This window comes from Neoarius graeffei, chromosome 19, assembly GCF_027579695.1.
Source record: "Neoarius graeffei isolate fNeoGra1 chromosome 19, fNeoGra1.pri, whole genome shotgun sequence".
Lineage (NCBI taxonomy): Eukaryota > Metazoa > Chordata > Actinopteri > Siluriformes > Ariidae > Neoarius > Neoarius graeffei.
The window spans coordinates 37,970,276-38,031,223 of NC_083587.1; the positions used below are offsets into that span (position 1 = coordinate 37,970,276).

The following is a 60,948-nucleotide window of genomic DNA, read 5'->3' on the forward strand; positions in this document are numbered from 1 at the left end:
AGTTTATAAAAAGCATGCAGGCAAACAATCCAGAATGGCAGGCAGAAATCATGAACATTAGACAAGTAGAGGTCAAGCGAGACACAGACTATCATAAGCACAGACAAAAGCAAAATTCAAAACTAGAGACACAAAACTAGAGTCCGGAACAAGAACGATAATATAACTACATGGTTCGGTAAAGGTCTGTAGAGGTTCTCACACAGGGGAGGAGCACAGGAAGACGGCAAGACAGAGTTCAGGTTCGTAAAGTGTTTTTTTTTTATTGTTACACTTTTCAGTCTAACATATAATCATAGATGCGCGTGCACACACACACAACTGGCATCTCGTTTGGGGGAGAGTCTCCTCTTTTTCTCATTCTCCCTCCTTAAGTAGGGCGTGGTCACTGGGAAGACACACAAACACAAGTTAATTGCCATCAGGTGTAGTGATTCTGCCACTTACCTTCCCTGACTCCGCCCTCCTGTCACAGACCGATGCTTGACCACACCCCTGCTGCCACATACCCCCACCGCACAACTCAGGCCGGGCAGCCGTCCAGCCTGCAGCCAACTCCCCCCCCCCCCCTTGACGGGAGAGGAAGTCCACCACAACCATCTGCGCCCCCGGCCTGTGGATCACCTTGAAGTTAAAGGGTTGGAGTGCCAGATACCAACGGGTGATCCGCGCGTTGGCATCCTTCATGCGGTGGAGCCACTGGAGGGGTGCGTTGTCCGAACAGAGGGTGAAAGGGTGTCCCAGCAGGTAGTAACGGAGGGCGAGGACCGCCCACTTGATTGCCAAGCACTCTTTTTCAATCGTGCTGTATCGCCCCTCATGCACCGACAGCTTCCTAGTGATGTACTGTATAAGACTGGGCGGTCCTCCCCCTCCACCTCCTGGGACAAAACAGCCCCCAGCCCTCTGTCCGACACATCCATCTGTAACATAAAGGGGAGAGAAAAGTCAGGGGAGTGTAAAAGTGGCCCCCCCACACAGTGCAGCCTTTACCTCAGAAAAAGCCCGCTGGCATTGCTCCGTCCACTGGACCGGATCTGGTACCCCTTTTTAGTCAGATCAGTCAGCGGGCTGGTGACGTCCGAATAATTAGGTATAAACCTACGATAATAGCCAGCCAGCCCCAGGAACTGTCTCACCCCCTTTTTGGTCTTGGGCCTCGGGCAGGCCGCAATTGCTGCTGTCTTGTTAATTTGGGGACGCGCCTGCCCGTTGCCCAAGTGGAAGCCCAGACACCGTACTTCCACCCGCCCAATCGCACATTTCTTCGGGTTGGCTGTGAGACCCGCTCGCCTCAGCGACCCAAGGATGGCCCTCAGATGTTCGAGGTGCCTCGGCCAGTCGTTACTATAGACGATGATGTCATCTAGGTAAGCGGCCGCATAAGTGGCGTGGGGGCGGAGGACCCTGTCCATCAGCCACTGAAACATAGCGGGCGCCCCAAACAACCCAAAAGGAAGTGTGACAAATTGGTGTAAGCCGAACGGTGTGGAAAAGGCCGTTTTTTCTCGGGATAGTGGAGTTAAGGGGATCTGCCAATAACCCTTTGTTAAATCCAGTGTTGAATAAAAGTGAGCCGTGCCTAGTCGATCGAGCAACTCATCAATACGAGGGATTGGGTACGCGTCAAATTTAGACACCGCGTTGACTTTTCTATAGTCCACACAGAACCAGACTGACCTGTCGGCCTTGGGTACCAAGACCACCGGGCTGCTCCAGTCACTGTGGGACTCCTCGACGATGCCCATTTTGAGCATGGCCTCGAGTTCTTCCCAAACCACTTTTTTCTTGTGTTCGGGTAGCCTGTAAGGGCAGCTACGCACTACCACCCCCGGGGGCGTCTCAATGTGGTGCTCTATGAGGTTGGTGCGGCCGGGCAGGGGCGAGAACACGTCCAAAAACTCGGTCTGCAACTGGGCAACCTCCGCGAGTTGGGTCGGGGAGAGGTGGTCTCCACAGGGGACTGGAGAGGTACAGTGGCAGCCATTGAATTTGTTCCACATTTCCGTGACTGGCCCTCAGCAGGCCCTTGGCCATCCCCTGACTGGTTCGTGACTGTCTGCCGATTGGTCCGTGCAGATAATTTATCCCCCACAATGACGTAGTCAATGCAGTCCTGACTGGTGACGCCCCTAAGCAGCATGTGTGAAAACCAGCTGCTATCCCTCATTTTTCCACGGGGAGGTGCAGTGATTGTCCGTTTCACAAAGCAGGTTTATCAAACACTGAGAACAGCTGATTTCAGTGAGTTAATTCAACCCGGAGGAGTTTCACCGTGAGTTAAAAAGTCATAAGATTTTAATGCGCTCATACAGCGAGTTTGAATATGTTTATATATAATTGAAATAAAAGATAGATTGATTGATTGAAGTGCGCATGCTCTCTACATAAACACTGTCTAGTGCAGCATGGATAGGCATAAATAAATAAATAAGTAAATACAGCCTCCGCTACTGTCTAGTCCCAGGGAGGCTTGGCGTAGGCCACTGATGAAACTATTTGGCTGTCCTACTACTAGGCAACTACAGTGGTGCTTGAAAGTTTGTGAACCCTTTAGAATTTTCTATATTTCTGCATAAATATGACCTAAAACATCATCAGATTTTCACACAAGTCCTAAAAGTAGATAAAGAGAACACAGTTAAACAAATGAGACAAAAAAAATATTATACTTGACCATTTATTTATTGAGGAAAATGATCCAATATTACATATCTGTGAGTGGCAAAAGTATGTGAACCTTTGCTTTCAGTATCTGGTGTGACCCCCTTGTGCAGCAATAACTGCAACTAAACGTTTGCGGTAACTGTTGATCAGTCCTGCACACCGGCTTGGAGGAATTTTAGCCCATTCCTCCGTACAGAACAGCTTCAACTCTGGGATGTTGGTGGGTTTCCTCATATGAACTGCTCCCTTCAGGTCCTTCCACAACATTTCGACTGGATTAAGGTCAGGACTTTGACTTGGCCATTCCAAAACATTAACTTTATTCTTCTTTAACCATTCTTTGGTAGAATGACTTGTGTGCTTAGGGTCGTTGTCTTGCTGCATGACCCACCTTCTCTTGAGATTCAGTTCATGGCCAGATGTCCTGACATTTTCCTTTAGAATTTGCTGGTATAATTCAGAATTCATTGTTCCATCAATGATGGCAAGCCGTCCTGGCCCAGATGCAGCAAAACGGGCCCAAACCATGATACTACCACCACCATGTTTCACAGATGGGATAAGGTTCTTATGCTGGAATGCAGTGTTTTCCTTTCTCCAAACATAACGCTTCTCATTTAAACCAAAAAGTTCTATTTTGGTCTCATCTGTCCACAAAACATTTTTCCAATAGCCTTCTGGCTTGTCCACATGATCTTTAGCAAACTGCAGATGAGCAGCAATGTTCTTTTTGGAGAGCAGTGGCTTTCTCCTTGCAACCCTGCCGTGCACACCATTGTTGTTCAGTGTTCTCTTGATGGTGAGCTCATGAACATTAACATTAGTCAATGTGAGAGAGGCCTTCAGTTGCTTAGAAGTTACCCTGGGGTCCTTTGTGATCTCGCCGACTACTGCATGCCTTGCTCTTGGAGTGATCTTTGTTGGTCGACCATTCCTGGGGAGGGTAACAATGGTCTTGAATTTCCTCCATTTGTACACAATCTGTCTGACTGTGGATTGGTGGAGTCCAAACTCTTTAGAGATGGTTTTGTAACCTTTTCCAGCCTGAGGAGCATCAACAACGCTTTTTCTGAGGTCCTCAGAAATCTCCTTTGTTCATGCCATGATATACTTCCACAAACATGTGTTGTGAAGATCAGACTTTGATAGATCCCTGTTCTTTAAATAAAACAGGGTGCCCACTCACACCTGATTGTCATCCCATTGATTGAAAACACCTGACTCTAATTTCACCTTCAAATTAACTGCTAATCCTAGAGGTTCACATACTTTTGCCACTCACAGATATGTAATATTGGATCATTTTCCTCAATAAATAAATGACCAAGTATAATATTTTTGTCTCATTTGTTTAACTGGGTTCTCTTTATCTACTTTTAGGACTTGTGTGAAAATCTCATGATGTTTTAGGTCATATTTATGCAGAAATATAGAAAATTCTAAAGGGTTCACAAACTTTCAAGCACCACTGTACTTGTCTAATACTAGGCCTTTTGTAGTAGTAGTAATAATGATATTTGCCTACTGAAAGGTGATCAGGTGAAAAGTTGAAGCCGTAGCAAGACCTATGCTATTAAGCCTTTTGTAGGTTAAACAGGCTTCGGCAGACAACGTTCTGGAAAGGCTGTATTTTTCTTTGGTTTGATTAGCCTACGATTTAATCTTTAAACATTATGGTTTCAGCAGTTCGCTTAAACATTGGCGGCTGCAGAGACGGGCTGCAAGATTTCCCGACACTTGTTTAAGATGCCAAACTTCATAGTAAGGAGAAAATAATTCCACAGTATTTAGTGCCTCGTCAGTCTCAAAAATTAATAGTGAAGGAGCAACGCGAATTAAGTCCCAAAAAAACATCTCGTAGGCCTATATTTTACATTTAAAAAAAAAGTCCGGAATTGGAAGTCGGTCAGTGGAGTGTAATGAAGTGTCTCATTCACTAAGCACAAAAGGTCGGAAAACAGTGGAGAAAACAGCGATTGCTTAAATAGGCTACTAATGTTTTACATTAGTAATTTAATGTATGTGACAAATAAGTTCATTGATTAAATAGATAAAGAAGCCAATACTCCAAAGCTCAAAATTCAGGAAAGTGGCTCCGGTGTCACAAGTGCACAAGAACAGTTATTTGAAAGTTAATCTAATGAATGTGTGCGTGCGCGTGCAATTTCATGAAGAACCGGGACAATTGGCATTCAGTGAAAGATTCACACCTATGACTCATTATATTCGCGCGCGCCCTCTCGCCCACTGTTGCTTCGTTTTCCCGATTTACACGCGTGTCTGAAGATGGAGTTTTCAGAAATCTCCACTCTGCCCAGAGTTTGCAAAAGTAGCTGTTTTCAGTGACTGAAACCTCCGTATAGGTGTGAATGAGAGGTGCAGCCGAATAAATAAATATGCGTCTTTTTTATCCGGCTACATGTAGGCTATCACTGCGCAAAGCCTCTAATGTTGAAATGGTAGTAATATTTGTTAAAATAATAGTAGGCTAATTTCCACATTAATCGGTAAAATGGCACAAGGGATGTCATGGGGGATGGCCGTTTTATAAGGGGAATGATTTGAGATTTTTATTTCAGAAGGGGGATGCCTCCCCCTACATCCCCCCCAACTCGAGTACTGCGTATAAGGCCACCGGATATAGGCCCTTCGATTTCCATCACTAGAGCGCGTCAAATTACTTTCGGTTTTGCCAGCATGGACGCGCTTCTTTTAAATGAAAGCACAGATGTGTCAGACATCGACAAAACGGTAAAGAATAAGTGGAGATGGGCTTGGCTAAATGAAATGGGCGATAATGGCAAGCCATTTAGTTCATGGTGCAAAAAGATGAAAATGGCAGGTGTGTGCTTTTGTGTAGTTTGCTATAAAAAAAAGTCTATGGAAGCAATGGCAAAAAACTAGATGCCTTTGGCTTCACTGCGAAGAAGCAGAAAAAGTGAACTTTCACTTTACTTTTCTTACAAGTTCTTTCTGTTCCACTCTTTTGAAAGCATGGTTAAAGTTCGACTGCACTTGTACTTTTCTCTTAACCACTGTTGTGCATTACTAAAGTATTGTTGAAATAAATTTGCACTTTGCGCTGAAAACTTGATGTTTCATCATTTATAGCCAGTAATGACAATGGTAAAGTCTTGCCTTAGCTTTAGTCATTGTTAAAATTATGTAAATGTACTATAAGTAGGGGCCGAGGGGATAATGGACAACACGGTGTTTAAAATTTGACGCATTGCTGATGTGGTAGGGGCCAACGACATGGAGCTTTTTTTTTCAGTCAGATGATTTTTTTTTTTTGCTTTAATCCATGAGTGCAGACATCCCAAGTCTCCCGGAAGTTCCGGGAGTCTCCCGCATATTGATAGTGGCTCCCTGATGCCCGCAAATTGGAGAATATCTCCCGGAATCTAGAGCAAGTGAGCAAGAGCGTGCACGCAAAACATTAATGTCTGCATCGCGCATATGACGGAGTGCGCGAGGGAGCCTGTGTGTGTGCCTGTTCATGTAGCGCATGCTCGACAAAAAGCATCCTGATTGGTTTACAGACATCCAAACTCATTTAGAACAGTGTAGAAATGAGCAGGAGAAAAACAGGGAGGGCTCGGAAAATTACTTCAGGCTGGAATCAAACCCAAGTCCCCGGATTTATGGTGTGGCGCCTTAGCCACCTGAGCCACAAAGTCCTGCTGGCATTGCTTTTAAATATCCTACTTAAATCCTTAAAATGAGTCATGTAACGCATGTCTTGTATGATCTGATCTCCAATGGTGAAATAAACCGGTTGTGATATGAGTACCATCTGTTATTTTAGAAGATAAATTTAATATATAATTTAATATATAGCCTAATGAAAAATAATATTTTATAATATATCACAACATATTACTGTCTGTAACTGTTCGTCACTAAAGAGTTTTCTAAGATCATAATGTCTGATATCTCATCTCATTATCTCTAGCCACTTTTATCCTGTCCTACAGGGTCGCAGGCAAGCTGGAGCCTATCCCAGCTGACTACGGGCAAAAGGCGGGGTACACCCTGGACAAGTCGCCAGGTCATCACAGGGCTGACACATAGACACAGACAACCATTCACACTCACAGTCAATTTAGAGTCACCAGTTAACCTAACCTGCATGTCTTTGGAGTGTGGGGGAAACCGGAGCACCCAGAGGAAACCCACGCAGACACGGGGAGAACAGGCAAACTCCACACAGAAAGGCCCTTGTCGGCCGCTGGGCTCAAACCCAGGACCTTCTTGCTGTGAGGCGACAGTGCTAACCACTACACCACTATGTCTGATATTATTTTTTTTATTACATATTAATATTACAACATCACTTTTAGCAATTTTAACAAAAGGTCTGCAAACATTTTTTTTTTTCTCAAGACCACATTTACACCGTAATGTAATCATATGAAAAATACCATTACAGACTGGTGGAGCAGCGTGCTGAAAATAATATGTATTTGGTCCAAGGTGTGGCTTTTTATCATACGTCGCTGGCTCTTTTGCCAGTAGTGCATCACTTGCGCAGGTCTGGGGTTACCCTGCAATTTTCGGGTTGTTCTATTATTATTAGGCTACCGCATAAAAGCGGTCACATTGTGTGCTCAATACCTGTATACAGTGCTGAAATAAACGTTTTGCAATGAATAAGAAGTACGGAGCCGTAGAGGGGACATGGTGAATAAAAAAATAACAAAGCGTGGGAACGACTTATAAGGCATGTGCACGAGATATTAATGCGCGTGCACGAGTTATAACACGTGCGCACGCTTTGCATTAAGGCATGTGCTCGGGTAGTTAAAAGTGAGGGGACGAGTTACAAATCGTTCCCTCGCTTTCATTAAGGCGTGTGCACGAGATATTAATACGTGCGCTCGAGTTATAAAGGTGTGCGCATGGGTTATTAAAAAGTGAGGGAACATCTTAAAACGCCTTCCCTCGGTTTATATCCAAAGCGTGGGAATGATATCCTATGTCGTTCCCTCGACTTATTAAAATATTCCCACAATATCCTTGTTTTCGTTGATCTCGTTGCCTACACACACACGTACACACAGGCTGTAGCTCACCATGGTAGCTCCGGAAATACTAGACGCTATTTTATTCTATTTTAATATTGGACTCAGATACACAGAAATCCTCGATGCACTTGCATCCCAACATGGCTTTATTATAAGTCTGAGACACCTCCCGGCGAAGCCCATTCTCTCTCAGAACTCTCTTGAGGTGTCTCAGACTTATAATAAAGCCATGTTGGGATGCAAGTGCATCGAGGATTTCTGTGTATCTGAGTCCAATATTAAAATGGAATAAAATAGCGTCTAGTATTTCTGGAGCTACCATGGTGAGCTACAACCTGTGTGTACGTGTGTGTGTAGGCAACGAGATCACCGAAAACAAGGATATTGTGGGAATATTTTAATCAGTCGAGGGAATGACATAGGATATCATTCCCACGCCTTGGATATAAACCGAGGGAAGGCGTTTTAAGACGTTCCCTCACTTTTTAATAACCCATGCGCACGCCTTTATAACTCGAGCGCACGTATTAATATCTCGTGCGCACACAATAATATCTCGTGCACATGCCTTATAAGTCGTTCCCACGCTTTGTTATTTTTTTATTCACCATGTCCCCTCTACGGCTCCATACTCTACGGCTCCGTAAAGAAGTGCTTTGAGTTAACAGCATATTTTTAACACTAGAAGGCCCAAAGTGCAGACTTTAGTCTGCAATGAAATCCCCCCCAAATTTGTGAATAAGTCTAACGTACCATTACCTGCCTCCCATTGTTGTGTAAAGAAGCCTAATTATTGTGTTACCTGAGAAATAGTCTCTTATGGCCCTTTTCCACTACCCTTTTTCAGCTCACTTCAGCTCGCTTCAGCTCACTTCAGCCCGACACGGCTCGCGTTTCGACTATCTAAGAACAGCACGACTCAGCTCGCTTCAGCCCTGCTCAGCCCCCAAAACTCGCACGGTTTTGGAGTGGGGCTGAAGCGAGCCAAACCGAGCTGAGTGAGGCTAGGGGCATGAGGAGACACTCCCCTGTGCACTGATTGGTGAGGAGGAGTGTCCTCACACGCCCACACACGCCCCGCGAGCACGCTGGGATCTGTAAACACCGTAAACCCGGAAGAAGAAGAATTACGAGAATTATGAAGCCTTATGCGCCTCGCCTCATCTATACGCTCTTGCCAGTATCTGTTGGCGTTGTCGGCGACAACAAGCCACAGCACCAAGACCAGCAACATTAACGACTCCATGTCCTCCATGTTTATTGTTTACTCTCCGGGTTGTGAGACTACCGCTTAAAAGGTCACTGATGTCACTGTTTGCGCCGCCTAACGACATCTTCTGACGTCCACCCACTTTCGCTAACTCCACCCAATGTGTCCACCCACTTCCAGCCAGCACGGTTCAGCGCAGTTGTAGTCGAAATGCAACTCCAACAGCCCCGCTCAGCCCAACTCAGCACGGCACGGCTCAGCCCAACTCAGCCGCGTTGGTAGTGGAAAAGCGGCATTTGTTTCTAACCCTAACCAGACTTCGTCACAACCAAGGCAACCAAGAAGGATCAGTTCTAACCCTAACCCCAAATCCTGGCTCTAACCCCAACCTGAGCTCACCCCTAACCCAACCCCTAGCCTTAGCCCCTAGCCCAAAACCTAGCCTCAAATAATAATGGAATAATAACCCAAATATAACATGGGGGTGCTGACCAGGCACTTGTGGAGCATTGAGGATGGGGCTTGGGAAGGACAGTGCACCCTGCAATAATAACAGAAGCACTGAACTTTGTGTATGCTGCCACAAATACACCTGTGGCAAATGTACTGTAGGAAAGACTCACCATGGGAATGTGGGAACTACTAGATGGGACAACTCTATGCTACATCTCTGTGCTTTGTATAGCCTCCATGTGTAGCGAGCCTGCTTTTCTTAGTGTGAAATAAATGTTTATTTTCTTCCTGAAGTTATACCGTCTGTAGTTTTTCCAAGCTGAAATTGTGTTTTTTGGGCCACTAATTCCAGTCCTCTGTCCTCTGACATTGTATAAGCTTGGCAGAGTAAATTGTCACTGAAATTAGGGTGTAACCTAAAACCAAATTACCATTCATGAATAGCAACGTCAGTGGGGAGTGGAGTGGCTGTTCACAATACAATGGAGACAGTTAGCACCTTGAGAGGAATACACAATTTTTGCAGAGAGGAGGGGGCATGCAGCAGAAGTGAAAATCTCTGGGCCTTTTTAATTAACTGTGTTTATCACATACAGTAACACATTATCAACAAAGAAAGAAAAAAAACAATGCCAAGGATCAGGAAAAGACTATCAATGACTGACAGAGCCCCGGCACGTAACTAAGCATTATAAAGTTAAAAAATATTATTTTTATTGAAAAAACAAGAATGTAATGATTTCTAAAATTTCTAAAATGATTTTACCTAACGCAATTTTCTGCTTTAATCCACATTTGCTGGTGTTGAGCGTTTTTTTTTTGCTTCTCAAAATCATCTCATCACAGATCACTCGCTGCTGTGTGCGAGCTTCCCTGCCCCCTATTTGTTGAAAATCTTCTGTTGATGTCGGGGTTTTATATTGATTTATTATTATTATAATTGTTAATAATTAAATGTGATAAATCTGGTTATTAGGAACAAAGGAGGGCATAGTGGGAAATGATACAGTAACTGTCTCTTGTCGGTTCAAATACGATACTGTTTTGTGATTACACTGTACCGGTTAATAAAAATAGACAAATGGCATGAACCTCTCTACTGTCTCTTATTACACTAAAGAAAGGGCCTGGCCGAGTCATTGCGTATTACTGAAAAAAAGAAAGAATGAATGATACACGGATTGTGTATCATTCGTTCTTTCCATCTTTAATTGCCAATCAAAAAATGAAAAAAAAAAAGTTTTTCATTTCAATTTTAGGCTCATATAAAAAAAAGAAAAACCAGTCATTTTTTCATTTTTTTTTGTGTTAAAATAAAAACAAATAACAAAATAACCAGTCACTTTTTCATTTTTTGATTGCCATTTGAAAATAGAAAGAATGAATGATACACTGATTCATGTCCTCTAATAAAAAGCAAAGTTGGTCTGACACAATATGTTGAAAGCGACAAAATGAATGCCATGTTGTTATTGTTATCATTATTTATTATTACTATCAGTGGTCGAGTTGTAAAATCAAACCGGGGGGATGGTGAAATTTTTAGTCGTGTGTCGACCCATCAGTCGGTCCGTCGGTGGGAAACTGGTTTGCTTTTAGGAGGGTTTGCATACAATGTAGATCTGTGGACCTTGTTCATTTACCAGACATACAGTATTTTGTGCTGATAAAGTGTGTAGTACACACTGTGTACCCTTTTTATTGTTGTAAAAAAACATAATACACTGGTATTTTACTGTAAAACATGCACAGTGTGGATGTCGTGTCATATTTAGTCAGTCTCCTGGCTGACATACCTACCACATTCTCCATATTAGGGTGAAATGCAGATGACAAATTTGAAGTGCAACTTCATAGTCATGGTCTACCATGATAGCAAAAGGGCGTTGATTCGACGGGGAATCATCGGCATGTTCTTCGACCATACGCCGTCGAATCATCGTGGATCACCGGCGTTGATTCAACACCGCTTTGCTCATACGAGTTTGCGTTGAAACGACGTTGAAAAGTGGATGGTGGCCGACAGAGAATAGACCCCCTTTCACCCTTTATTCAACTACGGATTTCGGTCGATTTATAGTTTAATTTTCGGCAATGATTCATCCAACTTTACTTCCTGTTTTATGTACAACAGGAAGGCTACAAATTAAGCAAAACAGGCTAAATTAAACTAGCTAACAATAAAGCATCGGGGCTCTTGCCTAGGATGAACACACACATGCATACTTCAACCATGAAAGTGAAACTTAATTTATATCAATGTGCGTAGACTACGTCCTGTTTTATGTACAACAGGATATAAAAATGCATGCAACAATGCACCTCTCCTAATGTTTGTCAAGCTATCTAATGAGGCATAACTTTTAACATTTATAAGGAACAGAACATACTTGAACAAGTTCTTAGAAACATTTTATGATTTATTTATAATTTATAATTGTGGCCTATTCCTCCTGCGGCGCAGACACCTGTACATGGAAACAGAAAAACATAACCAAAATTAATTTGAGGCAGCATTGATAAAGAAAGTCAGCAGTAGGCTATGGGTTTCTAAATGCCACCCTACCTCACGTCTCCTCATCCCTCCCTCTCTCTCTGGCGCATACTTAAGCCACTTCTTGATTGTGTCACTAAAAGTAGCGTGTGTGCTCCCTGGCAGTTGCTTTTGTAGAGCATCTGAAAGAAAAAGAACAAAACAACATTGAGACTTTGCATGGTGATAATTGTTAAAGTTTGAGTTGTTAAGACTATGCACGTCACACTCTAGTGGTAGGTGGCAAGTAATGGTACTAGTACAGAAAATATATGTAAAAATCAGAAACCATAGATGTGAATCTTGTGACAATTTAAACGGGATTAAAAAAAAAAACATTTTAATTTCCCCATTGACACAAAGCGGAAATAGAAATGCCACTACCGGACCGTTCGTCACTCAGTCAGCCTCCCTGGACTTGCCTGCACACCTGCTTTTTCTGAGTAAGGCGCCTGGTGAGTTTCTTAATCCTTTTTAATCCTTTGCATCTTTCACAATATGTTTGTCGTTGTCGTTATAATCGTAATGTTACAGTTAGTGAAGGAGTTATCAAAGAACGTTTAGAAGTAGTGTGCAAGTACTTGCAACAGCTTACTATTTTACCCTCTTTTACAGCTTTGTGCACATGCATAACCTACCAAACAGGACATCATGGATCTTGGTGTCCTTAAACGCAGTTTTTTCCCCCTTTCCAGCCCAGTTAAATTGGCTGGTCAAGCTGTTGACCAGGAGGCTATGCAGCATCCGCCTCACTGTGACCCCTACGTCGGTTCCTCCACAAAGGGCTAAGGTAGACACCTGATAGAATAAAATGTAGCATGAAGACAATAATGAGACAATAATGAGGCTACACAAAAGAACAGGTCAGCTCAAAACGACATGCGACCTAGGCCTACATGCTCGATTTAAACGCTAAGTTTTCACACCAACGCTAAGTTTTCACTCCAACAAGACAACTACTTCGACTCGTTTTTCGATTGAATAATGCATCTGCATTGTTGTTGTTTCAAATGGATACTAGTTGAGGGAAATTTCTCCAACGCGTGATATGACTGAAGTTCATCATAACTTCTTAAACTGCTTGAAATTCATCTCATCTCATCTCATTATCTCTAGCCGCTTTATCCTTCTACAGGGTCGCAGGCAAGCTGGAGCCTATCCCAGCTGACTACGGGCGAAAGGCGGGGTACACCCTGGACAAGTCGCCAGGTCATCACAGGGCTGACACATAGACACAGACAACCATTCACACTCACATTCACACCTACGGTCAATTTAGAGTCACCAGTTAACCTAACCTGCATGTCTTTGGACTGTGGGGGAAACCGGAGCACCCGGAGGAAACCCACGCGGACACGGGGAGAACATGCAAACTCCACACAGAAAGGCCCTCGCCGGCCCCGGGGCTCGAACCCAGGACCTTCTTGCTGTGAGGCGACAGCGCTAACCACTACACCACCGTGCTGCCCCTGCTTGAAATTGTATTCGAAATTCCCTTTATTAATAGTGACTGAATAATGGTACGTACCAGATGTCCAGGGATGAATGAAAATGTAGCGTGGTCCAGTGTTTTTCTCAATGTTGTTTCAATGGTCCAAGCGTAACAGCAGGCCGATCCACAAGAGAGTCGCGATCCAACCGAGTGGTGTGGGAGTTTCACGTGCACCCAGGTATATAACGAAAATGACGTCATCCAGTAAACAGCAGTGGTAATCACACTGCATTATGGGACAGCGTGGGACATCCAACGACATATCGCTACGTATACGTACTGGCCCTTTTTTATATCATTCCTTGAAATGAAAGTCAATACAACAGAGATGAGAGACACCAGGTATGAAAGTAACACCAGGATAAGTTGTAACACCACCATTCCCACCAGTTAGGTATAAGATGCAGGTTTTGTAACACTTTCAATCTTCTTAGAATTAATTTATGATCATCTTGGAAATGTTAAGTTATTTGCAAAAAAACTTTCAAAGATAGAAGGTCAAATCCATTGCTGAGTTAAGAAAGTAAACTGTTTTTTGTTCTTTTTTTATCATTTACTTATCATTATCACTTATATCATTTACTCGTATCTATGTGTAAGCAGGATAAGACAAACAGTGGCAATTTCAGGCCTGTAGCCAGCATTGTGGAGGGGGGGGGGGGATCTTTTTTCCCCAAAGGTGGACTTCATCTGGCCCCCTACTCCCGTACCCCCCAAATACACGAGCACACTTCAAATCTTCTAATTTAGACATTTAAAAAAATGTTCTACAACACTCTAGCCTAGTGACTTACCAGTAACAAAATAGACTTGAAGTATTCAGATCCGCTCTGCATAAAGCAGCTAAATCCTCTCTCTGTCATCTGGCAGAAAGCTCCTTGGTTTGCTTGTGTCTCAATCACAGCTGGTATTCTGTAGAAAGACTTCTTTTCACCTTTCCCATCAGCTTTGTTAGAACACCCTAACACAGCACAAAAGTTTACCATTGTAGGTTTTTGATGAACCAAGTGCCTCGTGGGTTCACATACCGCACGTTGCCGTTATTTCCCCCTAATCACGAGTTTGTTGGTCTTCCAATATGGCGCAGGGTTTGTTTACTTCCGGTTTCGGGTGACGTCAGTGAAAGGGGTCTAATGGGGGCATTACCGCCACCCACTGGATTGGGGTGTAAAGCAGTCTGAACAAAACGTGTAAACATAAACATAGGAGAAATGAACCCGTTTTTCTAACTCGTCCTCACTTAGTCTACTTTTCTTTTTTGATTAGTCTGGATTTGATATTGTAAATTTAAATGTGAATCAATGTATATTCATCGGACATGAACAAATGAATAAATCTTGAGTAATCTTGAGGGGCGTGTGTGTCTGGGGGGGGGGGATCGAACGAACCCTCCGATCCCCCCTGGCTACGGGCCAGAATTTATATTCTGAACAATTAGTTGCTCATCCTACCAATGTTGAAAACTGGCCGGCAAAAGTGACGATGGTTCAACATCGTATATTCGACCTTCTCTGACGGTCGACAGATCAACCTTTACCCACGGTGATTCAACAGTGATAAATCGACCTTCTCCGACGGTGGAGAAATCGACGTTTCACGGCGCCGTTTCAGCGTTGATTTTCTGACTTACGATGGAAACCGACCATTCTGACCAAGAATCGGCGCCGTTTCAACGTCCCTCTGCTATAGGGGCAGGCTCCTTTTAAATCATTTGGTAAATAATTTATTAAAACCTCAGCAGGCAATGTAAATGAACAACTGAATCTTTTCATATCAAGTCAATAGAATTTTTATTCAAAGCTGAACATTGGGAACATTGAATTAAATACAGAGGTAGGTAGGTAACCAATAAGCTAAAACAAGCAACAGTAAATTGTAAATCTTCAGCTCTTCAGCTGTTGGTTCTCCTGCTTGCTCCTGCTCCTGTATGGAGCACTTGCATGTGACGTCACAGCCGATCCAGATTGTGACAGACGCCATCGTGTCGGTCAAACGCCATATTCCGCCTTCTACTTCTGGTTCTACTTCTGCTTTTACTTCTACCTTTTCTTCTGGAAAACCCTACTATATACAATTCTACTACAACGGCTGTGGCTACAAGCTCTCCCTACCTGTGCATGTTTTTTATGTTTTTTGTGTGTATTTTTGCATGTTGTTCGTCTGTACCGGACTTCAATATCCACTACAACCGTATGGACTTACTGGACATTGGTTTCCAGCAGAAAATGACGGTTTGTAGCGATTTCCATCGCATGCACAACATTCCGGACAAGAAAAAAAAAATAAAAATAACATTCCGGGCGAGACCAGCGGGGTCTCCGTGGATTGTTATTGGAAGCAAAGCGAAGGAGGCAGCGCCGGGAGCAGAAGCAAAAGCGAGGCTACAGGCAGAGCCGGCCTGTTGACTAAGCTCAGAAAACAGCTACTCAAACCTCCACTGCCAAGCCTCTACCTCTCCAACGCCAGATCCATGTAAACAAGACGGACGATTTAGAATTACCTTATTCTATTCTATAATCGGCTGGTCAGTGCTATACTCAATACTTAAGTGACTTACCCATCCAATGAGGATTATTTTCTTGTTTACAAGATGCCACATCTGAGTCGCTGACAAATCCTGAATTTCTGTAAAGATAACTGTCCAGAGATTTATAAGCACGCAGTGCTTCACCACTGAACAGCGAGAGAAAGTTGATGAGGTAATCATACACGTCCGGGTATTCCGCTGGCAGTTCAAAATCCGGTCGTGAAAACTCAGTCCGGAAAGCCATAAGGGTCACAAATCTGTAGATCGTTTATTTTAGACATATATCTAGTTATCTGTTCATTAGAAAAATGAGCCGTGTAGTCCGTCGGTTGAAATTGATCAATTCTGTACACGAGTGCAGCAGTATTCAGCGGTGTTTTTGACCGACAAGATGGGGGGGGTGTACTTTCCGGTCACGTGACTGCAAGATCTCTATTGTCTCACACTCCGGGTCCTCCAGCTCCTGTCGCACTGTGTTGCAGTTGCTGCCGACTGTCATCTGGAATAAAGAGCAGTGGATAAGATAATTTAATTAAATATAATTGTAATGTTATTTCTGATTTATTTATTATCTGAACGAGGATTTGAGCTTTGAAAAATACCGGATTCTTTCTGTAATGTTGATTCCCGCTGTTATCTAGGTCACGTGACACCTTAACATTGACGGTTACCAAGGAGCTGCCTTGGGTACTTTGATACTTTGCTTCGATACATACCAGCACTTTGATACATACTGGATACAAGCTAGCAAAATGAGTTAAAAGCAGGCATCTTTGGAAAGTTTCTTTGGAAAGGGGAAAAGGCCCATTGAGGAGACAGAAGAAGAGCCTATGATGAAGAAAAAGAAAGCTGCATTTCAAGGCCTGGTCCCACTGCACTTACGGATGCAAAGAGGATGTAAAACGTAAAAAAATCTTTGCCATCCGTTGGAAAACGCTATGCATCCGTTGTGTACTCATTGCATACGTGCTTCATACACTCTATCCATCGAGCATCCGTCCACTGTGATTTCATCCGCGCAAAAAGTTTTGAGCTGCACAAAACTTTTAGAACGGATGAACTTTCCGCCGTGTACGATGTAAATCCGCGACATATATGAGCAACAAACGTTCTATGTCCGTTATCATCCATTAAACGTCTGCTGTATCCTCTCTGCATCCTCTGGGCATCCTCGCAACTCACATCCGCTGCAGCTGAAAACGGAAAGAGGGAGGAAAGATAAGGTACATGAAACGTCTATTCATCGTTAGTAGCACGGAAATAGAAAGGATGTAAGCGTATGCATCTTGTATATAAAGTATTCAAAACGGACAAAGCGTTTATATCTGGGATGTATCTCATATATTTAGGATGTCTGGAGTATGTCTAGAGTATGTAGAAGGACACCTAGCGGACAATCGATATTTTGTATAAAAAGGGGGAGAAAATCATCTAGTAGTAGAGATGTATCGATGTAGCCGCCAGCACGTCTTTCCGCTTTATGATGACGGCGTGCATGCTGCATCCCTTTATATCCGCGGAGCAGACGCAATTCATACCCCCCGCATGCGCAGTGAACGGTCTGCATCCGATATACATCCGCGCAACATCCCCTTTGTTTCTGTTAGGCGTACGTGATGCATCCCCTTCATCCGCTATGCATCCGCTCTTTCTGCTATGCGTCCGCTTCTCAGTTATCACCGGTAACCCCTTCGGAGTTGTCATCCACTTCCATCCACTTCCATCCGCTTTAATCCGCTAGGCTTCCTATGAACATGCGTTTAACATCCCCGCTATATACTACCCACATCCGTTCTTTTCCGTTCTGTTTTCGCAAATTTTCGCCAATTTTGTCCATTTCTGGAGCGGATGAAAATGGATAGAGCCACCCCTGAAATTTTGCTCGTCCGCTGTGTCCTTTTTGCATACGTTTTGTGTCCATCGGCCAGTGGGACCGGGCCTTTAGCAGACACTTTGCCAAGTCCTACACCAATCCTGCTCTGCCTTACATGTTGTGACCGGGTCTCTAATGAGGCAATGAAGCCTTCAAAACTGCTAGTGTCATTTATTTTAGCCTTCCTGTCTTGAATAACACTTTTTGTTGCCTGAAGAATAACAAACAAAAGTCCAGGCTGATTAAATTAATGGCCTTATACAAGAAATCAAAGCTAACATGAACCTGAGTAAGCTATCGATAGCTGGATAGACTCCAAACTAACATTCATTATGATAGCTGTGTTGTTATCCGCCGCCCACAAATTAGGCTCCATATCGGTAACTTTACAGCATGATAGTGGGCTCACAGAAAGTGTGACTGATATTCGTAACTCTTGACTTACCTCCTGAAATGTTTTTTTCTTGCGATCTTCAATCCAAACTTGCCTAGGTCTTGCTGTCCACTCCGCTTGGCCATGATGCTGCAATCCGCTGCTGTCACTGACACTGAATGAAATAAAAAATAACGGAACTCCAACTGAATGTCACCTCCTCAAACGCTTCGCTTGCGCGTGCCCTCTCTCACGGTAGCTTACTGTATGCTCAGTTTCAGCAAAGCTACGTGGAATGGCATTTCTAATTCCAATGTTAAATAGAAGTAATGTCCACAGTTATTGATAAAATTGCTCAAGGGAAGGGAGGGGGGATGCCCATTTTAGAGGGGGGATGATTTTGACCATTTTTTATTCCAGGGGGGATGGCATCCCCCCATCCCCCCTCAACTCGAGTACAGATTACTATTATATTGAGATAATAATAATTAAGAGATCATCAGCTTCACATTAACAGCTTAATATATTAAATGAATAGGATGTATGAATAAATTACTTGATGTATACATGCACATGCAATTTTTCTGTTTCATAGACGCAGAGATGATGATGGACTGTCGCTGAGGATCATGGGAAGGCTAATGTAGCGTGGGGAATAGAGAAAATCAATAATCGTAAATTAGAGTTATTATTTCGTTTTGGTTTCCCTGTTTATTATTTGTTCTGTTTTGAGTTGGAAAAAGGAAAACAAACACCAATCCCTCATTTTTTGGTCATACAGAAAAACAGGAAAACGAAACATTGAGTGTTTTTTTTTTTCAGATTGAATGGAATACTTGAATGATCGGATGATACAAGGACCTACATGTAACACTAAAAAGTGCACAGTGCTTCATTGCAAGAGTCATTTTTTAAAAATATTTATTTTTGAGCGAGTAAACCCAAGGCAAGAATCAAACCATGTTTCAGGAGTTACCGGTACAGGACATGTGCAGTAACCACCAGACTACCAAGACCTGCAGGTTTGTCTGCTCCTGCACTGAAAAAGTAACCTACCATATAGAATTTACCCAATAAATCTGAGGTAACAATTTGCATTGACTTGTTTGGGGTAGATTTAATTCCATATATTGAGTATAAAATAACTGAAATAAAAAGCTATGAAATACTTAAATTGGGTAAAATTTACTTCACATTTATGTATCTATTCTACAGCTACTTTCTCACTGAAATCGGGAAGTGCAGGACAACAAGCTTCACACAACATTTCAAGATTTTTTTTTATGAGAGAAGCGCCATCTAATGGCGACACCGTGGAATCGAATGAATGGGCGTGTTTAGAATTAAAATAGGGGAGGAAGGGGGGTCTGAGCCATTCATGGCAGCCCCCTGGCGTTCAGGTGGGAACTGCACGGCAGTCGCATGGCAGTCGCATGGCGTGCGGTTGGAACGGGAAAAATTCAATTGCTGCTACTGTACGTGATGCTAATGTTCCTTTTTGAACCTCTGGCCCCAGCTCCGCCTTCTCCGGAACCACCGACACCAATGCCATGGGGATCTCCTCATTCCAGAGTTTGAGCAGATTGAGGTGGTAAATCTGTAGCGCACCACCCCTGTCTGTTCGCCTCATCTCATAGTTGACATCCCCGACTCGCTGTGTGACCTCAAAGGGTCCTTGCCACTTGGTGACTAATTTAGAGCTCGATGTGGGCAACAGTACTTTATCTCCCGGTGCGAACTCTCTAAGGTGCGTACCCTTGTCGTACAGGCGGGTTTGCCGTTCTTGGGCCTGCCATAAATTCTCCTGGGTTAGGTGTGTGAGTGTGTGGAGTTTTGCATGCAGGTCAATAACGTATTGAATTTCGTTTTTACTTGGTGAAGGTCCCTCCTCCCAATTTTCTCGCAGCACATCTAAAATGCCGCGCAGCTTATGCCCATATAATAATTCAAATGGGGAGAACCCCATGGAGGCTTGGGGGACCTCTCGCACTGCAAATAACAAGGGTTCGAGCCATTTATCCCAGTTACGTGCGTCCTCACTCACAAATTTTTTAATTATGTTCTTGAGGGTGCGATTAAACCGTTCAACTAAACCGTCCGTTTGTGGGTGATACATGCTGGTGCGGATCGGCTTAATACCTAATAACCCATACAGTTCGTTCAGTGTTCATGACATAAACAAGGTGCCTTGATCAGTCAGAATCTCTTTCGGGATTCCAACTTGGGAGATGACGCGGAAGAGCGCCTCCGCAATACTGCGTGCTGAAATATTGTGAAGAGGCACTGCTTCCGGGTATCGCGTTGCATAGTCCACCAGAACTAATATAAAGCGGTACCCTCGTGTTGACCGATCTAATGGCCCAAAGAGATCCATCCCAATTCTTTCGAACGGGGTCTCGATTAACGGTAGAGGGCGCAAAGGCGCTTTTGGAATGGCCGCTGGATTTACTAACTGGCATTTGTGGCACACTGTACACCACCTACGGACATAACCACAAATCCCTGGCCAATAGAATCGGGCCATTATTCGGGCTAGTGTCTTATCCTGCCCTAAGTGTCCAGCCATGGGATTAAAGTGAGCCGCCTGGAATACCAATTCCCGGCGGCTTTTTGGAATCAAAAGCTGTGTGATCTGCTCTTTCTTCTGAGTGTCCTGTGTCACTCGGTATAATCTATCCTTCATAATAGAGAAATAGGGGAAGGACGGGGTGGCGTTTGGCAGGAGCGTTTGACCATCGATTACTCTCACTTGGTCAAACACATGCCACAGAGTCTTGTCTCGCAACTGTTCTAACAGGAAATCCGCCAGGGATTCCCTGAGAGAGGGAGGAGGAGCCTGTGGCTCCTCACTCTGACGCGGAGATGACGCAGACGGCTCTGTGACAGCAGCTCCCACCAAGGTGGCACTGGGACCTCCCCCTGCTGAAATATGACAGGACCCACTCTTCACTAAATGCCTCATCAACTCCCCGAATCCCGGCCAATCAGTCCCCAAAATTATCGAGTGGGTGAGGCGAGGATTAACCGCCGCCTTTACTATAAATTTCTCCCCTCGGAAAAAAATGTGGACCGACACCAAAGGGTAGCTGTGAACATCCCCGTGCCCCGATCCAAACCACCACGCCCACCTCCATTACCGTGCACTGCTGTTGGAGGTGGCCCGGCTCCCCGCAGCGCCAGTAAACCGGCCCGGGCTTCCTCTCTGCACCGGCACTCTGGGGCTCACTCACCTGAGGGGGGGAGAGACAGACACAGAAGGGAGAAACGGGAGGGCACCGCGGGTGCGGTGGGCTGGCTGGGGTGGTGTCGGCCCCCGCCTCCGCGGTGGGGGAATGGGGCGAGGACGAGACACAGGAGGAGAGGGAGAGAGAGAGAGAGAGAGAAGAGGAGGGGAGAGAAGAGGCTGTTGGTTGTCCTGCCACCGGGACAGCCACCAAATGGTCCTCCGCCAGCTCAATTGCCTGATCCAGCGACGCCAGGCGGTGGCACTGGACCCACTCCGCGGTTCCTGCGGGCAAGCGTGCAATGAACTGTTCCAGTACCACCTGGTCGATGATCACCTTGGTGTCGCAGTTGTTGGCCCTCAACCACCGCCAGCAGGCATCCCGGAGTTGCTGTCCAAACGCGAACGGCCATCCGACTTCCTCCAAGCACAAAGCGCGGAAGCGCTGACACTGCTGCTCAGGGGTGCGCCCCACACGCTGGAGGACGGCCCGGCGAAGGTCCGCGTAGGCCAGCCGGCGGTCGGCGGGGAGCTGTAGCGCGACCAGCTGCGCCTCTCCCATTAGCAGGGGGAGAAGGCATCCCGCGTGCTGCTCCATCGGCCACCCCGAGGTCTCTGCGACTTGCTCAAAGAGCGTGAGGAATGCTTTGGGGTCATCCTGCGGGCCCATGTTTGTTAGGGTGAGGGGGGACGGGCCCGCGATGGGAGCGTTGGTAGACCCCGCCGACACGAGGAGGTGCCAGAACGCCTGACGAGCTTCTTGCTGGGCCAACACCAGGGCCTCGAACCGCTGTTCCTGCTCCTTTCGGAGGGTGACTAGCGCCTGGTGCTGGCTTTGCTGGGCCGTTGCGAGGGCGTGGATCAGGTCGGTGAACGGGGAAGACTCCATGGGGCTGTTCTGTGCTCCAGAAATTGTCCCGGGTTTCAGCACCACTGTAGAGGTTCTCACACAGGGGAAGAGCACAGGAAGATGGCAAGACAGAGTTCAGGTTCGTAAAGCATTTTTTTTTTATTGTTACACTTTTCAGTCTAACATATAATCATAGATGCGCATGCACACACACACAACTGGCGTCTCGTTCGGGGGAGAGTCTCCTCTGTTCTCGTTCTCCCTCCTTAAGTAGGGCGCGGTCACTGGGAAGACACACAAACACAGGTTAATTGCCATCAGGTGTAGTGATTCTGCCACTTACCTTTCCTGACTCCGCCCTCCCATCACAGACCGATGCTTGACCACGCCCCCACTGCCACAAGGTCACTGTGAGAGAATGCAATACTTCACAATGTGTGTGACTACTCAGCGTCCTTTTAAGTGCATGCTAATTGCACTTTAATCCAGGGCAGGTGCTTGTCATTAGTCTTAGAGGCGCGCACTGCTCAGACTGTGCGCGAGTGGAAGTTTGGTGTGCACATAGTGTGCGGATGTCATGTTAAGTCAAGTCAGAAACACCCCCCCCCACACACACACACACACAGAGAGCTCCCTCTTGGATGGCCCATGGATGGACACCATGTCATCAGCACTACGCTCTGGTTCTAGGTGGATGTGGCATCGGATCTTGGGCTTGGGTTGGGTCTTGAACATGGGTAAGGATACAAACAGAGACTTTGGTTTTGGTTGAGACATGGGCTCGGGCTCTGGACAGGACTTGGGCTCTGGATAGGGCATGGACTCCAGACAGGACATAGGCTTGGGCTCTGGACAGGACTTGGGCTTTGGACAGGACATGAACATGGTCTAGGGCTCCATGCTAGGCATGGACTTGGGCCCAGGACTAGGCATGGACTTGGACATGGGCTTAAGCATGGGGATGGACCTTCACATCAACATGGGCATGGGCACAGGTGTCAGCATGGGCATGGACCCTGACATCAGCATGGGTATGAATTCAGGCATCTGCATGGGCATGGACTCAGGGATAGGCATAGACTTTGTTTAAGCAACATTCTCGTCCTTGCTGAAGCCTGGTGGCGGGGCAACGACATCCTCAATGCCTGGCGGCAGAGTGATGAGTTCTTCTAAGTTGGGGCCGGACGGCAGGGCGACGACATCTTCAAAGACAGGCAGCAGGGCGAAGAGTTTGTTTACATTGAAGCCGGGTGGCAGGCCAACGACGTCTTCGAAGCCGGGCAGTGCGGCAAAGAGCTTGTTCTCTTAGTCTTAGAGGCACACATTGCTCAGAGCATGTGTGAATGGAAGTTTGGTGTGCACGCAAATGCACATGGATGTGACAATTAGGAAAACACTGCATTGCCCTTTTTGCACTTTCAGAAGGTTAAAAATAACATTGCGAAATCAGCTTTGAATGAATGAATGAATGAACCCTTTATTATCACTGTTGCCAGTGAAATTGACCATCAACCTGTCCTTACAGAGGGAGAACAGGACAGGAAAACAGGGATAAAAGAAAAGGAAACACAACATGAGGAGAGATAAGGAAAAAAAGAACACCCCCCCCCCGCTATGCTCCTGTCAGGAGTACAGTGTGGGAACATTTAAAAAACCTTTGCACATAAGCACACAATAACACAAGTACACTTTAAACACAGGACTTGAGGAGGGAAAGGGGGAAAGGAGGGGCAATCAGGGGTGGGGGTAAGGGGGGGAGGGGGGAGGGGAGGGGAGGAGGTAGAGGTAATTCAGCACAAACAAGCAGTCATCCACTCCTGCAGCCATGAAGGCGCTGGTCACGCACCTGCTTGTCACAATGGGGATGAAAATGGTGACCGCGGAAAGTTGGAGAAGGAATGCGAGGAATGCGAGAGCGTCTCCCAGCAGTAACTTTCAGGGGGAAATGTTGCCTCAGCAATGGCCTTAACTGAGGCCGGTGCTGTCTCAGGGAGCCGAATGTCGATAAGATATAAATTGTTTGGTCTTTCCAGACGCAGTCTTTGCACGTCCACACCACTCATCCATATCTGTCCATTCCGTCCATTCTGTTCAAATTGGTCTCCGAAAAACATATTCCTTGCAAAGCTGAAAGCTTCTCCGAGATAACAACCATATTGTGGTTCAAGTTCTGCATGTCCACAGTCTGAGTGCCAACAGCTTTGCCCACCACTCCAATCATATCGGACAGCTTTGTGGGCCTTTGAACAGCTGTCACCGTTGTCTGATTTCCTCGATATACCAGGGCAATGCCTAATCCAATCAGCAAAAGTCCTGTAATCATGGTTCCGAATAGGTAGATATCTTCAATGTCCTCCACAGAAAGAATCGCCAGGCACACGACTCGCCACCGCTCCCACACGTCCATCGTGTAACCAGCTGCAAACGTTCTGGCAGGACAGATGGGTTCCCCCGAACTTTCAGTGCCACCCTCCCTTTTGCAGGCATAGTGATTATTTAACTAGATGCAAACATGACATAAATTGGATTACTTCAAACCAAATTAGCAATGCGCTAGCATTATACCAGCAAGTTACTCTGGTACTGGAACAAAAATAGAGCATTCTGTCTTGCAGCACTCTGTTCTTGGAATATATACTTTTAACTTGTAAATCAGCAGGGATAAAAGGATCTACCAGTGAATTTATCTCTAATAAATATAAATTATTAGCAAAATGATAACCCTAAACTTAAGCAGTGAGCATTAATAATAATTCAGCAGGACCACAGTGAGAGAAATACAAACAGGGGGCAGATGTTGTTAGTGATCATCTTCCCAGCAACAGAGAGCCTGTGACACAATCAGACAGATGGAACCATTATTAGGTCAGTGTGTTAGTATGGCTCTGCTCCTCTGCATTTCTCACACACACTGCTCTGCAGAATTCCCACCATCAGTCCACATAATTCCCTGTGTTGCATAATATGACTATATTAAAGGAACAGTCCACCGTACTTCCATAATGAAATATGCTCTTATCTGAATTGAGACGAGCTGCTCCGTACCTCTCCGAGCTTTGCGCGACCTCCCAGTCAGTCAGACGCAGTCAGATGCACTGTCACTCCTGTTAGCAATGTAGCTAGGCTCAGCATGGCCAATGGTATTTTTTGGGGCTGTAGTTAGATGCGACCAAACTCTTCCACATTTTTCCTCTTTACATAGGTTTATATGACCAGTGATATGAAAAAAGTTCAGTTACACAAATTGAAACGTGGCGATTTTCTATGCTATGGAAAGTCCGCACTATAATGACAGGCGTACTAACACCTTCTGCGCGCTTCGACAGCGCATTGATATATGAGCTCTGTATCAATGTGCTGTCGAAGCGCGCAGAAGGTGTTAGTACGCCTGTCATTATAGTGCGGACTTTGCATAGCATAGAAAATCGCTACGTTTCAATTTGTGTAACTGAACTTTTTTCATATCACTGGTCATATAAACCTATGTAAAGAGGAAAAACGTGGAAGAGTTTGGTCGCATCTAACTACAGCCCCAAAAAATACCATTGGCCATGCTGAGCCTAGCTACATTGCTAACAGGAGTGACAGTGTGTCTGACTGCGTCTGACTGACTGGGAGGTCGCGCAAAGCTCGGAGAGGTACGGAGCAGCTCATCTCAATTCAGATAAGAGCATATTTCATTATGGAATTACGGTGGACTGTTCCTTTAAGCAGCATGTATGTATTGTTTTTGTTTGTGAAATGTGTAGTCTGTTTTGAGCTCTGGCTTAAATTGTATTCTTAATTCAACATCAGTACAACCCCGATTCCAAAAAAGTTGGGACAAAGTACAAATTGTAAATAAAAACGGAATGCAATAATTTACAGATCTCAAAAACTGATATTGTATTCACAATAGAACATAGACAACATATAAAATGTCGAAAGTGAGACATTTTGAAATTTCATGCCAAATATTGGCTCATTTGAAATTTCATGACAGCAACACATCTCAAAAAAGTTGGGACAGGGGCAATAAGAGGCTGGAAAAGTTAAAGGTACAAAAAAGGAACAGCTGGAGGACCAAATTGCAACTCATTGGGTCAATTGGCAATAGATAGTTTTCACATGACGTCACAGAGTCAGGGATTCCCTGGTGGCGGCCATCTTGGAGGGCTAGCTTACCGTACGGGTCACTGAGCACACATTGTAGCGCGCGAGTTACATTCATTTATATATTATTTACATTTATAGTTACATTACTACTATTTAAAGCTAGCAATGGTGCACACCTGTTGTATTCATGGCTGTCGTAATAGGTCAGATGATGAAGTCAAGCGGAGCTTTTATGGAATTCCCACTGTACGGGAGCACAAAGGCAGCAAACAAACTCAGCATACAAAGGAGAAATCTATGGCTTGCGAGAATCAACCGCAAGGATTATCAGCCTTCCAAACACAGCAAAGTCTGCTCCGATCATTTTATAAGTGGTAAGTTGTTTAAATAAACAATCAATTGTGTTTAAGTTTGTTTTTGGAAACCAAAACATCATGTGAACACTCTCTGGAGAATGCCTAACTGGAACCGCTGAGTGTACGTTTACATTGTAATGTACACTTAATATCGCTCGTTTGTCACGTTTCTATTTGACACTTGTCACTTCACTCACGCAAGGGTCATTTTTGAAAAACATTTTACAGTAGGTCTATTCTGTAGGTCTATTTCATTTGTGTTTGGGATGCAAACAGCACGCCTTTTGGCGGATGCCGCCTGAATCGCGCAGATCCGTTTTTTTTTTTTTTAGGGGGGGCGTTGGAGTGTCTGATTATAATTTCAAAGTAAATTCTGTATTAAAATTACTAAATAAGCAAATCCGTTACAGTCCATGAAACAGGAAGTATAAGGATAAGAAAAAAACAGTTTAAATCGGGAAGCTGCGCACATTTGTGCAGCCTGAGTGGTGTGCAGGACTGCGCAAATGTGCGCAGCTTCCCGATTTAAACTGTTTTTTTTTCTCATCCTTATACTTCCTATGTTTCATGGACTGTAACGGATTTGCTTATTTAGTAATTTTAATACAGAATTTACTTTGAAATTATAATCAGACACTCCAACGCCCCCCCTAAAAAAAAAAAAAAACGGATCTGCGCGATTCAGGCGGCATCCGCCAAAAGGCGTGCTGTTTGCATCCCAAACACAAATGAAATAGACCTACAGAATAGACCTACTGTAAAATGTTTTTCAAAAATGACCCTTGCGTGAGTGACCCATACTTCCTATGTTTCATGGACTGTAACGGATTTGCTTATTTAGTAATTTTAATTTACTTTGAAATTACAATCAGACACTCCCAACGCCCCCCCCCCCCCCCCCCCCCCCAAAAAACCCCGGATCTGCGCGATTCAGGCGGCATCCGCCAAAAGGCGCGCTGTGAATATATAAAGTTGTATATATCAGACAGCCTTTAAAGTTTGATGAAGTCAGTTTCAGGCTTTGGAGCAGGCTTTGGCAGTTTCAGGCTTTGGCAGCCCTGCATAGTCACTTGAAAATGCATCTTTGTCCACTTCGTAGGGGTCAATTCCCCCAATCAAGGCCAGTTTGGCTGCATACCATTGTCGTGAGATGTCGTCTAATGTATCTATATACTTCTGTTTGCTTGATTTTACCGACATTGATCTTTATTTTAGAAAACTGACTATATAACTTCGTCCGAGATAACGTACATAAATTCGTCCGAGATAACGTAGCCGGTAGTGGCGATGGTCCGTTTTGTTTGCCCTCCAAGATGGCAGCTGAGGGGCGTTCCCCGGAATGCCGTGACATCAGTGAAAACTATCTATAGGTCATTAACATGACTGGGTATAAAAAGAGCGTCTTGGAGTGGCAGCAGCTCTCAGAAGTAAAGATGGGAAGAGGATCACCAATCCCCCTAATTCTGCGCCCACAAATAGTGGAGCAATATCAGAAAGGAGTTCGACAGTGTAAAATTGCAAAGAGTTTGAACATATCATCATCTACAGTGCATAATATCATCAAAAGATTCAGAGAACCTGGAAGAATCTCTGTGCATAAGGGTCAAGGCCGGAAAACCATACTGGGTGCCCGTGATCTTCGGACCCTTAGATGGCACTGCATCACATACAGGCATGCTTCTGTATTGGAAATCACAAAATGGGCTCAGGAATATTTCCAGAGAACATCATCTGTGAACACAATTCACCGTGCCATCCGCCGTTGCCAGCTAAAACTCTATAGTTCAAAGAAGAAGCCGTATCTAAACATGATTCAGAAGCGCAGACATCTTCTCTGGACCAGGGCTCATTTAAAATGGACTGTGGCAAAGTGGAAAACTGTTCTGTGGTCAGACGAATCAAAATTTGAAGTTCTTTATGGAAATCAGGGACGTCGTGTCATTCGGACTAAAGAGGAGAAGGACGACCCAAGTTGTTATCAGCGCTCAGTTCAGAAGCCTGCATCTCTGATGGTATGGGGTTGCATTAGTGCATGTGGCATGGGCAGCTTACACATCTGGAAAGACACCATCAATGCTGAAAGGTATATCCAGGTTCTAGAGCAACATATGCTCCCATCCAGACGACGTCTCTTTCAGGGAAGACCTTGCATTTTCCAACATGACAATGCTAAACCACATACTGCATCAATTACCAGTACAGCATCATGGCTGCGTAGAAGAAGGGTCCAGGTACTGAACTGGCCAGCCTACAGTCCAGATCTTTCACCCATAGAAAACATTTGGCGCATCATAAAACGGAAGATACAACAAAATAGACCTAAGACAGTTGAGCAACTAGAATCCTACATTAGACAAGAATGGGTTAACATTCCTATCCCTAAACTTGAGCAACTTGTCTCCTCAGTCCCCAGACGTTTACAGACTGTTGTAAAGAGAAAAGGGGATGTCTCACAGTGGTAAACATGGCCTTGTCCCAACTTTTTTGAGATGTGTTGTTGTCATGAAATTTAAAATCACCTAATTTTTCTCTTTAAATGATACATTTTCTCAGTTTAAACATTTGATATGTCATTGTAGTAATCCCCGATGTGGGTGGAGCACAGAAGCACGGCAGGCGAGAGTTCGTGTTTACACATTCACTTTTATTGAGCTTTTCAGCTTTCTTTCTTTCTTTCTTTCTTTCTTTCTTTCTTTCTTTCACTCGCTCACACACACACTCATTCACACAAATGCTGTGGTCAGGCCGCCTTCTCTCCTCTCCCCCTCCCTTTATACTCCATCCCTGCAACAAACACACACACACACACACACATGCACACACAAATTGACATCAGGTGTAATGACCTAGCCACTTACCTTCCCTGACTCCGCCCTCCATTCACAGACTGCTGCTTGGCCACGCCCCCGCTGCCACATACCCCCACCGCCCGACTCAGGCCGGGGAGCCATCCGGCCTGCAGCTGACTCCCCCCCTGATGGGACAGGAAGTCCGCCACCACCATCTGTGCCCCCGGCCTGTGGATCACCTCGAACTTGAATGGCTGGAGAGCGAGATACCAACGGGTGATCCGCGCATTGGCATCCTTCATGCGGTGGAGCCACTGGAGGGGCACGTGGTCCGAACAGAGAGTGAAAGGGCACCCCAGCAGGTTGTATCGGAGGGCGAGGACCGCCCACTTGATGGCAAGACACTCTTTTTCAATTGTGCTGTACTTGCTCTCGCGCATCGACAGCTTTCAGCTGATGTACAGCACTGGGCGCTCCTCACCCTCTACCTCCTGGGACAAAACGGCCCCCAGCCCTCTGTCCGATGCATCAGTCTGCAAAATAAAGGGGAGAGAGAAGTCAGGGGAGTGTAAAAGTGGCCCCCCACACAGTGCAGCTTTTACCTCCGAGAAGGCCTGTTGGCATTGCTCCGTCCACTGGACTGGATCTGGAGCCCCCTTTTTAGTAAGGTCAGTTAGCGGGCTGGTGACGTCGGAATAGTTAGGCATAAACCTACGATAATAGCCAGCCAGCCCCAAGAACCGCCTCACCTCCTTTTTGGTCTTGGGTCTTGGGCAGGCCGCAATCGCTGCAGTCTTGTTAATTTGGGGACGCACCTGCCCATGACCCAAGTGGAATCCCAGATACTGTACTTCCACCCGCCCAATCGCACACTTCTTCGGGTTAGCTGTGAGGCCCGCTCGCCTCAGCAACTTTAGAACAGCCCTCAGGTGTTCCAAGTGCCGCGGCCAATCATGACTGTAGATGATTATGTCATCTAGATAGGCGGCCACGTAGGCAGCATGAGGGCGGAGGACCCTGTCCATAAGCCGCTGGAACGTAGCGGCCGCCCCAAACAACCCAAAGGGGAGCGTGACAAATTGGTGTAACTCAAACAGTGTGGAAAAGGATGTTTTCTCTCGGGATAGAGGAGTCAAGGGAATCTGCCAATATCCCTTGGTTAGATCCAGTGTCGAATAAAAGTGAGCAGCGCTTAACCGATCAAGCAACTCATCAATGCGAGGCATTGGGTACGCGTCAAATTTAGACACCGCTTTGACCTTTCTATAGTCCACACAGAACCAGACCGACCCATTGGTCTTGGGAACCAGGACCACTGGGCTGCTCCAGTTGCTGTGGGGCTCCTCGATTATGCCCATTTCGAGCATGGCCTTGAGTTCATCCCGAACCACCTTTTTCTTGTGTTCGGGCAAGCGGTAAGGGCGGCTACGCACTACCACCCCCGGGGGCGTTTCGATGTGGTGTTCTATGAGGTGGGTACGGCCCGGAAGGGACGAGAACACGTCGGAAAATTCCTTCTGCAACCTGGCTACCTCCGTGAGTTGGGTTGGCGAGAGGTGGTCTCCACAAGGGACCGGAGTGGCCTGCGATGTTATCCTTTTTACCTCCGGCTCCAGCTCCGCCTTCTCTGGGACTTCAGCATTTTAAAAGGTTGAGGTGGTAGACTTGCAGTGCCCCGCCCCTATCCATTCGCTTTACCTCATAGTCGACGTCCTCGACTCGCCATGTGACCTCGAAGGGCCCTTGCCACTTGGCGACTAATTTAGAACTCGACGTGGGCAATAATACGAGTACTTTTTCTCCCAGCGTGAATTCTCTAAGGCGCGTGCCCCTGTCATACAGTCGGGTTTGACGTTCTTGTGCCTGTCGTAAATTCTCCTGGGTTAATTGCGTGAGGGTGTGGAGTTTTGCGCACAGGTCAAGAATGTACTGGATTTCATTTTTACTCTGTGAAGGTCCCTCCTCCCAATTTTCCTGCAGCACATCCAGAATGCCACGCGGCTTACGCCAATATAATAATTCGAAGGGAGAAAACCCTGTGGAGGCTTGTGGGACCTCTCGTACTGCGAACAACAGGGGTTCGAGCCATTTATCCCAATTATGCGCATCTTCACTAACGAATTTCCGGATTATGTTTTTGAGTGTCTGGTTGAATCGCTCTACTAATCCATCTGTTTGTGGGTGATATACACTGGTGCAGATTGACTTAATCCCCAGTAACCCATACAGCTCGCGCAGTGTGCGTGACATAAACGAGGTGCCTTGGTCTGTCAGGATTTCTTTCGGAATCCTGACCCGGGAGATAACGCGGAAGAGCGCTTCCGCAATACTGCGTGCTGAGATATTGCGGAGAGGCACTGCCTCCGGATATCGCATTGCATAGTCCACCAGGACTAAAATAAAGCAATATCCCCGTGTTGACCGATCTAATGGCCCGACGAGATCCATCCCAATTCGCTCAAACGGGGTCTCGATTAGAGGAAGAGGGCGCAATGGTGCTTTTGGAGTGGCTGCGGGATTTACTAATTGGCATTCACGGCACACCGCACACCATCGACGGACATCCCCACGAATCCCAGGCCAATAGAACCGGGCCATTATTCGGGCTAGTGTTTTGTCTTGCCCCAAGTGTCCCGCCATGGGATTAAAGTGAGCCACATGGAATACGAGTTCTCTATGGCTTTTTGGGATTAACAACTGGGTTACTCGTTCCTTGGTTTGAGTGTCCTGCATCACTCGGTACAATCTATCTTTAATAATGGCAAAATAGGGGAAGGTTGGTGCCGCGCTTGGCTGAAGAGTTTGACCATCGATTACTCTCACTTGGTCAAACGCATGTCGCAGAGTCTCGTCTCATGACTGCTCTAATGGGAAATCCCCAAGAGAATCCCCAAGAGAGGGAGGAGGAGTGGGCTGCTCCTCACTCTGTCGCAGTGTTGACGCGGACGGCTCTGCGACAGCTTCTCCAGCCAATGCCACACCAGGATCTTCCTGTGACCTCCTAGGGCAGGACCCACTGCGTGTTAAATACTCCATTAATTCTTTAAATCTCAGCCAATCAGTACCCAAGATCAACGAGTGGGTAAGACGAGGATTAACCGCCGCCTTCATCTTATGCGTTTGGCCCCGGAATAGAATGTGGACAGACACTAGAGGGTAATGGTGAACATCCCCGTGCACACACAACACCTTCACCGCTTGTGCTCCCCCCAATGCCTCACCTTGCACCAGGCGTTGGTGAATTGAGGTCTGATTACAACCGGAATCCACCAAAGCGTGATATGTACCCCCTTGAATATTCACCGGTACACGATACGCTCCGGCCCGATCGGGGGCGGTTTCTGGTGTGTCGGGGATCCGGATGACAGCCCCCACCTCCCTTGCGGGGCTCTGATTCGGGAGATGCTCCGATTCCCCACCGCACCAGCACACCGACCCAGGCTTTCCCTCTGCACTGGTGTTATGGGTGTCACTCACCTGAGGGGGAGACAACACAGACACAGAAGAGGGAGAGGGGAGGACACCATGGGTGCGACGGGCTGGCTGGGGAGGGGCCAGCCACCGCCTTCGTGGCAGGGGAACGGGGTGGGGAGGGGGACCAGAGACAGGAGAGAGAGAGGGAGAGAGAGAGGGGGAAGAGAAGCAAGGGGAGGCGCCTCGTCTGCCTGCCATCAGAGCCGCCTCCAGATGGTCCTCCGCCAACTCAATGGCTCGTTCCAGCGACGCCGGGCGGTGACACTAGACCCATTCCGCCATTCCTTCTGGAAGTTGAGAGATAAACTGCTCCAGTGCCACCCGATCGATGATCTCCTCGGCGTCGTGGTCTTCCGCCCTCAGCCACCGCCGGCAGGCGTCCCGGAGTTGCTGGCCGAATGCAAACGGCCGGCCGACCCCCTCCAGTGTCAGCGTCCGGAAGCGCTGACGGTGTTGCTCCGAGGAGCGGCCAAGCCGCTTCAGGATGGCTTTGCTCAGGTCCGCATAAACCAGCCGGCTGTCAGCAGGGAGCTGCTGCGCTGCGAACTGCGCCTCGCCAGATAGGAGTGGGAGGAGGCGCGCCGCGCGCTGCTCCAGCGGCCACCCCCACGCCTCGGCTGTTTGCTCAAAGAGAGCGAGGAACGCTTCTGGATCGTCCTGCGGTCCCATCTTCGTGAGGGTGGCGGCAGCGGCGGCCGGCGGCCCTGCTGACGTGAGTCGGTGCCGGAACGCCTGGCGATCTTCCTGCTGGGCCAGCATCAAGGCTTCAAACCGCTGCTGCTGCTCCTTCCGGAGGGTGATCAGCTCTTGATGTTGGTTCCGCTGGGCGGTAGCGAGGGCAAGGATTAGCTCTTTGAACGGGGAGGACTCCATGGGGCGGTTTCCTTCTGTGCGCGCGTCCCGGGTTTCGGCACCACTGTAGTAATCCCCGATGTGGGTGGAGCACAGAAGCATGGCAGGCGAGAGTTCGTGTTTACACACTCACTTTTATTGAGCTTTTCAGCTTTCTTTCTTTCTTTCTTTCTTTCTTTCTTTCTTTCTTTCTTTCACTCGCTCACACACACACTCATTCACACAAGTGCTGTGGTCAGGCCACCTTCTCTCCTCTTCCCCTCCCTTTACACTCCATCCCTGCAACAAACACACACACGCACACACACACACACAGAAATTGACATCAGGTGTAATGACCTAGCCACTTACCTTCCCTGACTCCGCCCTCCATTCACAGACTGCTGCTTGGCCACACCCCCACTGCCACAGTCATCTATGTTCTATTCTGAATAAAATATGGAATTTTGAAACTTCCACATCATTGCATTCCGTTTTTATTTACAATTTGTACTTTGTCCCAACTTTTTTCGAATCTGGGTTGTACATTACAACCTCTATATGAACAATTGCCTGTTCATTGTTCTGATCTGTTTAACTTAAAGCAGAAAAATATTGAGCTGTTATGGTCTGTTCACACCAAAAGCAGCAAGAGTGTCAAAATGAAAGTTTTTCATTGTGTATGAGAGCCAGCAACTCTTGGCAGCAAGCATGAGCATGAACACTGGTGGCGCGTCTTGAACAGTGGAGGTGTCAGAATAAAGTTGCAGTTCAGGCACTTTTTATGGTAATGAGCTATGATGTGGTTTGGCAGCAACCAATCAGATTTAGGTGGAGTTTACATTAGACCGTATCCGTCTCGTTTTCGTCGCGGATGCACTGTCCGTTCACATTAAAACGCCAGGAAACGACTCCACAGGCGGAACAACTTGAATCCGCCAGGGTCCACGTATTCAACCCAGTTCGTATCTGATCCGGTGCTGTGTAAACATTGAGATACGAGGAAACGCAGTGCTGAGCTCTAGCTGACGTCGTCATTGGACAACGTCACTGTGACATCCACCTTCCTGATTCGCTGGCGTTGTTCATGCCACGTTGGTCATGTGACGTGACTGCTGAAAAACGGCGCGGACTTCACTTCCTGCTATTGTTTCTGCCTTGTATCACCTTTTTGTTTTTCATTAAAGAGTATAAAAGTATGAATATAATGCTTTGCTTTGTCATTCTTAATGTTGTTCATGGTAAGATGCAAATACTGCCCATTGTGTAGTTATGATTGTCTTTAGGCTTGCCATCCTTCCACTTGCAAGTGGTGAGTGACTTGCGCATGCCCGATATGCACTGGGATCACACACACAGCGGCTCAGTCCCGAATCACTGCTCGTGCGCTTCACTTGCGCGCTCTGTGAGCTGCGCAGGGCCGGTGTTCTGTAAAGTTATCCTACCTCTTGGATTTGTCCTACCAAGCCTACTGCGCATGCGCAGAACACATGACATCATATCTTGGAATTTGGACCGAGTTTTGTCCTACCGATCAGCTGGGCTGATAGAAAATCGGTGAGTTTTTCACGCATTTGTAATACGTAATGTAGGCATATTTGCAATTCAGAAACGTATAAAATACAGTATTTATAAACAAACGAAACGCTGCCCCGTCATAACTTTGACTGCACAGTGCCCACTGCGTGACAGAATTAGCAAGTTCTCATACAGACCATTTTATTATTCAAAACAAGTCATTACAAATTATTTGACTTAGCCAAAGGCTCGACCAAGACGCACAAAACATAAAAATCGGCAAATGCGTGAAATACTCACCGATTTTCTATCAGCCCAGCTGGTCGGTAGGACAAAACTCGGTCCAAATTCCAAGATATGACATCATGTGTTCTGCGCATGCGCAGTAGGCTTGGTAGGACAAATCCAAGAGGTAGGATAACTTTACAGAACACCGGAGTGCGCACCCTCCAGAGGGCACTCGCTGTTCAGGGCAGAGTGATTTGGAGCGCAGCCGCTGAGGAGGAAGCGCTGAGCCGCACTGACACATTTCAACTTACGTGCCGTCTAATTAGTCATGTGATTAGCGTATCCGTGTATTGGCGTTGCTGTGTGCACGCGAATTGTGTATTGACGTTGCTGTGTGCACGCGAATCGTTTTAAAAACGTTAATCTGATGATCCGCTGATACGGTCTAATGTAAACACCACCTTAGAAGTGCTCCGCTCTAGAGAATACAAGAGAACACAGTCATGTAAATTTACGTTCCATTCAAATAATTTCCAAGTACAATGGAAGAGAAATTAATAATTGTTGTGGCGGGTTTCCCTATTATTTATTATGTGTCCCTTTTTGTGTACAGGGACATTAAAAATGAATAAAAGGTATGTTAAATTTTGACTTATCACTTAGTATCAACACAAAAGTCACACCACACAAATTACATTTAATTAGTTTGTCATTAGTTAATTTTCTTACCAAACATTTAATCAGAATTATTCATTATTTTCCTTCATTGATCAATTCCTTACCTTCATATTTAAAAGATTTCATGAGGTTAACTTATATCCTCCTTGTGGTAATTTGGCACAAAGATCCCATACCGTATGATGCATGTTTACTTTGCAGGCCCTTTAAATAAAGTTTGCAAGACGAAGCATTTCAAACATCACTGAGCTTCCGACAGCATCATTGGCAGGGTAGCCAGAGCACACTTTAATGTTCTCACCGCTTTTTGTGTAAACGTACCATTATTCTGACCTCAGAGAAACAAAGCGAAATAAGTGCTTTAAAAATTAATGGAGCAAAACTGAAAATAAAATATTTGGACAATGAATGTAGTGTTAAAATCAGAGCTGTTATCCTGAGTCAGTGGTTTGAAAGTAGTACTGTATTGAAACTCAAAAGCTGACTTGTATTCTGAAGTAAACTCATCTCATCTCATCTCATTATCTCTAGCCGCTTTATCCTGTTCTACAGGGTCGCAGGCAAGCTGGAGCCTATCCCAGCTGACTACGGGCGAAAGGCGGGGTACACCTTGGACAAGTCGCCAGGTCATCACAGGGCTGACACATAGACACAGACAACCATTCACACTCACGGTCAATTTAGAGTCACCAGTTAACCTAAACTGCATGTCTTTGGACTGTGGGGGAAACCGGAGCACTCGGAGGAAACCCACGCAGACAACACGCAAACTCCGCACAGAAAGGCCCCTGTCGGCCACAGGGCTCGAACCCTGACCTTCTTGCTGTGAGGCAACAGCGCTAACCACTACACCACTGTGCCGCCCAATTATCTAGTCACTCTTTTTAAAACTTGCATGCAAATGTATACTTTATTTGAAGGGCATCTATATTGGTTCTTTATAACTCACTGATGACATTTGCATACATCTTTTATAAAGCAATTTTGGATTACTTATGTGAAAATTCACGAGATGACAGAATATTTGTGTCACCTTTTACATCATAAATAGAAGAGAGAACAACACCCATTTATTATTATGGGTAATTGAGATTGCTAATGTAATTTTTAACTCAAGTTTGTTACCAATTTTTTTTACACTAACAGCACATTCATGATACATATAATGTTTACATATTGCTTTATTACCATGTTAAAAATGCAAATTTGACTATAATATTAATTTTCAGACAGTAAATCATTAACTTTGTTGGCATATGGAATTCATAAACAAGTGAAGTTCTATTGCTTCACTATAATTTAGAATAAAAAATGTTATCACCAACACTTCAGTTGAATAGCATTTAATCTCATATGCCTATAAGTAAGTAGGTAAAATGACAGGTGATCATGTTATTTAGCATTTTATGAATGTGCTGTTATCAAAAACTAAACAGTAACTTCAAATATAATATTAAAAATACATATACCACAATTTGACAAAATAATAATTATAATAATAATTATTATTATTATTATTATTATTATTATTATTATTATTAAGCAGCAATTTATAATTTTCTCTTTTCTGACATGTATTGACAAAGCCATATCCTCCATAGCATCGTCACAATATTGTGAAAACAAAGTACCACAAAGTGTTTAGTTTTGCAAAGTACACAATGCATTTTTTGTAAGTACTATCTTTGTTCAATTTTCCAGTTTACATCACTTAAAAAGCTATGCCATGAAACAACCTTGTTGTCAACAAAAATCTGTCACACAAAATCTATCATAATTTATGATGTCAAAAGATGTTTTGATGTAAGATCACTGATACATGACCTGACTAAACCTTTATAAAATTGATATAGGTTTATATCAGTTGTCAGTAAGAGGTTATGTATGTATCATCCAGCCCTATGAACACTGTCCATAGGTCTAAGCATACAGTGGTGCTTGAAAGTTTGTGAACCCTTAAGAATTTTCTATATTTCTGCATAGATATGACCTAAAACATCATCAGATTTCCACACAAGTCCTAAAAGTAGATAAAGAGAACCCAGTTAAACAAATGAGACAAAAGTATTATACTTGGTAATTTATTTATAGAGGAAAATGATCCAATATTACATATCTGTGAGTGGCAAAAGAATGTGAACCTTTGCTTTCAGTATCTGGTGTGACCCCCTTGTGCAGCAATAACTGCAACTAAACGTTTCCGGTAACTGTTGATCAGTCCTGCACACCGGCTTGGAGGAATTTTAGCCCATTCCTCCATACAGAACAGCTTCAACTCTGGGATGTTGGTGGGTTTCCTCACATGAACTGCTCGCTTCAGGTCCTTCCACAACATTTCGATTGGATTAAGGTCAGGACTTTGACTTGGCCATTCCAAAACATTAACTTTATTCTTCTTTAACCATTCTTTGGTAGAACGACTTGTGTGCTTAGGGTCGTTGTCTTGCTACATGACCCACCTTCTCTTGAGATTCAGTTCATGGACAGATGCCCTGACATTTTCCTTTAGAATTTGCTGGTATAATTCAGAATTCATTGTTTCATCAATGATGGCAAGCCATCCTGGCCCAGATGCAGCAAAACAGGCCCAAACCATCATACTACCACCACCATGTTTCACAGATGGAACAAGGTTCTTATGCTGGAATGCAGTGTTTTCCTTTCTACAAACATAACACTTCTCATTTAAGCCAAAAAGTTCTATTCTGGTCTCATCTGTCCACAAAACATTTTTCCAAAAGCCTTCTGGCTTGTCTACGTGATCTTTCACAAACTGCAGACGAGCAGCAATGTTCTTTTTGGAGAGCAGTGGATTTCTCCTTGCAACCCTGCCATGCACATCATTGTTGTTCAGTGTTCCTCTGATGGTGGACTCATGAACATTAACATTAGCCAATGAGAGAGAGGCCTTCAGTTGCTTAGAAGTTACCCTGGGATCCTTTGTGACCTCGCCGACTATTACACACCTTGCTCTTGGAGTGATCTTTGTTGGTTGACCACTCCTGGGGAGGGTAACAATGGTCTTGAATTTCCTCCATTTGTACACAATCTGTCTGACTGTGGATTAGTGGAGTCCAAACTCTTTAGAGATGGTTTTGTAACCTTTTCCAGCCTGATGAGCATCAACAATGCTTTTTCTGAGGTCCTCAGAAATCTCCTTTGTTCGTGCCATTATACACTTCCACAAACATGTGTTGTGAAGATCAGACTTTGATAGATCCCTGTTCTTTAAATAAAACAGGGTGCCCACTCACACCTGATTGTCATCCCATTGATTGAAAACACCTGACTCTAATTTCACCTTCAAATTAGCTGCTAATCCTAGAGGTTCGCATACTTTTGCCACTCACAGATATGTAATATTGGATCATTTTCCTCAATAAATAAATGACCAAGTATAATATTTTTGTCTCATTTGTTTAACTGGGTTCTCTTTATCTACTTTTAGGACTTGTGTGAAAATCTGTTGATGCTTTAGGTCATATTTATGCAGAAATATAGAAAATTCTAAAGGGTTCACAAACTTTCAAGCACCACTGTATTTACATGTCTTATGTGTGATTATTTGAATAAAAGATAATCAGACTGTGTGTGATAGTACACACGCCTACTAAAGAATACTCCCTGATTAGCCCTGTAGTGATATGTAAGTCGCTTTCATGTAAGTCGCTTTTTTTGACTGGCAACTGTAAAAGCACAAAATTCAGCACTTTTGAGTTGTTTATGAGTTAAAATGCAAAGATTAGAGTCAGAGAATTATAGAGGACTTTTGAGGCCTTTAACCTTCAACTTGTCAGCAGTATACTAGGACTAGACTGTGTCTCACTTGTAAATTGCTTTGGATAAAAATATTAGTCTTGTTAATTAATATAAATGAGGCACGTACCTTTCTTCATTTTTAAGTAGTCTTTCCTTCCTTACCTTCTTTTGAGTCCCAGCTTCTCTCTCTCTCTCTCTCTCTCTCTTTCTGCGCATGTGCGGTGCGAGTGGGTGGAGTGAAGATTGTGAGTGAGTGCGTGCTGAAAGTTTGGCCGCCGTGCCATAAACTTTTGTCCTTTTTCTACCTTTTTTTCTATCTTTCTATTTCTTTTTTTTGTATACGGTTTGTTAGTTTATTGTTGTTTGAATTTTGTTAAAAGTGCACGCGCCAGGCGTCTGCTTCCTTTTGGAAGTATGGCGGCGCGAAGTGCACCTGAGCAGCGTTTTGGCTTTCTAACGAGGAAGCATGGTATTAAAATAGATTCACCTCTTTCAGTGGAGGAGATCAGTTTGGCTGTGGGAGGTTTAATTGGTCATGACAATGTTTTGTCTGCATCTCGCATGAACAGGGCAGTGGTTTTATTCCTTGCTTCTGTTGATTTGGTAAACGAAATGGTGGATACGGGGGTAGTGGTTGAAGAGGTTTTTCTCCCCATTTTACCTTTGTCGAGCCCTTCAAGAAAAGTAATGCTTTCTAATGTGCCCCCCTTTATTAGCAATGATGTGCTTACAGAGGTCTTATCTCATTACGGAAAAGTAGTATCTCCCCCAAAAATGATACCAATGGCAACCAAATCTCCGCTATTAAAGCATGTTGTCTCGTTTCGAAGGTTCGCTTATATAATTTTGAAAGACAAGGGAGAACTTGAAGTCTCTCTGAATATTAAGGTGAATGATTTTAATTACATGATTTATGTGACCACAAATACAATGAAATGTTTTGGATGTGGACAGCTGGGGCACCTGGCGTGTAATTGTCCAGATAAGGTGAAACCGAATAATGTGAATTTAAAAGAGGGTATCCCCAGTGACGAAAGATCTCAGGAAACACCCAATACTGAGAATGATGAGGCACCTACGGGTGAGGAGGGTGAAGGTGCGGGTGATGGGAATGGTGAAGCAGAGGTAGCCCCTCCGGCTGAGACACCAAAAGATGGTGACTCAATGGATCTCGTTTCGGAATCTGAAATGCCCGCTGCTTCGCAGGGTAGTTACACAGATCTAGTGGAACAAATCTTTAATGAAGTTATTAACGAACATAACCCTCCTATAGAAACTGAAAATGTTTTTAAAATGCCGTCTAAGAAAAGGGGTCATCCAGGCTCTAGAGGCAAAGCAAAGAAGAAGAGTCTGACAGTTGATGTGCCTGATAGTGAGAGCGATTATGCGTCTGACTGTAGTGTTACCTGCAGTCTACGCACAAGCGGCTTTTCTCAACAGAATTACAGTGTCGAAGATATCAAAGCGTTTTTAACCAAAACCAAACATGCAAGGAATGTAAGGATTGATGATCATTTTGCAGATGTTGATCAGTTTATTGCAAAGACCAAACTGTTTATGTCAGAAGGGGGATTTACCGATCAAGAGGGCTTCCGTTTAAAAAAGATACTGGGCAAGTTAAATGATAGTGATGTTAAAAATCAATTGTAATTTTTCTCTATGATCATTATGTATCTTAAGTTCTATATTTTATATTTCCTTATGTGTGAATTTCTAATTGCTTTGTTGAATTTAAATGGAGCAAGGGAATGAAATAAGAGAGCTATTGTGTTTGAAACTTTTAAACAAAAGAGAATTGATGTTGCATTTGTTCAAGAAACTCACACAGATATAAGGAATGGTGATGACTGGGCAAGTGAACTTACTGGTGTATCAGTTTTGAGTCATAACACCTCAAATAGTGGGGGTGTTGGTATTCTTTTTAGCCACAATTTTATTCCATGCTCCTATGAAATTAATGAAATTATTAAAGGCAGGCTTTTAAAAGTAAGAGCCAAATATGATGGTAAAACCTTTGTGTTTGTTTGTGTTTATGCACCTACCGATGCGTTAGAGCGCATACTTTTTCTACAAACACTGGATGACGTTCTTAAAACTTGTGATTGTGAAGACATCTTGCTTGTTGGGGGAGATTTTAATTGCACGGAGAATGGCATAGATCGCAATCATATAGAGCCTCACATGCCATCTCGTAAAAAGTTAGTTGAAATTTTAAAGGTTCACAATCTTGTAGATGTTTGGAGAAGTTTCCATTTAAATCAGAGGCAGTATACATGGGTCCACTCATATAATAACATGCTGTCCTTGGCAAGGCTAGATAGATTTTATGGGTTCAAACACCAGTTCAATTTCTTTAGGAGTTGTAACATTGTACCAGTTGGGTTTTCTGATCACTGTATGGTAACATGCAACATATTTATTAGTACTTTTAAACCAAAGAGTGCTTACTGGCATTTTAATTCCAGTTTATTGCAAGACAAGCATTTTAGGGATGTTTTTAATTTTTTTGGGATCAGTGTAAGAGTACAAAGCCTGTTTTTAGGTCAATACAGCAGTGGTGGGATTTTGCTAAGGTCCAGATAAAAATGTTGTCCCAACAGTATAGCTTCAATGTCACGAGGGACATCTCCAATCGTATGACTGCCTTAGAGATTGAGATTTTGAATCTTCAAGGGGACACAACTGGCAATGTAACGGAAAAATTGAAAATTAAAAAGAACTTACTGGCCGAGTTATTAGGGGTTAAGGCTCAAGGAGCTCTGGTCAGGTCACGTTTTCAGTCTATTGAACTCATGGATGCACCTACCAAATTCTTTTTTAATTTGGAAAAGAAAAACGGTCAAAAAAAGCTAATGCAATCTTTGTCGTCAGAAGATGGCACTATTCTGTATGCTCACACTGACATTCGTAAAAGAGCACGGGCATTTTTTGAGAATCTTTACAAGAGTGAGATCTCCTGTGAGCAGGCTCCAGAGAATGTCTTTCTGAACAACTTACCCCAGATGTCCAGCTCGGCAAATGCAATCCTCGGAGGGGTGATAACCCTGGAGGAAGTGTTTACAGCCCTCCAAAATATGGAGAGTGGAAAGGCTCCGGGGATTGATGGTCTACCGGTTGTATTCTACAAAGCTTTCTGGCCTGAAGTAGGCACAGATTTGCTGGAGGTGCTTAGTGACAGTTTAACCAATGGGTGGCTGCCACAAAGTTGCCGAAGAGCTGTGGTGACGCTGTTGCCAAAAAAAGGGGATCTAAATGACATAAGGTCATGGAGGCCTGTCTCTGTCCTATGTGTGGAATATAAAGTGCTCTCAAAGGTTCTGGCCAATAGGCTTAGAAAAGTGGTAGGAGAGGTCATCCATCCTGACCAGACTTACTGTGTGCCTGGAAGGTTGATTTATAACAACATTTGGTTCATTAGAGATATTGTGGATGTTGGACGGCGTCTAAATTTAGATTTTGGACTTATCTCAATAGACAATCAGAAAGCGTTTGACAGAATTGAGCATAACTATTTATGGAATGTCTTGGCCGCATTTGGTTTTAATTCTGATTTTATTAAATATATAAAAGTCTTATATCGTGACATTGAAAGCATACTAAAGGTTAATGGTGACTTGTGTGCCCCTTTTAAAGTGTTTAGAGGTATTAGACAAGGCTGTCCCTTGTCTGGGATGTTATATTCCTTGGCGATAGAGCCACTTTTGATTAAACTGAGAAATGAGGTTGAAGGTGTAATGCTTCCAAATTGCACTTTTAAGTTTAAATTATCAGCTTATGCTGACGATGTGGCTATTCTTGTTAAGAGCCAGAGGTATGTGAATGCCATGTTGGGATTACTTAATGATTTTAAATTGCTATCCTCTACTAAAGTAAATTGGGGAAAGAGTGTGGCTTTGTTGATGGGGGACTGGAAGAATGGTCCACCCAGTTTACCTGAGGACCTACATTGGTGCAGAGAAGGTTTTAAATACCTGGGGGTGTTTATCGGGAATAATGATTTTATGCAGAAAAACTTTGAAGGTGTTTTAGAGAAAGTGAAAGGCCGTCTTGGTAGATGGGACTTTTTAATGAATAAATTGTCTTATAGAGGCAGAGCGCTTATAATAAACAACCTGGTTGCATCATCCCTCTGGCACCGGCTGGCCTGTATAGACCCTCCTGTCAATGTGCTTTCAAAAATTCAATCTGTTCTGGTTAATTTTTTTTGGGACAACCTACACTGGGTGCCACAAAGTGTTTTGTTTTTACCAAGAGAAGAAGGGGGACACGGGTTGGTTCATTTACAGAGCAGGACGGCTGCTTTTCGTCTACAGTTCATACAGAGACTGCTTAGTGGGACTGCGAAGAGCAGCTGGGAAGCTGTAACTTGTGTCATTCTGCGCACTTTTGAGGGGCTGGGGCTTGATAAGACACTTTTCTGGATGGACCCTAAACGTCTGAACTTGAAGAAATTTCCTATTTTTTATCGGAACCTTTTTAAAGTATGGAGTCTTTTCAAGATTGGGAGGACTATGAGCTCTACATCTCTTTTTTGGTTTCTACAAGAGCCTTTGATCAATGGCTCCATATTAGACCTCTCACATGATCAGTCTTTTCCTGCCCTCAATGGAGTTCTCTGTGAGGCTAAAGTTCTCATCCTGAATGACTTGATCAATTTAGCAGGTCCTTTGTTTCAAAATGCGAATCCAGTGGCTAACCAATTAGGAGTAAGGTCATTTCGAATGATAAAGCATCTTCTTGGAAAGTGGAAGGGGTTCTTTACAGAAGACGAAAATAAGTTGCTGAAAGATTTTTCTGTGGGCTTGTTGTCTCCAAATGACTCTGATGTATTTCCTAATTTTACTGTAACTGCAGATTTGGATGACTCCTCAGGTGTTTTACTTAAATCCGAGCCCATATTTTTTCTTGGTTGTAACCTTGCCTCTGGTAAGGTATTGTATAAACTATGTGTTCTGGCTATGAACAAAAAACACCTTGATAAAAGAATTGACACTCCGTGGCGTGCTGTTTTGCAAATCACTGAGGAGGTTAAATCACAATGGAGGGTCTTTCACAAGTCACCATTACCTAAGAAATGTGGGGACTTACAATGGAGGATTTTACATGGGGCAGTGGCGGTTAATGCTTTTATTTCAGTTTTAAATCCCAGTGTAAGTGAACAGTGTCCCTTTTGCACAATGAAGGAAACCATTTTTCATGCTTTCATGCAATGTGTGAGACTGAAACCTCTTTTCACCCTTTTAGAAAGGTTATTTGGTGGTTTTAATGAAAACTTTTTAATGGAAACTTTTATTTTAGGGTTTAAATATTGCCAGAAGCGCAGGTTTAAATGTCAATTATTAAACTTTTTACTTGGACAATCCAAAATGGCTATTTATGTGAGTAGGCGAAATAAAATAGAGTTTGACTCAGGTTACAATATTTTAATGGTGTTTATGATCTTGGTGAAATCAAGAATTTTAATTGATTTTCATTTTTACAGTGAAATGAATGATCTTGGGGCTTTTGAGAGGATATGGTGTTATACAGATGCTGTGTGTTATCTGGAGGATGATACACTTAATTTTAACAGCCTGTTAGAGGACTTGCAGCCTGATTAACTGTGTCAATTTTATCAGAGTTGTGCATATATGTGTATTTATTTATTTATTTATTTATTTATCTATTTTAGGCTGCATTTTTACTCTTTTATTTTTTAATGATTTTTAAATACTGGTAAAGACTTTGTTTTTAAGGACATGGTATGCATGTGTAAGCAATTTGTATTAAATGAAGTTTGAAAGTCAGGTCTCTCTCTCTCTCTGTCTCTTTCTTTTTGGGCCTCTACATTTTAATATGAGTAAACAGTTAGCTCTCACATATTTTGTTTTGTTTTTTATGAATGAGCATACATTCAGGAATAGGAGAGAACGGGGGAAATTCTTCAATCTGCCATGACATGAGAGGCCCAGCTCCCTGACCCCCTGAGGCTCTTTCTTAAACGGGGCTTAACCCCAAAGCACCTTCAAATCAGTGAAGGGGCACCAAGGGGAATATTTCTGTGATAATGTTCTATGTTCTGATGTAAAGCATTCGCACCAATAAAATGAGAAGGATCTTTTCATTCTTCTCTCTCTCTCTCATTCATTTTCACACTCATCCACACCTATTATGCATTATTTTAAAAGCTTTTCTTGAAGGTATAAGAAAACATTTGTGTTTTTTGTGTGGGAGACTGAATAATAAAATGTTGCAAGTCCAGCTTAATGCTTTCTAGTATTAAAAGCAAACCAATTTATACTACTATCAGACATCACGTTTATTGTACTAATGCTTGATCCCAAAAATAAGTACATCATTTACAAGTGTATGTTCCTTGTTCAATAGATAGATGCCTTTCAGCTCCAGGGTCCTAGGTTCGATGATTGTCTGCATGGAGTTTCTGTGCATGTTCTGCCCATGTCCGTGTGGGTTTCCTCAGGTTCTCTGATTTTCTCATATCCCACCCACCACCCCTGCCTGCCCAAAAACATAAATTAATTTTAAAAAAAAGGTAAGTAGGTGGATTGGCTAAGACAAATTGTGTGCATGGTTCCTTGCAATGGAGTATCCACCCATCCAGGATAGGTTCCATTTCCACTGCAATCATGGTTAAGATAATGTAGTCAGTGAAAATGAGTGAAAGTGAGGTCAATGTCATAGCAGTAAACATAAGCAGTTCTCACTCAAAATAAATAATTAATGCTAAAATTAATTAAAACTCAAAATTAATAGTTAATGCCCTCTGACCAGTCATATTGTGGTTCTGACCTATTGGTGTGGGGAATTAAGCTAAGTGTTTTACACGTGCTGCTTCACACAGTCACTCTCCTCCCCTTTGGTGTCTGCCACAGTGCAAGCTGCTGTGCGAGATCAGCTGCCTGTTGCGGGTGTTGATCTCATTCTCAGGAATGGCTTGGCTGGTGAAAGTGTTTCCTGCTATTCCTGAGGTAATATAAAGTCCTACTGTACATGTGTGCATTGCCCTGTTACACTCAACTCGCCTCCCGTTTTTCTGGCATGCGTCATGACGCGTGCCCAGGCTCATAAGCTTGGTGATTTAGTGGATCTTTCTGATTCTTTTGTTGCTTCTGATAACTTGGACAGCCCCTTTTCTGAAATAAAAGAATTAAAAAGTTTGCCTGTTTCTGTTGATGTGTTACCAGATGAAATAGTTTTGTGCTTAGCAATAAAGATCAGCTTATCAAGGCACAGCAGTCTGATAACTCAATAGCCATATATCTGTCTGCTGCTCAGAAACAGGAAAATGGTACATGGCCAGTGACTTACTTGTTTGATGATGCCATTTTGATGCATAAATGGTTCCCAGTATCTGAGTGTTAAGGGGGGTGTCATGGCTCAGATGGCTAAGGCACCACACCATAAATCCAGGGACCTGGGTTTGATTCCGACCCAAGGTCATTTTTCCCAATCCCTCCCCGTCTCTCTCTCCCACTCATTTCCTGTCTCTCTACACTGTCCTATCTATAAAAAAAAAAAGTATCTGGGTGTTAGGACTGGGACTGTTTTGGCCTCTAGAGGCCACTGTTATTTCCTTTTCTGGTCATGTTTGTTTTGGGCCTCTAGAGGTCACCACTGTGTTCTGTGTTTTGTTTTTGTCTTATTGCCTGTTTCCTGCCCCGCCCTGTCCTTAATTAGTTTGTGTATAAATACCCCTCTGTTTGTTCCCTTGTCACGGAGTCTTTTTCCTATGTTATGCTGTTAGTGCTAGTTCCCTCTGTCCCATGTACCTTGCCTGTGTCTTTGTATTCTTGGTTTTTGCTTCTTTCTTTTGGACTTTGTGGATTTTGTTTTTGACCTTTTTGATCTTCTGAGCATTTGAGTTTTTGCCTTTTTTCTTATTTGGATTTTGGACTTTGTACCTTTGGATATTTTTATTTTTGGTTTATCTTCTGAGCTTTGGATTATTCTTTTTGTTTTTTCCCTTAGATTGTACATAGTGTAAATAAACTGTTTTTGATACCTTTCTACTTCTGCCTCATGCCTCTGCACTTGAGTCATTCCCCTGGTGGCCTAGTGGGGATTTGCTGGATTATCACACCAGCGACCCAGGTTCGAATCCCAGCAAAACCCTAACAGAAAGACTCCGTCATGACTGACTCAGCAGAGGCTTCTTCATCTGTCTACCCAGCCAACCTTCAGGGAATAGGGAATAATGGCTGTGTTAACACGCCTCAGATCCACCATGGACACTCATGGATGGACTCTTGCAAGCCAATGTGAGACCCTTGCTCGCCATGAGGTACTGCTTCAGCAGATTGGGAGAACCCTGGCACAGCTGACTTCTCTGCCCCCATCTCCTCTGCCTGATTCTGCTCCTGTTCCTTCTGCCATGCTGCCTTCTTCACCTCATGAACCCAGCCTTCCTGCACCACAGAGGTATGATGGCAAGCACAGTGAGTGCCGAGAGTTCCTTACCCAGTGTCAACTCACCTTTGAGCTTCAGCCTACCACCTACACTACGGATTGCCGCAAGATTGCCTTTGTGATAACCTTGTTAGCTGGTAAGGCATGAGCCTGGGCTACTGCTATCTGGCAGAGACAGGGACCCGAGTGCTCTGATTTCCAGCTGTTTACTGAGGAGATGCTGCATGTCTTCGATCAAGCAGACATCAGTAAAGACGCAGCCAGAAAGCTCATGTCCATCCGGCAAGGGGGAAGCATCGCGGACTACGCCATCTCGTTCCGGACGCTCGCAGCAGTAAGTGGATGGAATGAGACTGCCCTGGTGTCAGCCTTCCACCATGGTCTGTCTGACCCCATCAAAGACTGTCTGGCTTCTATCGGATGCCCAAGTGACCTTGAAACACTGATCTCACATTCTACTCATCTGGACAACAGGATGAGAGAACGCTGCCAAGTCCTGAGCCTCCCCGGCCTCCATGCCTCTACCTGGAGCCCGTCTACCTCCTCCAGTGACTGTCCAGAACCCATGCAAGTGGGCCGTACTCGCCTCTCCGCATCTGAGAGGGAGTGCAGAAGGAGGGACAAGTGCTGCATCTACTGTGGCAAGCCTGGTCACTTCCGAGCATCATGTCCCGAACTCTCAGGAAAAGGACCACCCCGTCCAGCCGAGGGAGGGTTGTGACGGGGCCTACCCTCTCTCCCGGACTCCCTGGCCAAGGAATCTACATCCCGGTCTCCATCTCCTGGGGTGAGTCCGTCCACTCTTGTCAAGCTCTGTTAGACTCAGGGGCGGCTGGAAACTTTATGGATATTCACTTCGCCCAAAGTATCAATGTCCCAACTGCACCTCTTGAAGTTCCACTGTCTGTGTCTGCCCTCGATGGCCAAGCGTTAGGTGATGGAAGAGTCACCCAAGTTACTTCTCCAGTCTTCCTCCAGTCTCAAGGTCACAAGGAAGAAATATCCCTGCACCTGATTCCTTCACCTGAGTTCCCAATTATTCTAGGTCTCCCTTGGCTTACCCGCCACAACCCTCGTATAGACTGGGTCACTAGCCAGGTTGTGGAGTGGGGTCCTGCTTGCTATGCCTCTTGTCTGCTCTCTAGCTCTCCTGTGTCTCCTGCCGAGCCTCCTGATCTCACCGAGTTATCTCAAGTTCCCACAGAATACTGGGATCTTAAGGAAGTTTTCAGCAAGAGCAGGGCCGCCGTTCTTGCTCCGCACTGTGCCTACGACTGTGCCATCGACTTGCTCCCTGGGACTACCCCTCCTCATGGCAGACTGTTTTCCCTCTCTCAGCCAGAACGCAAGGCCATGGAGGAATACCTCAAAGACGCCCTGGTCTCTGGGTTCATTCGACCCTCCACCTCACCCGCTGGTGCCGGCTTCTTCTTTGTCGGCAAGAAGGATGGGGGCCTCCGACCATGTATTGACTACAGGGGCCTGAACAAGATCACTGTGCGCAACCGATATCCCCTTCCGCTGATGTCCACAGCATTCAACCTGCTCCAAGGCGCCACCGTCATCACCAAGTTGGACCTACGGAACGCATACCACCTCATCCGTATCCGACAGGGAGACGAGTGGAAGACTGCCTTCAACACCCCGTCTGGGCACTACGAATACCAGGTGATGCCCTTCGGACTCACCAACGCACCAGCTGTTTTTCAGGCCCTAATCAACGACGTCTTGAGGGACATGATTAACCTGTACGTTTTTGTCTACCTCGACGACATCCTTATCTTTTCCAAGACCATGCAGAAGCACTGCCACCATGTCCGCCAGGTTCTCCAGAGGCTGCTACAGAACAATCTGTTCGCCAAGGCCCAGAAATGCGAATTTCATGTTCCCAAGGTCTCCTTTCTGGGTTTTATTGTACGGATAGGCCAACTCCAAATGGACCCAGCCAAGACCCTGGCCGTCCGGGACTGGCCCACTCCCAAGTCCGTCAAAGAGGTTCAGTGGTTCTTAGGATTTGTTAACTTCTACCGCAAATTTATCAGGAACTTTAGTTCTGTAGCAGCACCCATGTCGGACCTCACCAAAGGGACAGGTGGATCTTATGTCTGGTCTCCTCAGGCGGAAAAGGTGTTCAAAGACCTCAAGGACCGCTTCTGCACGGCACCCATTCTGGTCCTCCCGGACACCTCCCAACCATTCATCGTGGAGGTGGATGCCTCAGACAGTGGTGTCGGCGCGGTGCTCTCTCAACGTTCGGAAGGAAAGCTGCACCCCTGCGCTTACTTCTCCCACCGCCTGAGTCCTGCGGAGTCCCGGTACGATGTGGGGGATCGAGAACTGCTAGCGGTCAAACTGGCCCTTGAGGAGTGGAGGCACTGGCTGGAGGGAGCGCAACATCCATTCCTGGTTTGGACGGACCACAAGAACCTGGAGTACCTCCAGCAAGCCAAGAGACTGAACCCACGACAGGCTAGGTGGGCCCTGTTTTTCAGTCGGTTTGACTTCACCCTATCGTACCGCCCTGGCTCCAAGAACACCAAACCTGACGCACTGTCCAGGCTGTTCTCTGACACTAACAGGGAGAGTGAAGTCGGGCCTATCATCCCTATATCCCGGATTGTGGCTCCTGTCTGCTGGGGTATTGAGGAGACCGTTCGACAAGCTCAATGCCAGGACCCTGATCCTGGGACAGGGCCACCGGGCCTCCTGTATGTCCCTCGTCAAGTCCGGGCCAAGGTTCTCCAGTGGGGTCACTCTTCCCCTCTCACCACTCACCCAGGAGCTCGGAGGACCCTGGACTTCCTGAAAAGATGCTTCTGGTGGCCTAACATGGAGAAGGAAGTGAGGTCATTCATCCTGTCCTGTGAGGTCTGCACCAGAACCAAGAACCCGCGACAGCGTCCCCAGGGTCTCCTGCATCCTCTGCCTATTCCCCGGCATCCCTGGTCCCACGTGGCGGTCGACTTCATCACGGGTCTCCCTGAGTCTCAAGGTAACATTGTCATATTGGTCATAGTGGACAGATTCTCCAAGGCCTGCCAATTTATTCCACTGTGCAAACTCCCCTCTGCCCTTGACACTGCTAAATTGTTGTTCACTCATGTCTTCCGAGTTTTTGGTCTCCCTCAGGACATCATCTCTGACCGGGGGCCCCAGTTCTCCTCCCGAGTATGGCACGGCTTCTGCAAGAGCATCGGGGCCACTGCCAGCCTCTCCTCTGGGTTCCACCCCCAGTCCAATGGCCAGACGGAGAGGCTCAACCAGGACCTGGAAACCACCCTGCGAGGCCTGGCTATGGATAACCCGACATCGTGGAGCACCTGGCTGCCATGGGCAGAGTACGCCCACAACACTCTGCAATCATCGGCCACCAAGCTGTCGCCGTTCCAGTGCCAATTCAGGTTCCAGCCACCTTTGTTCCCGGACCAGGAGGAGGACGCTGGGGTGCCCTCGGTCAACCATTACATGAGACGGTGTCGCAAGACCTGGAGCAAGGTCAGGAGGACACTCATCCAGACCTCCAGTACCAACCAGACTCAGGCCAACCGCCATAGGATACCTGCCCACGCTTTCCGCCCTGGGCAGCGGCTGTCCACCAAGGACCTTCCGCTGTGGGTGGAGAACCGCAAGCTTGCTCCTCACTACATTGGCCCCTTCAAGGTTGTATGCAGAGTTAACCCTGTCTCCTACTGGCTCCAGTTACCACGTACGCTAAGGATCAACCCCACATTCCATGTTTCCCTGTTGCGGCCCGTACTGATGTCCACGTATGCCCCTGCCCCTAGGAACCCCCCCACATCTTCCAGGGTCAGACTGTGTTCACCGTGCGCCACCTGCTGGACTCCCGCCGGGTTCGCGGGGGCCTCCAATATCTTGTGGACTGGGAGGGCTATGGCCCTGAGGAGCGCTGCTGGGTCCCAGTTCAGGACATACTCGATAAAGAACTTTGTCGGGACTTCCATTTGGCTCATCCTGATCGTCCTGGGAACATCAGGAGATGCTCCTAGAGGGGGAGGTCCTGTTAGGACTGGGACTGTTTTGGCCTCTAGAGGCCACTGTTATTTCCTTTTCTGGTCATGTTTGTTTTGGGCCTCTAGAGGTCACCACTGTGTTCTGTGTTTTGTTTTTGTCTTATTGCCTGTTTCCTGCCCCGCCCTGTCCTTAATTAGTTTGTGTATAAATACCCCTCTGTTTGTTCCCTTGTCACGGAGTCTTTTTCCTATGTTATGCTGTTAGTGCTAGTTCCCTCTGTCCCATGTACCTTGCCTGTGTCTTTGTATTCTTGGTTTTTGCTTCTTTCTTTTGGACTTTGTGGATTTTGTTTTTGACCTTTTTGATCTTCTGAGCATTTGAGTTTTTGCCTTTTTTCTTATTTGGATTTTGGACTTTGTACCTTTGGATATTTTTATTTTTGGTTTATCTTCTGAGCTTTGGATTATTCTTTTTGTTTTTTCCCTTAGATTGTACATAGTGTAAATAAACTGTTTTTGATACCTTTCTACTTCTGCCTCACGCCTCTGCACTTGAGTCATTCCCCTGGTGGCCTAGTGGGGGTTTGCTGGATTATCATACCAGTGAACCAGGTTCAAATCCCAGCAAAACCCTAACACTGGGATAGAGTATGATGTGGTTATTCAGGTAGTTGTGCCAAAGGAGTTCTGTTTCCAAGTGTTAAGTTTAGCTCATGATCACAGTCTCTCCGGACATTTAGGAATTAATAAAACATACCATTGGGTCCTCCATTACTTTTTTTGGCCAAGGTTAAAATCTGATATTGCCAAGTTTTGTCGGTCTTGTCATGTTTGCCATATAACTGGTAAACCAAACCGGGTTATTCCTCCTGCTCCATTACACCCAATCCCAGTAATTGGTGAATTCTTCGAGAATGTCACAGTCGACTTTGTTCGTCCCTTGCCAAAGACCAAAACTGGTCACCAGTACCTGCTCACCATTATGTGTGCAGCCACACATTTTCCTGAGGCTGTTCCACTGTGCACATTAAGGGTTAAAGCAGTGATGAAAGCCTTGATTAATTTTTTTTCCACATTTGGTTTGCCAAGACACATTCAGACTGATCAAGGGTCTAAGTTTATGTCCAAAGTTTTTGCATAAGTTATGTCAGAGTTGTCTGTTAAGCATCAGGTATCCATTGCATATCATCCTGAGAGTCAGGGCACACTGGAAAGATTTCATCAAATGCTAAAGTCCATGCTTTGCAAATATTGTGTTGAGTCCGGTAGGGAGTGGGATGAGGGTCTGCCACTACTACTGTTCATCATTCGTGAAACCACCCAGGAGTCTCTTGGATTTAGTCTGGCGGAGCCGGTTTTTGGGCACACTGTGCGCTGTCCACTGCGGTTCCTGCAAAAGAGGTGGCTGGCAGACAAGCCCAGTCCTGCACACAATCTGTTAGATTATGTGAGTTCATTCAGGGAGAGGTTGCACATGGCTTGTGAGCTGGCATGCAGGTCTATTTCCACGGCACAGTCCAAAATGAAAAAAAAAACAGTATGATGAGAAAACTCTCAGTCGCTATTTCCATCCAGGTGACCGTGTTTTAGTCTTATTACCTGTTGTTGGTTCCAGTCTTCAGGCAAAGTTCTGTGGTCCCTATGAGGCTGAGCGATGATTGAGTGGCACAGATTATGTCATTAGAATGCCGGATAGGAAGAAAAAGTCCCATGTGTGTCATGTCAATATGTTGAAACAATATCTTGTTCATGTTAACTCCGGTGAGCCATCTGTGACCTCTGTGCCATGTGTCACTCTTGTAATAACTGTTATGTCACCTGACTACAGTCCCGCAGAGGACCACTCTGTTTTAGTTCTGTGTGCATGCTTAGAAAATTATAAAATTTTGGAAAAACCCAGAGGAATATTTGTCTTGTTTGTCAGAGCCTGCCAAAAGTGATATTTTCCACCTCATTAGTTGCCACACAGTGCTGTTTTGTGATAACCCCACCCAAACTACAGTGATACATCATGACATGGATGTCAGTGATCACAAGCCAATTAAGCTGCATGCTTACTGTGTTAACCCAGCAAAGCGAGCTGTAATGCAAAAGGTCAAGTATCTCCTGGAAAATGGTTTTGCTGTGCCAAGCTCCAGTCTGTGAAATTCACCCTTGCTTCTGGTCCCCAAATCTGACCAAACTCCTCATTTTTGTAATGATTACCACAAGGTGAATGCCATGACTAAACCAGACTTGTTTCTTCTCCCCCACATGGATGAGTGTGTGGACTGTCTAGGGTCAGCCAAATACATCACCAAGTTAGACCTACTGAAGGGATATTGGCAGGTGCTCCTTTCACATTGTGCATCTAAGATCTCCACTTTTGTCACTCCAGATCACTTTCTCCAGTATACAGTCATGCATTTTGGGTTAAGAAATGCTCCTGCAACTTTCCAAAGGCAGATGAATTCAGTACTTTCTGGTGTTAAAAACTGTGGGGCATACCTAGATGGCATAGTTGTTTATTTTTCCACCTGGTTTGAACATATAGACACTTTGTGAGAAGTGTTTTGTCATTTAAAGGTTGCTTCTTTGACTTTGAATCTGGCTAAATGTGACTTTGGTAAGGCTATGGTTACATACCTGGGAAATCAAGTGGGTCAGTGGCAGGTGCGTCCTCTGATGGCCAAGGTCCAGGCCATTCTGGATTTTCCGGTGCCAGAAAAGTGGCAGCAACTCTGCCGGTTTCTGGGAATGTGTGGTTATTACCATGAGTTTTGTAAAAAAAAAAAACATTGCCATTATAGCTGCACCACTAAATGGTTTGGCAAGCCCTTCCAGTCCATTTGTCTGGACAAGAGTTTGCCAGGACTCCTTTGATTCTGCCAAGGCTCTTCTTTGCAGTGCTCTTGTGTTGGCCTCACCTAACTTTACACGTCCCTTTAAGGTAGAGGTAGATGCTGGTGCTTACAGTGCGGGCACTGTTCTTTTGCAGGAGGATGATCATGGAACTGATTATCCCATATGTTACTATTTAAAAAATTTAATAAACATCAAGTTAATTATAGTACTATTGAGAAAGAAGCCCTGGCACTGCTTTTAGCTTTACAGCATTTTGAAGTTTATGTTGGTTCAAGCTCTACCCCAGTTCTTGAATATTCAGACCACAGTCCTCTCATTTTCCTAACCTGCATGCATAACCATAATTAGCATCTTATGCACTGGTCATTATTGCTGCAGAATTTCAATAGTGAGATTCACCATCTAAAATGAACTGAGAATATTGTGACTGATACACTGTCCAGTGCAGGTTCTTAAGTATCAAACATTTTTTTGGGGGAAGAAATGTTTGATCTTAGGTGTGGGGGGTGTTATGACCCTGGGTCATAATATGTACTATTATTGATTTCTTTTTGCTGTTGCTGTTCTCTCTTCCTGTCTGGGGGGGGTGCCTTTCATATGTTCCTGTGATTTTTCTTTAAGGATTTTCAGTTGTAGGTGGTGCCAGCTGATTGGACCATGGTTGATTGCACCAGCTTTAAAATACTCTCTGGAGAAGATGGATGTGCTTCACTTCCTTCTGATTCCCAACAGGACCAAGCCTTGTGTTATCAATTGATTAAAGTGCTTGAGTTGTAACAGTGTAAATACTTCATTAAAACAGTCCAGGTAACTGTAGGGATGAGAAGCCCTTTTTGTTGCATTCTGTTTTCTCCTGTTTATGTTAGGGAGTTAGGTGAGATCCCTGTATTTTCTTTTGTTTTCTTTTACTGTCCAGGTAAGTTAGTGGACATTTAAAATAGATTGTTTTGTTTGTTATTTTGGGCCATGCTCACCCTGATGTTAATCAACCTGTGCTGAAATAAACCAGTTGTGTTTTGGACTGCAATCGGCTGTGGCACTGATCGTCCTTGGGAGTTAGGAAAGGGGAAGTCATTTTTTTATACTATGGTCAGGTTTCCCCTAGGCCGGGGCATAACAGAATCAATATTTCAACCTCTCTGTGATATAGTAAATACACATATGTACCGGTAAGCAAACAAACCCTATAAAAACCTTAAATTTGGATAATGACCAATATAATCCAAGCATACAGACAAACAGTTGAAGGTTGACTGTCTTGCTTCTGGGGCCAACAATGGCTCTCTAGCAGTGCTGGGATATGAACATGATCACTTGCTTAAACCCTTTACCATCAGTGAATTTAGGCTGGCCTAATAATCCAAAAGCTGAAAGCATGAGTACCTCCTTCATCCAGTGATCACATCTAACAGTGATGCTTCTACTCATATTTGCAGGTAATAAATGAAACTGTGGGTGAACATGTGCCCTCAAGAAAGAAAAAAAAGAAAAAAGTACACACTGTACCAACATACAACTTGGTGGTAATGTCAGACGAAACTGTTTTCTAAGTGTCCGTAAGATGATTTTTGTTTCTTGTAGCTGTTGTAAGAAAATATAACTGACTGCTTAGATCTGTCATCAAAATGCATTGGGGTTGTAATCTGTTTAACAAGGGAGAGTGATGTTTTGGATCCAACATGAATAGTGACAAAATACCAAGACTCCAAACTTCAGTATATCCTTAATAATTAATGAAGCAATGTTTCATACTAATAGGGTCATGTGATTTTATAACTGCTATGTTGAGGCAGATGGTATGTAGTTTTTGGTGTCATTTTCAAGGGCATTTTGCCATATATGAAATAATGTTGTCACTAGTACAACCCAAATTCCAAAAAAGTTGGGACACTGTGTAAAACATAAATAAAAACAGAATGTGAAGATTTTGCAAATCATGGAAACATAGTAAAAGTGTCCTCTGGATACTTTCCCTCCAGCTTCAAATGGGCCCACATCACCCCTCTGCTGAAAAAACCCACCTTAGATAACTCTGTTATCCAGAGTTACCACCCCATTTCTCTTCTCCCCTTCTTGTCAAAGACGTTTGAACATGCTGTTGCTAACCAATTCTCCTCTTTTCTCTCATGGAACAACCTCCTGGATCCTCACCAGTCTGGCTTCTGCGCTGGACACTCAACCGTGACTGCACTTCTCTCTGTCAGTGAGGCACTTCATGCAGCACGTGCTGCCTCCATCTCCTCAGTCCTGATTCTCCTTGATCTTTCTGCTGCATTTGACACTGTTGATCACTCCATCCTCCTGTCATCCTTATCAGCTCTAGGGATCTGCGGGACAGCCCTAGACTGGTTGAAGTCCTACCTCTCTGGTCATTCCTTCCAGGTTACCTGGTCTGGTACTGTGTCAGCACCACACCCACCTATCACTGGTGTCCCTCAAGGTTCAGTCCTTGGTCTGCTTCTCTCCTCCCTCTACACCCAGTCTCTTGGCTCAATTATCCCTGCTCATGGTGTATTCTACCACTGCTATGCTGATGACACCTACAATAAGTGTTTCTCTCTTTTTCTCCTTATGACACACAGAGCTCCGCTTGCGTCTCTGTTTGTCTGCGTGACATCCAGAACTGGATGGACAACCATCACCTGAAGTTCAGCCCAGGCAAGACAGAAATAATCTATATTCTTGCTCCAACCTCTCCACCCTGGACATTGTCATCTCCCTGGGGGATATCTCTAGGTCTCCTTTACCTAGTGCAAAATACCTAGGGGTTGTGTTCAACAGCAAACTTTCCTACTCCGCAAAAATCACTGCAGTGACCCAGATGTGTAGATTTCTCCTCTACAACATCTGAAGGATCTGCCCTTTTCTTACCACCTACTCTACTCAGCTCCTGGTCCAAGTGCTGATCCTCCCCCGCTTGGACTACTGCAGCTCTCTCCTTGCTGGCCTTCCAGCTTCTGTCATCAGACCCCTGCAGCTCATCCAGAACTCTGTGGCTTGCCTGGTCTACAACCTCCCTCATTCTTCCCATGTCACCCCTCTGCTTGCCGACCTGCACTGGCTACCTATTGCAGCTCACATCAAATTTAAGACATTGGTGCTAGCTTACCAGGCTCTCAAGGGGTTAGAGCAAGCATACCTCCAAAGTCTGATCTGCCCCTACACTCCAGCCAGATCCCTATGCTCTGCTACTACTGTTCACCTAGCCCCTCCTCCTCTCTGCTCCTGCCCAGCCCGCTCAAGACTACTATCTGTCCTGGTTCCCCACTGGTGGAATGACCTTTCCATTGAGGTCAGAACTGCCAACTCCCTGACCACCTTCAAGTGCAGACTGAAGACTCACCTCTTCAGGCTGCACCTCTCCCCTGCCCACTGTGTAACTGTGTTTCGGTCTTGACCAACTAAGGCTGTGTACAGTCTAGCCTGGGGTTAGCCGTTTTGAGTTCTCTATTTAGTTATTAGAGTTGAGCCGGATACTCGGCTGAAATGAGTATCTGGTACGGATAAAGCACTTTTGCTGAGTATGAGTATTATACGAGTAATACGAGTCAATATCTGTGCTCAGACTGAATGAAAATCCTCACACAGCATCACAGCGCCCCTCCCCTACACACACCACTCTGCTCACTCACACAGAGAACAGCTCTCTGTCTCTCCCTCAGTCACTCAGGTTCGCGGCTCTTTTCCGTTAATGTTTCGGGTTTCTTCAGCTTCAAGTTTGTTTTTATTTCAGTTTGTACTTACTTATAACCAGTAGAGTTCTGGTAAGCATGGGTTCGTTCAGACGTGGTGCTTGGTAGAAAGCGACTCGCGTTGCGTCTCTGCCTGTCGGAGATTTTTTTCTTTTTTTAACCGTCGGTTAAAAACAGGGTTTTTTTACTTCACGCATTGAGTGTCTGACACTTTCTTGCTGTAATTCATGTAAAAATAAAGGTAGTAGTGGTATAAGTATTACAAATTAAGCTAAACACACACTCTCTCTCTCTTTCTCTCTCTCTCTCTGCCGGTCGTCGGAGTTTTTTTTTTAACTGTCAGTTGGCTCTAACCAGTTTTATTTTACTTCATGCACTGAGTGTCTGGCACTTTCTAGGTAGTAGTGGTATAAATAATATTACAAATTAAGCTACACACACACACACACACACACACACACCTGGTGTGGAAATAAAAAAAATTTAAAAAGAACCAAAAAAAAAAATCACACTGATCATAAAAAAATTAAAAGTTAAAAAAAGAAAGTTATGTTGAGTATGAAAACTCTTGTTCATTACATTTCATTTCATAATTGCAACCGAATGTGTTGTATTCATTGTTGCAAAACTTGTTCTGTAAATAGTTCGTTTGCTATCATGATCAAAACCATTGATCTGAAGCTCAATGCTAATGCTGTCCTGTAAATAGTTTTCTAATCAGCAATAAATATAACAATTTCTGATCAACCCATATCAATTGCATACTTAAAATAACATACTGGTTAAAGCCCCGCCCGTTTCAAGACAACCAGACCCACTTCCGGGTTAAATCCTGCCCACTCTCTGGTTAAATCCCGCCCACTTCCGGGTTGGGCCCCGCCCACTCCGAGTACGGATACGGATACAGATAATTCATATGGTTAACAGATACAGACAGGGGCGTATCAAGCTTTCCAAAAGTGGGGGTGTTCTGGAATGGGGAAGCCATATCATTAGAAATCGGTTTATGGCTATATACACACCTGGCGTGTACACTGTGATGTACTGTCAATGACCGATATGGAACTTTTTCATACCCATGGTCCATGGATGCAAATGAAAGGGAGGACAGCAGAAAGCCTATAAATCCAGTTGACTCCAGCCAAGTTCTGCATTTCATGCAGAGATCTATCATGTTGGGTTTTGGTGTTGTTACTGCCAGGGCTATGTAATTATTCAGTAAGTGAAGGCAAAAAGTATTGAGTGATAATTCTAGGTAACAGGATACTATTCTATAACAGAGATGTCAGTATTGCTGCCTACACTGGTATACACTGATATAAACAAAACCAAAAACTTCACATAGCCCAAGAAGTCATACACAGTGTATAGATCATACACCATCATGCATAACAGTTTGGACTGGGATCGCTTTGTGTGAGCAGGAGGCATGGCTAATCAGTTCATGTTGGAGAAGCGCAGCATCCTGGAAGGACCTCTTTAGTATAGCATTCAAATAAGATGGGGCAGTTCCTGCTTTTAATGTCTTTAATTATTCAAACTCGTGTACAAAACTTGTTTGCATCATGCATTACATCAGGTTTAATGCATAAAATTTGAAAATGATGCAATAGACTACACATACAACAAACACTTAATGGCCAAATAACATTACTGTACAACAATTATTGAACATTCATTCGATTTGAAATGCCTTTAAATCTCAATTGAAAAACTCTTCTAAAAAGTGATAAGCAGTTATAATGCATGAAAAGTAGACTTGGTACAAACACACACACTCGTAATAAAAAACTTGCCTCAACTGACTTTATAACTAGTAACTATTATTAACACAATCTTTTAGGGCATGGCACCTGGGACAACTGTTTGAATGACGGCATTGCAAGCGCTTTGAGAAGGGTCTGTCTGCAGAGCCGCAGAGCCAGGCACAGTAAGCACCGCATGCGACGTCAAACCTGGAATGGTGAATCAGGAGCAGTAAAACTGGTGTTGGCTCTGCAGCTCTGCAGACAGATACTGTATTATTGAGCGCTTTCGGCACGCTACGCAAACTGGCTATTATATTCACGCAACTGCTGA

At 44.8% G+C, this 60,948-nt stretch overlaps 1 pseudogene; it reads left to right on the forward strand.

The window, feature by feature from the left end:
• Positions 1 to 23,183: 23,183 nt before the first annotated feature.
• Positions 23,184 to 58,523, forward strand: LOC132867609 (uncharacterized; annotated as a pseudogene).
• Positions 58,524 to 60,948: the final 2,425 nt, after the last annotated feature.